Here is a 65499-nt window from a genome sequence, read left to right as displayed (position 1 = left end):
GGCCGTCAAGGCCCTTAACTTTGATCTCAATGCTGCAGGTATTCAACGAAAGCTCCAATTGTCTGAGATTGAGGAGTTAAGGAACGACGCATACGACAATTCCAGGATTTACAAGGCAAAAATGAAAGCGGCTCATGACAAGCAGATCCTGAGAAAGACTTTTGAGCCAAATCAGCGGGTGCATCTTTATGACTCCCGTTTGCATCTCCACCCAGGTAAGTTAAGGTCACGGTGGACTGGTCCATTTGTGGTGAAACAAGTTTTTCCCAACGGTGCTGTCGAGGTTGAGGACCCGAGCGATGAGAGAGTATTTAGAGTCAATGGCTAGAGACTGAAGCATTACATTGAGCGTATGAGCCAAGCTGAAGAGATCATTCTCGAGGCTCCAATTTACCAACCTTAAGGAGTTTGCTTCTAACCCTTTTGTATCATATTTTTGTTTCTTTGTGTCGTTTGGTGTGTTTTGTATGCTTTTATTTTTAGTTTGATTTTGTGTGATTTTATATTTGTTTTTATTTTAGAGAATCAGTTCAGGAGGCTCGACTTAATTCCACTGTTCATCATCTAGGTGTTCTCTTTTCCTGTCTTCTTCATATTGCATACATTTTTAGACATTGAGGACATTGTCTGACTTTGGTTGGGGGTGGTGAGCATATTCATGTGTAAGATTAATTTTTGTCTTGTTGTTATTTTGGGTCAAAATTTTTGCGAGATTAACTGAGTATGATTTCGAAATGTTCGGTTTGAGTCAGTTTTTGCTATCTCAATTACCAAGAAATGATTTCCAGAGTTATTTTTGAGCACATGCTAGACCTTGTGGTAAGATGGTTGTTGACACATTTAGTTGAGAAAAATTCCCAAGTTTAAGGTTTTCATTTTTAGTGAGTGTGAGAGTTGAGAAAACAGCTTTTTTAACTTTCATTGATCTTTTGAGTTGGTTGAGTCATTGACGGAGCACCTTTACTTGACTTGTGACATTTGCTTGAGGGATGATTTCTGGTTAGGAATAATTTTTTGAATTTGAGCCATTTGTTGTAGATAGTTATCATTTTTCTTTTGCATTTTATCATAAAAAAAAAGAGAGTAAGAGCATTATTTATCATCAATATTTACGTAGTTTGGTTGCACTGATGTCTTGTGCTGCATAGCAGCCAATCAAAAGAATGCCTTACTACATCAGCTTCATCAAATGTATGTTGTCTCTTGCCTCGGAAAAAAAAGTTTGTGTATATTTGTTTGTATTTTTCGGCTCTTTGTTTGTTTATGAGATCTTCCTCTTGACCAGAATGAAATCCTGAAAGTTTGTTTACGGTTTGAGTGATGAATTGTTCTAGATATTTGATTTTCCTATCATTTGATCAATGTTTGTTTATTAGCTTATCCTTAAAATGCCTTCTCTCACTTGAGCGTTAATTGTGACATTTCCAACTCCATGAGCATAATCCCTTTGCATTAAAATATTTCCGACCCCCGTGAGGTAAATGGAGTTGAGACTTTACTTTGGTGAGTTTTTCGATGCTATTTGTGTTATGGACTGTGGTAAGAAGGATATGGTTTGGTGCACACACACACGACTCTGGAGTTATGACTGAAGTAGTTTTGGTAGCATTTTCTGATGACTTACTAATGTTTTGTTTGATTGCTTAGGTGATTTTGCAGATTTTGATTTGAATTTTCAGCTTGACATGATTTTTCTTTCGCTTGAATTGCTAGAGACTAGCAATAAGCTGGTTAGGGGTTGTGATAAGTGCACCAATTTGCACTTTTAATGTTCATAATTATCAAACTATTTTATCAAAATTGTGATTTTAATTTCAAATATTCCTAAATTTAGAGGATTTAATTTTAATTGGATTTATTTTATTTTTCAGGTTTTTGAAGAAAACAATTGGATTTGGGCTAGTTTACCAAACAAAACCCAAAAGTTGAGCCCAAGAAAAGCCCAAATCGACCCAAAGCCCATTAGCCCATCGTCCAGCCGAGCCGAGCTGAGAAGCCGCGAGCCCATCCCAGCCGCCACGTGTCATCCTCTGCCGTTGCTTCCCCACGCCAGTAAGCGCGCTTTGCGCGCACGTTTTCCCTCCCCGCGCGCGTCCAGTCTCCCTCCGCGTGGTCCAGCTGTGCACCACGTTTCTCCCGTGTGCGAATCAACTTGCGACACGTGTCCCACTCTTCAACCACGTTTGTGATGGTTTTTCTCCCCCGTTTAAGCCTTGTGATGGTTTTTTCTTAGCATTTTAAAAACTCTATAAATAAGGCCATTGTCAAGGTGATTAGGGATGAATTTTAGGAGCCTAAATTCTCACATATTTTTTTATTATTTTCTTGTTCTTATTCTCATACTTTCTTTTTAGAATTTTATGAGAATTATGTGCAGGCTAGGCTAGAGTATTTAGGTGAGGCTAGAGATGATCCTATATGTGTAGTGAACTTATTTGGATTTTTGATTCTCCAATGGTTTGTAAGTTTTATACATTTGAGTAAATAATTTTCTTTTATCCCATTTCTTCTTCTTATCAATATATTTTATTGTCAACTTTCATATAAATCTAGTCAAGCTCTTTTTATGTGATTGTTGCATTATATTATATATTGATAGGTATTGTTTTATGAGTAGTCTTTTACTGTAATATTGCCAACGGTATATTGTCGCTCTTAGATTTCTCATAAGATAATTTTTCCTAATTCTAAACGTTAGAATTTTATTTACTCAAATACATTTTTAATTCATATGTTCTTCAAATATTTATTTTCTGATTGATTGTTTGGGATGTGAAACTTTCAATTGAGTCAATTTATGAGTCAAAATCCAATTAGGTGAACAAAGCATACGGAGGATTCTCAAAGCCTTACCACTTTTTTATTATTGAATTTTCTCCATTTTAAATTATTCAAAAAATCATCAAAAACACTCATTCTTTTTCTTTGTTTGATTGCTTACTTTCCTAACGCTTTTTATTTGTTAGTAATTTCTTGTTCAATTTAACACTTCCTCGTAGGATCGACCATTCAAATTGTACTAAAATTGACCGCTTATTTTTGTACACGTTTGGGCGTAATCAACATTTAACTTATTTTTTCTTTTGATTAATATAACTAAAAAATATATTAATCAATTATCCATACACCATCCTCTTCTATGACCCAAATTCATTGTTTGAATTGATTACTTACTACCCATAAAAAATATTTACAGTGGTACCATTATCTTTAGAATATCAAGTGTATCTTTAAATGTCGATCATAGGTATTTACTGTATTGTCAATTGACATCTATTGTGATACGATTGCATCTATCAGTCCATCGTGATATTGATGGATAGTAGTCATTGTGATACTAACCGACGGTTTTTGGTGAATATCAAGTGTGATACCGTTGTCGTTGTCGTTGTCATGATCATAATGGCCCCGTTCACTTCGTTGATTCGAGTTTAAAATTTGAGTTGAGATGTGACTTTATGTGAGAGCTTTTTACTGTAACAAAAAAGTTAGATGTGATTGTTTGTGAGAACTTTTTACTGTAAAAAAACTCGAATTCTAAACTCGAATCAGCGAAATAAACGGACCCAATACTTGAAAAAAATAAAAACATCCCCAAAACTATTAAAAATATCAAATATTAATGTAAGAAAACAAGCTTAATTACTTTACACATAGAAAGAAAATTACAAATAATCATTTCAAGGTTTATCCATTACCGTCTTAATGCTCTCAAACACGAAGATGCTACTGCTCCAATGTGTAAATCCCTTTTAGACAAAGTATTAGATAGAGAGTGCACACTAATCAAATCGTTTATTTTAGGTGAAATACAAACTAAATCAAATACATACTGGTTTAAAGATTTTTAAACTAAAACAAACCAATTAAAGGATATAATCCAATCCAAACCAAACTGATTATAATTAGTTTGGTTTGGTTTCTAATTGGTTTGAACTATTATTTTACAACATCTTCTTAAGTCTCAGCCGTAATTTGTACTAATATTTTGTATGATAAACATTTCAATATTTCTTAACTGTAAACATCAATAACCCAATAACAAAATATCAAATTAAAACATAAATAAAATAACCAAAGATAAACACATCTTTCAAAATATAAATTAGTTACATATATATATATATATAAATTATGTACCAATCATAAAAATTGGCTTGATTTGGTTTGGTTTTTAAAAAGTAAACAAATTTAATTGTTTTTTTTTAAATTTTAACTAAGTTAAAGCGATTATTAAATTAGTTTAGTTTGATTTTCTTTTGGTTTTGTTTAACTTGACTAATTTAATGATTTGAATTAGGGCCGGCAATATGGATCATGACAGGACAACACGACTTGAAAACGACACGAATTTTACGGGTTAGGGTTGAGAAAATAGAGGTTTCGGTCAGAATTAGGTCAACCTGAAATTGACATGAAAAACACAGGTCAATTTCGGGTTGGACCCGCTTAATCCGAACATGACACAAAACTCGTAAAAAACTAAAAAATACATATATTTTTCATTACATATTTTTGATTTTATTATGAACTTGTGATATCATGATATTTTTACTCAAAATTTTATACTATTATTTGCTTAATTTCAATAATTATTATTGTATTTTAGTGTGTTATGAATTTTAAGTTTTTTTTTAATATGTAAAAAACTAAATAAACGTATACAATTTTCATGTCAATTTCGGGTTCACAGATCAATTTCGTGTCACAAGTCATTTGCGTGTCGTGTCGTGTCAACTCGTAAAGTGGTTATGTCGTGTTCGTGTTGCGGTTTTTAAAAAATTTCATGTCACGGGTTGTGTTCGAATTGACCGTAAATATTTAAAAATAGTAGAAAGTATTTAATTTAACAATAAGACTTTAATTGATGCAAATGGTTAATATGTAAAAAACTAAATAAACGCATACAATTTTCATGTCAATTTCGGGTTCACGGATCAATTTCGTGTCACGAGTCATTTGCGTGTCGTATCGTGTCAACTCGTAAAGTGGTCATGTTGTGTTCGTGTTGCGGTTTTTAAAAAATTTCGTGTCACGGGTTGTGTTCGGATTGACCGTAAATGTTTAAAAATAATAGAAAGTATTTGATTTAACAATAAGACTTTAATTGATGCAAATGTTTAAAATAATCACAATAACCAGACTACACCTTGTATGAAAATTTAAATACATATAAATTTGTACTTTTATAAAATACAATTTTAATCTTAATTTTGACAGAAATTAATTTAGATTATAATTTTACAAATTTATTCCTCACTTTGTAATTAAATTAGATTTCTTATTTGAAAAACCATTAATATATACGAGTAATTAATTATTTTTTAAGATAAAAAGGTCATAAGGTTAAGGTCTCGTTCATTTCACTGATTTGAGTTTTTAGTTTTAGGTTTCTACAGTGAAAAGCTCTCAGAAAATTTTACGTATAACTTTTTTTGCTACAATGAAAAGCTCTCAGAAAATATCACATCTTAACTTGAATTGAAAACTCAAATCCGTGAAATGAACGAGGCCTAAATATAGAGACTTTATCTAATTATCAATGATTTATTTATTCTGATTTTATTAGATAAACTTTTTAAAAATATCTCGATTTTGGACTCCACAAATAAAAATAAAGTTAAAATTTTAATAGGAAAGTGAAGAAAAAGGAAAATCCAATCCGACGGCCGAATCGAAATTCTGAAGAGCGTTAAGATCCAACGGCCTTAAATCGTCGACCGCCTGTTAACTATAAAGGCCAAAAAACCCTAACTCGTTTTCTCCCTCTTTCGTTTTCTCCTGCTTCAGCCTATAACTGCTACATCCTTCCAGAGCAGGAGAAACAAAAACCTCTCTCTCTCTCTCCCTATATATACACATTAGGGCACACATATATTCCGCAGTTTTCGTCTCTAGAAGCCAAGCCATGCCTTCGTTAGCTATCTCTGGCGCCGTAATGTCTGAAAGCCCCAAGGACAAGAAGGAGAAGAAGAAGTTGAAGAACCAAGCTGCGATGGAAACCCTAGGATCCGAAAGTGCGAAGAGCAAGAAAGAGTCGAAGCTGAAGAAGGAGAACAAGAAGCGCAAAGCTTTGGAGATTGATGATGACGAAGAGAGAAGCGAGACGAGTTCGGAGCTGGGCGAGCCGGTGAACGCGAAGGCGAAGAGCGTGGAGGCCGAAAGCAAGAAGAAGAAGAAGAAGGCCAAGGCGGAAGAAGAAGAGGAGGACGTCGATGGCGGCGAGGAAAAGAGCGAGGAGCATCCCAATGCGATCTCGAAGTTCCGTATCTCGGCGCCGTTGAAGGCCAAATTGAAGGAGAAGGGGATCGAATCGTTGTTTCCCATTCAGGCAATGACTTTGGATACCATCTTGGATGGCTCCGACTTGGTCGGCCGGGCTCGCACCGGACAGGTAATTTTGATTTCTTTTCGAAACGAACAAATTCTAATAGGTTTGTATTGTATTATTCCTTTATTTTTTGATCGGGTAATATTTTTCACGTTCGAACAGTTTATACTTTATATGTACTAAGAGAATTAAAATTCAGTTAAAAGCGTCGCAATGTTTGTGAACGGACGAGTTAACAATTCTGTATACCAAGTTCTTAAGTTATTTTTGTAGCAAAAGAGCAAAAAAGTTAATACACAAATTGATGTCTAATCAGGATTTTGGGGTTATTCGTAGAGAAAGTTAGAAAGTTGTGATTGGAATATTGAAGTAACAAAATGAGCCCTTTAAATTACAAGTTAACTGTTTTCACCATGTATGAAAATAATAGCAGTATATAGTTTTTAGGCAGTAAACATTACAATGTTAGTTTGAATGTTGCTCACTTTTTCCGAGCTTTTAATGTCTCTGGCTTTACAATATTGTAGGGTAAAACTCTGGCATTTGTCTTGCCCATCTTGGAGTCTCTTACTAACGGGCCTGCTAAAGCCTCGCGTAAGACTGGATATGGGAGATCCCCAAGTGTTCTTGTACTTTTGCCAACTAGGGAATTGGCCACTCAGGTAAAGCACGGGACCAGCTCTTTAAGTATTTATTTATATTCTTTTATCAATTGAGCTATCGGAACGCCCGTGTCACGGTTGTTAAATTAGGTCTTTGCGGAGTTTGAAGTTTATGGTGCGGCGTTGGGGTTGACGTCATGCTGTTTATATGGAGGATCACCCTACCATTCTCAAGAGGCTAAATTGAAAAGAGGGGTTGATATAATTGTTGGAACACCTGGTCGTGTAAAGGTAAGGTTTTTATTAGGTGATAATGCATCTTTTTGCAACTTTGAAGCATCTAATGGAACTCTGGAATTTTAGATGAGTAAGATGACAGTTATTGTAAATTTGGTGCAGGATCATATAGAGAGGAATAATCTGGACTTGACCTCTTTGAAGTTTCGGGTTCTAGATGAAGCTGATGAAATGTTGAGGATGGGTTTTGTTGAAGATGTTGAACTTATTCTAGGTATGGGATTTAATTTACTATAGTACCATATATCATGGAGTCGTGAGTATATCATAAGAAAAAGATTGTGTCAGATTTTCCGCTTTTGTTAACATTTTTCTGTTAACTTTGATTTATGGCATCATCAATTTGTTCGTTGTTGCATTTGCAGGCCAGGTTGAGGATTTGAGTAAAGTTCAAACCCTCCTTTTCAGTGCAACATTGCCAAATTGGGTGAAAGATGTAAATTTCTCACCTAAGTTGTCAATTCTAGTATTTGTTTGGAATTCACGTTTTAGATCTGCTACCAGGACGCTTTTCATTTTTAAGAAGCGTTTCTCAAAATAAGGAGTGTTGTGACATAGGGCTTGTTATTTTCCATTTTGACTGATGTCTATACTTTGAATTTTGTATTTAAGAATTATTTTCTGAAAATACTTTCTTTTAAACCATAATAATCCTCTTCTTCCACCTTCAAGCTAGATGATTGATTTCATAATTTTGTTATTTCAGATTGCTACTAGGTTCCTCAAACAGAATAAGAAGACTGTGGATCTTGTTGGTAATGAAAAGATGAAGGCTAGCACAAATGTACGGCATATTGTTATCCCCTGCTCGAGTACAGCAAGAGCCCAACTTATTCCCGATATAATTCGTTGTTACAGCAGGTTGGTTATTATTATTATTTTTGCTAATTTTTTCATTGGTTTATGATTTCTTAGATATTGTCCATTAATTTTCAATTTGTAATTAACTAATTATTTGATTTTCTTCAAACCATATGGTTTTGATTCAGTGGTGGCTGCACTATTATTTTTACTGAGACAAAAGATTCTGCTTCCGGGCTTGCTGGGTTGCTACCTGGAGCACGAGCTTTGCATGGGGACATACAGCAAGCTCAACGTGAGGTTAGTTGTTTAAGGCAGGGTTTATGGTAATTTTTGAACTCTAGCAAGTACAAATTTCTCGTCGTCCGTCTACATGCAATTTTATGTATCCAGTCTTTGTAATTCCAGTCTTTATAGTTGTTTCTAGACCCCATCTACCTTCTCTTATTTTTAATATTGGTGCTTGCAGGTCACACTTAAAGGTTTCAGGTCTGGCAAGTTCACTACCTTAGTGGCGACAAATGTTGCGGCTAGGGGATTGGACATCAATGATTGTCAATTAATTATTCAGGTTTGATCGCACATTTGTCTTTTTGCAGTTTATGATGCTTTGCGATATATGTTTTTCTTAGTTTTTTACTTGAGTGTTCATCCTTCAGTGTGAGCCTCCACGTGATGTAGAAGCTTATATCCATCGGTCAGGACGCACTGGAAGAGCAGGTAATTTTAAAGCCTGAAAACATTTTCCTTATGATCTTATAATCAAAACGTGGAAGCATTTTACTTGTATTGTTTTATAAGAATTAAGAAAAACTTGGTTGTTTACGAGTTCACATTTTCAGGCAATACTGGGGTTGCTGTTATGCTGTTTGATCCAAGGAAGTCAAATATATCTAGAATTGAAAGGGAATCTGGTGTGAAATTTGAACACCTATCTGCTCCTCAGCCAGCTGATGTGGCCAAAGCTGCTGGTGTGGAGGCGGTAGAAACAATAAATCAAATCTCCGATAGGTATATGTGATGAAAATGTTGTATTGGGCACCTTCCTTTTCTTCATTCCGATATTTATAATATGTTTACTCGCAGCGTAATTCCTGCTTTCATGACTGCTGCGGAGGAATTATTAAGCACTTCTGGTCTATCTGCTGTTGAACTTCTGGCAAAAGCACTTGCGAAAGCTGCTGTGAGTTAATTTGCCTCATTATATTTCGTGGCACAAAATTTGTTTTTATTTTTCTCACTGTTGATCATAGTACCTTTAATTTGAAATCTTATATCTTATAAATCAAGGACACTTCTTCCTTGTGTTGCAGGGTTATTCCGAGATAAAGAGTAGATCACTTCTGACATCTATGGAGAACTATGTGACAGTACTTCTCGAGGCTGGGAGACCCATCTACACGCCATCGTGAGTATTTATATTCCTCTCTTTTCTTCTTCTTCTTCATCATCTTCTTTTATTTATTTATTTATTTTCAAAGTAGATGATTAAAATGATACTTGTTTGCTGATTCTTTTCACAATTTGTTCCAGTTACGCGTATGGGGTCTTGAGGAGATTTTTGCCTGAAGAGAAGGCTGAGTCGGTCAAGGGTTTGACTCTCACAGCTGATGGAAGGGGTGCAGTGTTTGATGTGGCACTTGAAGATTTGGATACATTTCTTACTGGTACAGTTTCTCATTGGCTTTATATAATCAACATGAGCATGCATAAAAATAATATGATTGGTTTCCTTTTTCTTGTCTATGCTTGATCAACTGGTTACAATTTGCTGCCCGTCGAGTGCAAGCATATCCTCGTCAAGCTTGTCTTTTGTTGGATTGTCCACATTTTATTTGGCTGAAGCTCTTGCTAATTCCAAATTTGCAGGTCAAGAGAATGCGGCCGACGTGAGCTTGGAAGTGTTGAAAGCATTGCCTTCTTTGCAAGAAAGGGACCAGTCAAGAGGAAGATTTGGCAGTGGTGGTCGTGGTGGTTTTGGTGACAGAAATGGTGGTGGTGGTAGGTTTTCATTTGGAAGAGGTGGTCGGAGCGGTGATCGAAGAAATGATAGGTTTTCTGGTCGGCCAAACAGTTCCAGAGGTCGCAGCAACACGAGCAAGAAATGGTGAAACTAAGCAAGATGGCCAATTATGGAATGAACGATGATGCTTAATACAGGCCCCTTGCTAAAGAATGTCTTGGCAAGATAGAGCTCTTATGACTTCGAATTTTAGTTTTCTCCTATATTATTTGCTTTCTGTTTTATTTTTTTAACGTTTTTTTCTCTTTTTTGTATCTCTTTTTATTTAGTCTGCAAACTTTAATTTGTGAATGGGGATTTTTCCATGCGTCCCCATAATTTTTATCAAGTGTTGCAAAGAAAAAGAGAAGCGACTTTATTTATTATTTTATCAACGTTAAGCGTTTTTTTCCCCCTTCCTGAATATGCTCTTCAACAGCTAGTGGATAATTAAATTGAAAATTTCACCATTCTTCTCTCGATCTCTCCCTTTAAAAAAATGATTCTTTTAAAATTGATATTACTGTCTCTTGAACCGTTTTAAGTGTTGGTAATCAATTTTTCAGAATAGAAATAATAAGTTATTTTATACTCTATTTAGATTGAACTTTAAAGTATAATTATTAAATTTATACAGAAAATCTAAACTTATTCTCCTTTCTTTTTTTTTTCCCCCTTTTTCTTTCTTCTTTCTCCTTTTTCTCTTCTCTCTCCCTCCCACATACACACTCTCTCCACGCCGGCCACCTACCACCGATGAGATTCGGTGTCGTTTCGCGGCATCGCCCACACCATTGGAAAGCTCTCGACGAGTTGGACTCGATCGTTGACAGGCCGCACAACCTCCATATTTGCCGGAAACAGCTGCAATCGCCGACGAAAAGTCCAAAAACAACAATTCGTACTTCAACAAACATGTTATAAATTAACTTAAATCCAGATATAACTTTTAACCATCACTAAATTCCCAAATAGTCACTATGATTATAGAGTTATAAGAATTGTTATAAAACTGTAATGAATATTTAAAATCTACAACCCTTTTACATTTTTTGATAAGGGACCGAAGATTACGTTTGGTTCATGGATTAGAATCATGAGATTAAAATTATTTTCGATTTACGTGTATTTTTTATGAGAGAAAATATTGTAACGAACTATAAATCATGATTCAAATTATAGTATGAATTCTCTTACCAAACGTCTCGTAAGAGTTGCTTTTGCTCTAGGCCCAGTGGCAAGTAAGTAAAAATTACACTGGATTCTATTGAGTAAAATTCATTGTCAATATAGATTTTTTTTTTTTTTTTTCAACCATGCTGTAAAATTTTCCAGTTTTAAATTCCAAACTTCCAATTCATTCAATGCCCTTTTTCCTCACAAGCATGGACTATGGAACCCCACCCACCGTGTCCTCCAAGCCACGGGTCATTCATAACTTTTGGCCAAACAGCACCTCTATCGTCTTTCCAGACACCTCTACACACTTCATTCATTCAAGTAGCCCCAATTCGGTTTCCGTAGCACCATAGTACTCAACAACAAACATGTATAGTTACTGAACCCGTTTGTTCGATCAAACCTCAAAAAAGAGATCATTATTTCTTTGCTTTTCCAAGATAATGGGAAGTTACAAAAGAGCAAAGCTTGTGCTCGATGTCTTCCGCAGTTTCAGTTCCAAGATTCTTCCCAAGACTCCGATTCCACACCCCAGTAATCCGGAAATAACCCATTCTGGGTCTTCGATCCTAGGCGCCAATAGAGCTAAATTCTTTGGATTTTCTTCACGGATTTCTCGTACAACAGTTTCGCAGTACTTGGGACAAGCAGCAAGAAACCACCAGAACGGACCCTTTCTTGGCGGCGCGAAGAGATTCTACTATGTGGACTCCGGCCGCGTCCAGCATTTCCGGCCGAGAGGCCCTCGCCGGTGGTTACAGAACCCGAGAACAGTCCTGATCGTGGTTGTGGTGGGGTCCGGCGTCCTGATCACCGTCTATTTCGGCAACTTGGAGACGGTTCCTTATACGAAACGAAGACATTTCGTGCTCTTGTCGAAGCCCATGGAACGAAAGCTCGGCGAGACCCAATTCGAGCAAATGAAGACGGCTTTCAAGGGGAAGATTCTGCCGGCGATTCACCCGGAGAGCGTCCGCGTGAGGCTGATCGCAAACGACATTATAAAGGCTCTCCAGAGAGGGCTGAGACACGAGCGGGTGTGGAACGACCTGGACTACGCGTCGTCGGAGAACTATGGCGCGCCTGACGAGGAGGAGGCGGCGCGCGATACTTTGATTGCTCTCAAGGAGACGGAGAAAGAGGAGAAGTGGTTCCGCGACGAGGAGATTCTCGACGACAAGTGGGTCCAGGAGACGAGGAGGAAAGGTCAGGAACGTGGGTCCCGGGCCGAGACGTCGCATTTGGAAGGGTTGAATTGGGAGGTTCTTGTGGTTAATGAGCCTGTCGTTAATGCCTTTTGTTTGCCCGGTGGGAAAATTGTTGTCTTTACCGGATTGCTTGAGCACTTCAGGACTGATGCTGAGATTGCCACTATACTCGGCCACGAGGTATGTTATCTGTATGTGTATATAAATGTGTGTATGTATATGTTTTGAAGTTCATAATGTGGTTGATTTGTGTTTTGATTTGAATGTGTTAGGTTGCGCATGCTGTGGCTAGACACGCGGCGGAGGGAATGACGAAGAACTTGTGGTTTGCCATTCTGCAATTGGTGCTTTATCAGTTCGTTATGCCGGATATTGTCAACACCATGTCAACGCTTTTCCTAAGGCTTCCTTTTTCTCGGAGGTATTTCTATGTTTCATGTTTTGGAATAAAAATGATTTTCATGGTTCTGGTTTCCTATGCTAATTGGTGGTTTCATGTTGTCTTGTTGTAAAGTCTAACTTGTGATAGAGTGTTGTATGAAAATAGTTTCATTTTCGGACAATGATATGTCTATTGAGTTCTTGTGAAGATTTCTAGCATAATTCGTGTTTGTGATTGAATTCTAGTCTTGCATTCTTTAATACTTGCTTTTAGAATAAAGTCTTGCTCGACTATTACGTGGTTTTTTTTTTCTTCTCGTGCTTTTCTGTACATTAGATATTGAGAATGGTTTCGAGTTGTGGTATTGGTTTTTCAATTGGGAGCCAACTGCTTTTGGTGGACATTGCGAATATAAGATATGCGTTTCTGTTAGATTTCATTAGTTCTCATTCTTTTATATTACATACAGGTTACTGGCTTTGAAAGTTGAATAAGAATTTACGGTGGTATGGTAAAATGCAATATACTGTTGGAGAAAAGGGAGGGAATGTCTTGCTAATGTCTATAAACAGATTTCTCACCATGCACTTCATAGTTTGAATGGGATATACCAGTGTGTGGTATTGGTATAAAAAAGGTTTATTTTTTTATTCTTTATTTATTTTTTTTTTTAAAGAAACGAATGGGAAAAAAATGTCTCTAGAAGCCCATTTCTTCATGATCATTTTGGATTTGATCAAGTTCAATCTCTGATTTTCCTGCGTTAGAGACACAATAATGTTAGTCCACTGTCCAAGTTATTTTAGATAAAATTCTTATGGTTAGGACTGAATTCTAGCAAATGGATTCGCACACATCTGGGTTGCTATTTGAGGGTCTAGTGGGCAACGTGTTTGCCATTGTTTATGTAAGCAGTAGCAGTTTCTGATGCTGCCTTCTCTAGAGTTTTACTTCCGTACATCAGTGTGAATCATGCCTGATTGTCTCAATATAGATAGCTCAAAGTTCTTGAGCTTAAGAATCAATTTTAATGCATTTTATCTTATCAAGAGCAAGATAGTGACTAAAATGTTGCATGTTCAAGTGGAATGTGCAACATTGCTCATGAGGAGGGTAAATACTTTTGTGAATACTGATACTTATCTACTATTTTCAGCTTCTGTAAGTCGTTATGTATAGTGTATACAGAGCCAAAAATTGTGAGAAGATAGGAGTTCTGGTTTTGTTGTTAAAAGACATTATAACGAAATCGTCTGTTTGCTAGACGGTCTTAATCCTTCTTTAAAGGCCATATAATAATTAAGAAAAAAAAACATGTCATTCAAGTATTAATGTTCAAACTCGAGTTTGAAATCGTCGCCTTAAATTCATGAAAGAGTTTTCTTTTGAGCTTTCTGGCATACTTTTCCTTGATTCTTGTTCTTCATATTGATAATAGAAATCGATGTTCAATTTATCTTTTTCCTGATTGTTAGGATGGAAATGGAAGCTGATTACATAGGATTGTTGTTAATTGCATCTGCTGGCTATGATCCTCGAGTGGCACCGAAGGTGTATGAGAAGTTAGGCAAGGTTACTGGAGATTCCAAATTGCGAGATTATCTTTCGACCCATCCATCTGGTAAAAAGAGAGCTCAATTACTGGCTCAAGCCAAAGTCATGGAAGAAGCCTTAACTCTGTATAGGGATGTCATAGCTGGCCGTGGCATTGAAGGTTTCCTTTAGGTGAGAGAAAAGTCGTCACCTTGGAAACTAATGTAACAGTTGGTTCTATCTTAATTTTCAGTTCTTTTATTTTTACATCCCCTTGACAGTAAATTTTTGGGTCGGGATTCCTTTAAAATCAAAGGAATATAGTGTTTTGTTTTAGGTGTAATCCAGATTTTTGACAACCTCTGGAATTCCATGTTGTTTCATTTTTTTCCTTGCTAAATTTCTAGTTAAAAAATAATGCAAGTTATTGTGCCATCTTATGAATGACTCCTCGTTTGTGACTCGTGTATTCTATTTCCATAGCTTGCTGAATCCTTGCTTTTCTTCTTGCTGTTTTTTGTCCATGTAGATGCCATTAGTATTGCTAATAATCTCATACTTTTTGTCGAGCAACTAGTACAAGAAATATTTCCATCAAAAGCAAAAAATTCATGTATAATAATCCTCTTTTTCTTTATCGATTACCATATCTTTCCAATTAGTAAGCAATTTTCCTTTTTTTTTTTGGGAAAATTTTATGATAGGACACGTTATTTTGCTATATCGGTCGCATTCCATTAACTGTGCACGCTATTGAATAAACTGGGGTCTGATTTCTGAAAATAACAATGACAATAATAAGTAAATAAATAAAACTTGGTCAGATTATAACAAGGCAAGTTACTAGTGGCTTTCACTTCAGAAATTGGTTAAAGTTAAAAGCTTGCTTAAATCTGGCGCCAAACAATTATATCCTTAACCAGATGGCAAGTGTTCTAGAAAGCCAAAGAACAAATCTTAGGAACGCACTCTTACGCCTAATCGAAGAGTGCAAGAACATGAGAGAGCTTAAACAAATCCATACCCAGATCATAAAATCAACTTCAATAACCCAAAGTCACCAACTTTTACTCCTTTCTCGTCTCCTGTTCTTTTGCGCCATTTCCAATTTGGGTTCCCTCAGCTATGCCAATGATATTTTCCGGGCCATTAAGATTCCAAATCCTTATGTCTATAACATCATGATCAGAGCATATGCAAGTAAAAACTATAGTAGGAATGAGACTCATTATTCATTCAAGTCTTTCTTGCTGTACAAGCAAATGCTTAGGGAAGGGATTGCGCCCGATTGCCTCACTTTTCCTTTTCTTGTGAAGGTATGCGCTGCAAGGGTTGACGGTTTCTTGGGACGGAGTATTCACGGTCAAGTCATTAAATTTGGGTTATGTGGAGATGTTTTTGTTCAGAACTCGTTGATAAATTTGTACTCCATATGTGGGCTTCCAAGTTTTGCGCGAAAGATGTTTGATGAAATGGCGAACAGGGATGTTGTTTCGTGGAACTCAATGATTATTGGGTATTTGAGAAATGGGGATCTAGATGATGCATTGAATTTGTTTAGGAAGATGAGGAATAAAAATATCGTTACATGGAATTCGATCATTACAGGGTTTGTTCAAGGTGGTCGGCCAAAGGATGCCTTGGAATTTTTCCATGAAATGCAGGCTGCAAGCAGTGACGTTATGTTTAGGCCAGATAAGATTACAATTGCCAGTGTCCTCTCTGCTTGTGCTCAACTTGGTGCAATTAATCATGGGAAATGGGTGCACGATTATCTCAGGAGGAGTGGTCTAGTGTGTGATGTGGTGACTGGTACAGCATTGGTTGACATGTACGGTAAATGTGGAAGCGTGGAGCGAGCATCTAATGTCTTCAAGGAAATGCCGGAGAAGGATACTTTGGCCTACACAGCAATGATTTCGGTATTAGCTCTCCATGGATTCAGTAAAGAAGCTTTTGACGTCTATGGAGAGATGGAAATGAATGGGATGAAGCCCAACCATGTGACTTTTGTTGGGCTATTGTCGGCTTGTTCTCATGCTGGTTATGTTGACAAAGGTCGCTGGTGTTTTGACATGATGAAACATGTTCACTCGATAGAACCGCAAGTCTATCACTATGCATGCATGGTTGATATACTTAGCAGGGCCGGGCTATTTGAAGAGGCAGAAAGGGTTATTGCAGGCATGCCCATGAAGCCTGATGTATTCGTTTGGGGAGCACTACTTGGAGGGTGTCAAATGCATGGAAAGGTAGAGTTAGGAGAAAGGGTGGCTAAATATTTAATCAGTTTGGAACCCCTGAACCACGCTTTCTATGTGAACTTGTGTGATATATATGCCAAATCTGGTAGATTTGAAGATGTGAAGCGCATCAGAACACTGATGAAAGAAAGAGGAATAAAAAAGGAAGTCGCAGGCTGCAGCATGATTGAAATTGATGGGGTAGTTCATGAATTTTCAGTGAGGGGCTCGCCTGATGTAGGGATGGGGAGAATACTACAAGTTTTGAACGTGTTAAAGAAGGATATGAATAACAAAGGATGAATTGATTATGATGGCAATTACAAGATAGCATTGCAGCCATAGATTTCATGGTGATAAATGTTGGTGTTTACATTAGTTCCAATTTCTGCCGACTTCCAAAGACAAAAAATGGGGAAAACACCCTAGATATGTCGCCGGTGTACATCGAAATTGAATATTATAAGTCTCTCAACTTATATCACAGGTAAGCGTACTGTTTGGACTGGAAGAAAAGGTCAATACTGAGTTGAAAATAGTTTCTCTTAGATAATCCCAAGGACGAACTTCAATGACAGATATTCTTAATAGCAAGATGACAATAGTTTTACCTCAAAAAAAAAAAAAGGCCTTTATATATACAAATGGCCCTCTAATTAGCGAATAGCTTTCTTCAGAATCTGTTTTTTTTTAATATTGTTCTTCTAGAATTTTGAAAATGGGTGCTCTGCTTTTAGCATTTTCCATGTCCTTCATCTTTTTAGGGCTGTTTACTGCAACCCCTTTTGTTCTAGCCCTTCTTGGGGTCTTAGTTTTTCTCACTGTGGCCATTTTAGCTACGTTCTTGTATGCGTATATAAGAGAATCACTGTCAACAGAAAGACGTCCACCAATAGCTGGTTTGGTGTTAAATCATCTGGTACACTTCAATAAGCTCTTCGATTACCAAACGGCTGTTGCTCGGAAACACAGGACATACCGCATGCTTACGCCATCACGTAGTGACATCTATACAGTTGATCCTACTAACATCGAGCATATACTTAAAACCAACTTCCTCAACTATGGAAAGGTGATGATAAGTATTAGTAACTTTTTTAATTTTTATTCAGCAAAAAAAAAAAAAAAAGTAGATTTTATTTCCTGACAAATACCGAGTTTGGAATTCGATTTCTTGAAATTGTAGGGGGACTATAATTTGGCTATAATGAGAGATCTATTTGGTGATGGGATTTTCGCGGTGGATGGAGAGAAATGGCGGCACCAAAGGAAGCTTGCTAGTTATGAATTTTCAACACGAGTTCTAAGAGATTTCAGTACCAATGTCTTCAGGGTGAATGCTGCAAAATTGGTTTCAAAGATTTCGGTATCTGCAGTAGCCGGAGAAGTAATAGATTTACAGGTTTGCTTACTCCAAAGAGCAGAATTACAATGGTCTGAGTTGCTGTAGTCTGTCCCAAGATCACTTTGGTTTTAATATTCATTTTGAACTTTAGATAATGTTCCACTTGTAAATATTTTAGAATATTAAGGGGTAGAACAGTTTTTTTTTTTTGTTTTTTATTTTTATTTTTTCATTTTACTCCCTTCTGGCAGGATATGTTGATGAAGTCAGCTCTAGACTCAATATTCAAGGTCGCATTTGGAGTCGATCTGAATAATTTAAATGGCATAGATGATTTTGGAAAACGATTCACCAAGGCGTTTGACGATTCCAATGTTATTGTGTTCTGGCGCTATGTTGATTTTTCATGGAAAATTAAAAGATTTCTCAACATTGGCTTGGAAGCCTCTCTTAAGCAAAACCTCAAGATCATTGACGGCTTCATATTCGAGTTGATCAGACGCAAGAGAGAGCAGATGAGAAACGGAAAGCTTGATGTAAGAACATTTTTACCACCGTGCTGTGTTGCCTTTTTCTTAGCCTTATGAACCAACTGATGTGTTTCTATGACCAGAGTGGAAAAGAGGACATATTGTCAAGGTTTTTGATGGAGAGCACAAAGGATCCAGAAAACATGACCGATCAATACTTGAGAGATATAATTCTCAACTTCATAATTGCTGGCAAGGACAGTTCTGCAAACACTCTCACTTGGTTCTCTTACTTGGTCTGTAAGCACCCTCTGGTTCAAGAAAGGATTGCACAGGAAGTAAGAGAAGCAGCTGAAGCTCATGAAGATAGCATATCTCCTGAAGAATTTTCCGAGTTGATAACCGAAGAAGCACTGAACAAGATGCAGTATCTTCATGCTGCTATAACCGAGACTCTCCGGCTATATCCAGCTGTTCCTCTGGTATGTCTTTCCATCCATAAACAAATTTTTTAGGAGCCATAGACACATGATTTTAGGCATTATTTGACGTGTTTTTGAAACCAAAATGCTAATATTCTTCCACTCATTCTGAAAAAATAGGACGGGAAGGCTCCAGTAGAGGATGATATTCTCCCTGACGGCTATAAAGTCAAAAAAGGAGATGAGATAACCTATATGGCCTATGCCATGGGAAGAATGACTAACATATGGGGAGATGATGCTGAGGAATTTCGACCTGAACGGTGGCTTGATGATGATGGTGTTTTCAGATCAGAAAGCCCTTTTAAGTTCACTGCTTTTCATGTGAGTTATATTGTTTCGTTCTCTTTTTTCACTTAAAAAGGAAAGATGTACCACTTAATCTTAAAAATGCTCGTCTTCGTGCTGTTTCCAGGCCGGACCTCGGATTTGCTTAGGGAAGGAATTTGCTTATAGGCAAATGAAAATCTTGGCAGCTCTACTACTCAAATTCTTCAAGTTCAAACGTGTAGATGAGAGAAAGGAAGCCAAATATCGCACCATGTTCACTCTTCAAATGGATGAAGGGCTTCATTTATATGCATTTCCTAGGCTGTGAGAAATGAAAACTCCTGTTAAGATGGTTATTCCCCTTTTCAGTAATGCTATTTTCTTGAAATGTCAATGAAACTTCTAATTCCATTGCTATTTTTGTTCCAAACAAGACTTTGACATGATTTCAACTGATAGGTATTTAAAGAACATTAAACTTTTTCAAATAATAATAATAAAAAAATTTAGGGCCTATTTATGTCATATGTTGAAACTCAAATTATTGATTCTGTTACAATGTTTTTCTATCATAAAAAATTAAATTTCAAACTTCAAAATTAAGAATTATGTTTTGAGTATACATTCTAAACAAGCTCTTAATAAACACGTGAAAACTTTTTGCTCCTTTTGAAGAAATGCAAATAGAATTCTCAAGAAAGTATTCATTCTATAGTTGAATCTGGCGAATCATTGTAGTAGTACATATGTTTTACTGTAGATGAGAAGTTTTAAGCTGTGCAAAAATAAAAAGGGCATGGAACACGATGCAGTGGGACGGGAAAGGATAGAAATTACCGGCCTAATTCGTATGGAAGATATGAGTTGGAGTTTCTGAATCTACCTGAACAGAATACTCAAAATTTCGTTTAGTTTGCTGATTCAAGTTGAGATGTGACTTTATATGAGAACTTTTTACTGTAGTAAAAAAGTTAAATATGACTGTCTCTGAGAGTTTTTTATTGTAATAAAACTCGAATTCTAAATTAAAATCAGTGAAATAAACGGGGTTAAAATATTTAATATCTTAATATCAAGTCTAACTATTACAATAGGTAATGTGACTGTTTATAACTTACATACAAAACGATAACAAAATACCCACATGACAAACTAATTACAAAACAAAGCAAAATTAATAAATTAAAATAAACGGCAATGAAAATATAAAAATGACTACTATACCTAAAACCTCCTTCATTAGAATAGTTCTTGAGCTGTAAAATGTGGAGCCTTAATAAGCATGCACTATGACGAACTTCGACTTTATCTCTAACCATTACAAGTCTTCAACCTCGCTGCCTTTTTTCTAAGTTCTAATCATTGTCCAAGGCTCTGGTACTTTTTTAAAAAATAGCCATTTTTTTCTGTCTTAAAAAAAAAAAAATAATCACATGGATAAAGAGCAATGCATCCAAGCACTTCTAAGTAGATAAAAGAGAAAAGAGAAAAATATTTTTTAAAATGTATAAATTTAAATTTTTATTTCTTATTTTTAATTAATATTTTTTTAATTAAATAATTATTAATTAAAAAAATATTAATTAAAAATAAGATGTAAAAATCTAAATCGATACGCCTAAAAGATAAGTTCAGCAAGAGCCTTGCCAAATGCCACCTCACATTCCACGAAATGTTGCACGCTTCAAAACAAGTTGCGTATAAGACAGGGAATTTAGATTTCAACTGATATTTATTTGTGTCTTGACTACTAGCACCATACAATCTAGATTAAGATATGACAATTCCTACTCTGTCATTAATGGAAATTGGAACCATGTCAACTCATTTTCGTCTGCCAACAAAGAAAATATCTCTCCATGAGTCTGATGGACCTTTAACCATTTTATTAAATGAATTGCTGATAACTTGATTTATTATTAGTACCATTCTTAATTATTTTGCGTGTTCTTAGTATTTGCACATGTGTTTTATGGCGTTTTATCTCACTTTTATAGATGGTAGCAAAAATAGAATATTTGATCTCAAGAGGAAGAAAAAGTGCAAAAACACGCTGTTTCGATCGCTGCAGCGCGTCCTGAGCTCGCTATAGCGCCAAAACCAGAGGCAAGGAAAGTTATAGGCTGCAGCACCATTGTCTCTCATTGCAGCTCACCTTGGCCGAGCAAGATGGGCGCTGCAGCGCCATTGTCTCCCGCTGCGGTGCCCGCGACTGTGCTGCTAGGGTTTTGTGGATAACAATTAGCGGTGCTGCAGCGCACAAAACTCCCGCTGCAGCGCTCAGACATGTGTTGCTCAGTTTTTAGAGTAGAAATGAGCTGTTTTGTGGGGGGATATAAAAGGAAAAGAAAGGAACAGAGTGAGGGAGTGAGTTTTAGGGAGAAAAATCAGAACTCAATAGAAGAAAATACAAAGAATTGAAGGCTTGCTTGAAGAACCAAGGAGGGACTGAAGATTGTGGAGCTCTACTGGCATCTAGTTATACATTCTCTCTTTCTCTCTCTATTTTATTTAGCTTTTAATTTTGAGTTACTTTCTTGGATTTGTGATTGAATGATGGATTGGGATTTTGGTTTGTTTATCTATTTATTTGAAGAATTCATGATGTATATCTCTAGCTAAACTCTTTAAGCTAGGGGTGTGATTGAATGATGGATTGGGATTTTGGTTTGTTTATCTATTTAGTTGAAGAATTCTTGATGTCTTGCTCTAGCTAAACCTTTAAGCTAGGGGGTTATGATGTAGCTTGATATTGACTGTGTTTTGAAGACTATATTGTTTGTTGATTGAATTTCATCTTAAATCATTTGTGTTTCTATATGTTATTTGTTCAAATTTGTTTACCTAATGAATTGGAGATTTTAGATGTGTGGGTTTAGTATTGGAAAAGTCATTTTCACATATTGGGACTTGGGAAACACAACCTATAGTAATATTGAGTTGGGAGACCAATATAACTTGGGTAATCACTACAATAGGTTGAGCTTAATGAATGTTTAATTAATTGAGTTAATAGAGATATTAATTTGGTTGGTTATGCATATTAATTTACTCAGTACTCGGGAGAGGGAGTGAATTAGAAAAAACAGAGAACACGGTAGAGACAAAAAATGTGTGAGGAGAATACTATTCATCTTATTGTATCATACAATTTATAGGAAATACAATTCCATTAAATCAGAAAACACAATCACTGATTTAAGAAAACAAACAGAGAAAAGGAAACAGACTAATTATTCTACTTTCCTAAAATAAGCTAATCAGTCTACTTTCCTAAAATACAAATATTCTTTCTAAGTTTACAGATATTCACAGCTATACACAATCAACCTATTTAAAGTCAATATCTGGCCATAATGTCAAGGAATATTTTCTCTGATTTTTCACACTCCCCCTCAAGCTAGTTTAAAACTATCTTCCATAGCTAGCTTGCTCGCCATCATTTCAAACTGCTTTGAATACAATCCTTTCGTGAACACATCAACAACTTGCTCAACTATTTGGACATAACTCATACAAACTTATCCGCTATCAATTTTCTCCTTAATGAAGTGTTTGTCAACCTCTACATGTTTTGTCCGGTCATGCATAATCGGATTATGACTAATTGAGATTGCAACCTTATTATCACAATATAGTTTCATCAGTAGTGAAGTAGGAGCCTTCAACTCTTCCAATAAATTTCTAATCCAAATTATCTCACATATACCATGAGCTACTGCCCTAAATTCTACTTCAGTACTATTCCTAGCTACTACACTTTGCTTCTTATTATGCCATGCAACTAGATTTCCTCCAATAAAATAACAATATCTAGAAGTGGATCTCCTGTCAGTTATACTCCCAGCCCAATCTACATCAGTGTAGGCCTCAATCTATAGGTGTCCCCGGTTATTGAAAAGTAGCCCTTTTCCTACAGTTCCTTTTAGATACCTCAGGATCCTGTAAACTGCTTCAAAGTGTTCTGGCCCGGGCGAATGCATAAATTGGCTCACCATGCTAGCCTCGTATGTGACAAGTAAATCAATCTTCCAAATAATCTTTGATAACGTTCCCTGTTGATCACCTTATCAACTTCAATAGGTTGTAGTTTCAAGTTGGGTTCTATTGGTGTGTCAGCACTCTTACAACCGAGCATCCCTGTCTCTTTAAGAAGATCTATAACATACTTGCGTTGGTTGACAAATACGCCCTCTTTGGATCTTGCAAACTCCATTCCAAGAAAATACTTTAACAACTCCAGATCTTTAATTTCAAATTCAGCTGTCAATCTTTCCTTCAGATTTTTTAGTTCCAAGCTATCATCACCTGTCAGGATTATATATATCATCAACATAAACAATCAAAATAGCTATCTTTCCTTCTTTTGATCTTTTGTAGAACATGGTGGTGTCTGCCTGACTTTGGCAATATCCATGCCGCTTCACTGCTTCCCCAAAGTGTTCAAACTCGGCCCTTGGAGATTGTTTGAGCCCATATAAAGATCTTTTTAAGCGGCAAACTTTACCTTCTCTGAACCCTTTTTCGAAACCTGGTGGAGGACTCATAAAAACTTATTCTTTGAGTTTACCATTGACAAATGCGTTCTTCACGTCTAGTTGGTGGAGCGGTCAATTAGAGTTAACGGCAAGAGACATGAGGATACAAATAGAGTTAATTTTAGCAACTGGGGCGAAAGTCTCTTGATAGTCTATCCCATAGGTTTGTGTAAAACCCTTTGCAACAAGTCTAGCCTTGTACCTCTCTATACTGCCATCAGCCTTACATTTGAATGTAAAATCCCACTTACACCCACCTATTTTCTTCTCACTCGGCAAGTCAACTATCTCCCAAGTTTCATTCTTCCTCAAGGCATCCATCTCCTCAATCACTGCTGCCTTCCAATTTAGATCATCTAATGCTTCCTGAATGTTTCTTGGCACAACAAGTTTAGAAATATTAGAAGTAAATGCTCTATGAGTTTTGGAAAGTTTTTCATAGGAAACATATTTAGAGATAGGATGTTTAGTACAGGCTTGGGTTCCTTTTCTGAGAGCTATTGGAATATCAAAATCTGGATTGGGAGTTAAAGTAGGAATAGAAGAAGGGTTACCTGTAACGGACTCAGTTCCAGTACTCAAAGATTTCGATTGATTTGATGCAGGGATAGTAGAATGTCCCTTATTTTTTCCGAAGACTTTCTTCCTAGAATAAACCAGAAGATCAGGTTTAGGATTCTGATTTTGATCCTTTAGTAGTGTTTCTTTTTCTATTGGAACAATGTCAGATTCATCATCAACAGTTTTGGTCTTCTTAAAATCAAGAATATGATTAAGAGTATCATAAATCCTGTGAGGTAAAGGTTCGGATTTTTCCCAAAAATTGTCTTCATTCCTTTCCATTTCCTCCCCCTGAAGGAAATTTTTGGTGAAATAAAGAGTTTTCTCTAAAAAGGTAACATCTATGGTCACATGGTACTTTTTTGTTTGAGGATTAAAAAACCTATACCCCTTTTGATTTGGGGCATACCCAACAAAGACATATTTCCCAGCCCTAGGATCTAATTTAGACCTAGACCTCTTAGGTATATGGACATAAGCCGTGCACCCAAAGACTTTAAGGGGTAAATCATTGTTTAGTCTTGAATTTGGAAACCCCTTTTTTAGACATTCTAATGGGGTGATGTATTGCAAAACCCATGTACGCATCTTGTTGATAAGGTATGCAGAAGTTAAAATTGCATTTCCCTAAAGATATTTTGGGACATTCATGTAAAACATTATAGCACGAGCAACTTCAAGTAAATGCTTATTTTTTCTCTCGGCTATTTCATTTTGTTGTGGGGTGTCATGACATGAGGATTGATGAAAAATTCCTTGTTCTTTTAGAAAAGCATCTAACATACTATTGAAGTATTCCGTTCCATTGTCAGAACGTAGTATGCTTATTTTTGTTTGAAATTGATTTTCAATCATTTTGTAAAAATTTTTGAAGACACTTTCAACTTCACTTTTTTCATTCATAAAAAAAATCCAACAAATTGGGGTATGATCATCTATGAATGTTACAAACCATCTTTTTTGTGAAATGGTAGTAATCTTGGAAGGTCCCCAAACATCAATATGAAAGAGATAAAAAGGTTTTGAGGGGCGATAAAACCTTGGAACATAAGTTTTACGATGACTTTTAGCCAATAAACAACTTTCACAATAAAGAACCGTAGGATCAATGTTCTTAAACAATAATGGAAACAAGTGTTTTAGATAGAAAAAACTAGGATGACCTAACCGGTAATGCCAAATCATAATTTGTTCATAAATAGAAGAAGACCTAACACAACTCAAGCCCTGAGCTTTTTTATTTCTAGGTAGATTGTCTTCAAAGTAGTAAAGGCCATTTACCATCCTAGCACTGCCATTCGTCATCCCCAAGCTTCGGTCCTGGAAAACACAGTGGGATTCAAAGAATGTAATTTGACAGTTAGAGTCTTTAGATAGTTTGCTGACAAACAAGAGGTTGCAGAAAAGTTTTAGAACATGAAGAACAAATTTAAGATCTATTCTTTCAGATATTTTTATTAATCCTTTACCTGCAATCGACGGGAAAATCCCATATGCAATTCTAACTATTTCATTACCAGAACATGGGATATAAGAATTGAACAAATTTGAGGCATTAGTCATATGGTTAGAAGCACCAGAATCTATTATCCATGGTGCTGACACAAGAGCATTTATTCTAGTAATTTCTTTACCTGTGTGTGCAATAGACACAGTAGGAGTACTAGATGAGGAATTGAATTTTAGTAGTGCAAGGAGATGCTCAATTTGTTCTTTTGTTAAGGGGCTGGAATCAGTTTCTTTTGTGCTGGAGGCTGCATATCCTATTTTCTCACCGAGCTTGGATCCCATCAAATTTGTCAATTTGTCATGGATCTTCCAACAGGTCTCCCGGGTGTGGCGGGGCTTGCTGCAATAATCACACCAAAGCCGAGATTTGTCTTGCTGTTGGTATGTCAGATTTTTGCTCCAGCCATCCTCACTTCTTTGTTGATCACCTGTTCTCCACTGATAGGGCTTGCTTGAGTTTTCTCCTATGGCAGCAAGAGCAGATTCTTCAACCACAGCATTCGGCCCCTTCTTTCCCAGCATCACATTCCTTCGACTCTCCTCCCTCCTAACTTCTGAGAATACTTCACCAATAGGAGGTAGTGGTTGTCGTCCTATGATTCTCCCCCTTACTTCATCAAACTCAAAGTTGAGACCTACAAGAAACTTAAAAATTCGGTTATCCTCCACCACTTTCTTGTGATGGCGACCATTTTCAGCAGACTTCTATTCGTAGGTGTTAAACAAATCAAGGTCCTGCCATATCCATTTCAAAGAGTTGAAATACTTGGTGACATTATCCTCCCCTTGTCTTATTTCACCAAGTTTTAGAGTCAACTCAAAAATTTGCGATTGGTTCCCCAAATCTGAATACATCTGATTCATATTCTCCCATAGCTCTTGTGCAATTGGATAGCACATATAATTAGAGCTAATGTCTTCCTCCATCGAATTAACCAACCATGTCATCATCATGGAATTCTCAGCATCCCAAGTAGCATATGTCGGATCACTCTCCGCAGGAGCCTTCTTTTCCCCAGTCAAGTATACAATCTTCCCACGACCCCGGATATACATACGAACCGACTGCGACCAACGTAGGAAATTATCACCATTTAAACATATGGTGGTAATTTGGACGGAATGAGACTCCGTTGTCCCTATGGTTTTTGACGGATTTGAAACATGGGTGATTTCTGAGGTGGGTTTTCCGCTTGACTCAACAGAGGTTTCTGACATTGGATAAGGGAGAGAAGAACAAACGGCGAAGAATGAGAATCAGGAAGAAAAGAGCTTGGCTCTGATACCAAATCAGAAAAAACAGAGAACACGACAGAGACAAAAAATGTGTGAGGGGAATACTTTTCATCTTATTCTATCATACATTTTATAGGAAATACAATTTCATTAAATCAGAAAACACAATCACTGATTTAAGAAAACAAACAGAGAAAAGAAAACAGACTAATTATTCTACTTTCTTAAAATAAGCTAATCAGTCTACTTTCTTAAAATACAAATATTATTTCTAAGTTTACAGATATTCACAGTTATACACAATCAGCCTATTCAAAGTCAATATCCGGCCATAATCTTAGGAAATATTTTCTCTGGTTTTTCACAGAGTGAAATTGAAGTAGGTAACCTAGGATTAATGATTTGAATGAAATTGATCAACAAGTTATTAAGTTGGATAAATATAGTCTAGTTAAGTGAAATCAAAACCCCCTACCCGCTTTAACCATCAAAGTTCCCTTTGATTTCTTGTTATTTCCAAATTCTATTTTTACTTATTTTAGTATTTTAATTTATCATTTTATTTACTTGAATTACTCTTATTCAATCGCCTAGATAAAGTTAAAGTCATTATAATAGCGATACTTAGTTTAATTTGTAAAAACACTCAATCTTTGTGGGACGATACTTAACAAATTGTCACTTTATTACTTGTTACGATTCGTATACTTGCGAGCTTGTCATATTTAAAAAATTTTTCTCAACAATTGCAACAGCAGCACATAAATTCACAATTACTTTCCTTTCTGTTCATTTTCTTTAATCACAGATCCACAAGCTTTCATGCATTTGTTCCTCAATTTTACATCTCTAACTACAATAACCTTTTTAGCCGTATGTGTAGCTTGTCTTATAGCCATAATCAGGTTCTATGGCGGACTGATTCCCAGGAAGAGAAAGAGATACCACCCTATAGCAGGCACAATAGTAAACCAACTGATCAATTTCCAGAAACTGCACCATTACATGACCGATCTTGCAAACAACCACACAAGTTATAGATTGCTTGGTCTCTTCAGAAGTGAGGTTTGCACTACTGACCCTGCAAATGTTGAGTACATCCTCAAAACAAATTTCGCAAACTATGGCAAGGTATGCATCTCTAATTTCATTTGAAGTCACTATTTATAGGAATTGAAGGTATGAAGTTTAATGGGGTCCATTTGAAAACAAATTTTGAGTTGGTTAAGTCATAAGTGAATCAAACATTAGGAAACTGTGTCGTTTTTTCGGTTTTAGTTCTTATGAGTTGTGACATCTTTGCAGGGGTGGTTCCATTACAGCGTTTTATCAGATCTTTTGGGAGATGGATTCTTCACCGTGGATGGAGAAAAATGGAAACGTCAAAGGAAGATGGCTAGTTATCAATTCTCATCTAAGAGACTGAGAGATTTCAGCACTTCGGTCTTCAAGACTAATTCGGTCAGACTTGCTCGGATAGTGTCCGAGGCTGCAATCTCAAATCAAGTAGTGGATATGGAAGTAAGTCTATGAATGATGATCCAAAAATCATGTAGTTTTGTTTTGTTTCTGCTTTTACTTTGTTCATTTACTGTTGTTTTACAATTCCTGTTTTGGGGGTAGGATCTGTTCATGAAATCAACATTGGATATAGTTTTCAAGATTATTCTTGGTTTGGAACTGGATAGCATTTGTGGAACTAATGAAGAAACGACTAGATTTTCAAATGCTTTTGATGAAGCAAGTGCTATTACCCTCTACCGCTATGTTGATGCCTTTTGGAAGATCAAAAGGTTCCTAAACATTGGCTCTGAAGCAGTTTTGAGGAAAAATATCAAACTGGTAGATGAGTTCGTTTACAAAGTAATCAGAAGCACGATTCAAGAAATCCACAGCTCACGAGATCATGATGTCCCAGTGAGTTACTTTGACTTCTAGAATAGATATTCATTTGTTTGATCTAAGGATTGGTCTCCTAAGTTGCTATTTTTATCATATAAAAAACTGTTCTTTAGCTCGTTTTTCTACATGTTCACTTCAGTATCCGCACTTACTAAAAGAATTAGTACCGCGCATTTTAACATAGAGGCGTACAATTTTATGTGCAAATCTCTAACTAGTTAAAAAATTAGCATAACTCTAATCTCAACTTTAGTCTCTGAATTTAAAGATGAATCCCATATTGGTCAGTAATATCAAAATAATTTCACTGCTAGTCCCCTGTTTGTAAAATTGTTTTCCATTAAAATCCTTATTTCAAGAATTCGTTTAAAAGTAGCTAAAAATGCCATATAATAGTCACGCGACACTTTACTGTGAGTATTTAAAGTAATGTCACATGACTGTTACACGTCATTTTTCATTCATTTTTAGTGGATTCTTGAAGGAATTACATTGTAAATGTTAGATTCGCTCCCAAGTTTGAAGGTCAAAAATGAGATTGACCCGAAACCAAACATTGCCATCTCAGAAGTTTAAACACACTGTTTTTCTCAATAATGTAATAGAGAAGTTTGTAAACGTGAGAAAGTTTTAATGCTCAAAATTGTGATAGAAATGTCTGATTTATGGACTATTGATGGCAACAAGGATATGTAAATGACAGATGAAGAAAGGAGACTTATTGTCTAGACTGATTGAAATGGGAGAGAAAGATATGAAGCACATAAAGGACATGGTTCTAAGTTTTATAATTGCTGGAAAAGACACCACAGCGACCACTCTATCCTGGTTCTTTTATGTGCTCTGCAAGCATCCGAACATACAAGAAAAGGTTGCAAAAGAAGTGAGAGAAGCAACAAGCTTGAAAGAGAATTCAAGCATTGATGAAGTCTTAGCCAGCCTCACCGAAGAAGCCCTCGACAAAATGCAATATCTTCTTGCAACTTTGACTGAGACGCTCAGGCTCTACCCTGCAGTTCCATTGGTGATAATATTACTCGATGCTCTTAAGTGCTAAGTAATGTTTGAACTCAGGAATTTTTTGTTTTTGTTTCCTTTTCTGAATTAGTTTTTTTGTGTGGTGCTTTTGTAGGATGGGAAGATATGTTTTTCTGATGATACCTTACCAGATGGATTCAGCCTGAGGAAAGGAGATGGTGTGACGTACATGCCTTATGCCATGGGCAGGATGAGGGTTTTATGGGGCGACGACGCGGAAGAATTCCGGCCAGAGAGATGGCTCGACCAAAATGGCCTTTTCCTCCCAGAGAGCCCTTTCAAATTCACAGCCTTTCAGGTAAGAAAAAGCGTTGCATAAGTATGGTATCTAGTTCAAATCCTTGTAGTCATACTCTTTAGTTTGTCACATGCTGGTACCTGTTTGTATAGATTTATTCACATTATCCAAGTAGATACATAAATTGAGAGAGCCAGAAACAAAATATCATATATGTGTGAACAAATACTAGGTGAAAGCAATTTTTATGGTGTCTGTTTTACGGAAAACCGTGTTGAATCAGTAGTATGTTCCTGCAAATTTTGAGATAAATCAAGAAAATTCAGAGGAGTTTTGTGGTTGTAATTTTGATACAGGCTGGTCCAAGAATTTGTCTAGGAAAGGATTTTGCTTACAGACAGATGAAGATCTTTTCGGCTGTGCTTTTGAGCAGCTACAGATTCAAGCTGAGTGATGAAGAGAAAGAGTTCAACTATAGGACAATGCTCAATCTACATATTGACGGGGGCCTCCATTTGCGGGCATATATTAGATAGGATGTTGTGGACGTTTTGTACTTTCAACCTTTTTATTTGTTGTGCAATTGTAACAAAAGGCGGATATATATATATATATATTTCAGAATCGCGGTATATCTTTTGATTACTGCCGGATTTGCATGTCGTTTGATTTTGGATCAAATTTACTACACCTAATATTAACAAAAAAAAAAAAAAGTTATCTAAAAAATATTAGCAAACGTTCTTACCTTATCAGCCTCTAGTAAAACGCCAAAGAGATATTGTTATTTTAATGGTTACACTATTATTTACTCAAATACTATTATTTTATAGCAAGATATTAATCTCACAGTTATAATAAATTAGATAATTAATTAAAAAAATTATGATAATTAATGAATCATATCACGTCATTAAATTTTTATATTTAATGATAACTATAGATGGAATCCATTGATAATTTGTCCACATAAAAATATTGGTTTACATTGATGTTGTTATAGCGATAAAAAGAAAGTAGTGTACAACTAGAGTTGAAGTCTGCTATCCCAAGACTCTGTTTCCTTTGCTGCCAGACGCTAATCAAGATTTACTGCATTGAAAATTTGAGTTGAAAAATTATTCTAATAGTTAAAATTTTGGGTCAACATATTTCAAATCATATTGGGATATGATTATAAACAAATCATTTAACATATTTATTGTGAGTAGATGGTCACAAAATACGTGAAATCAATTAAAGACTTTTTTGTGGATAAGAGTTGAGAACTTAATTTAAAAAATAAATTTATATGAGAGAAAATATTATAACAAAAAAATTAAATTTATTTTTTTATGAGAAAAAATATTATAATAAAAAATTTAAATTATGATAAAAAGTAAAAATAATGAGGCTAAATTTTTAAAAATACAAGTGTTAATCTTCTAAATCTATGTTAAATATTGTTCACACATTAATTAATTAAAATACTAAATGAAATAAATCTTAAAAAATGTTAAATATTTTATTGGCTAGGGAAAAAATGGCCGAAATAGACTAAAGGGTACTTTTCTGTCATTGTAAATATGGAATTGGAACCCAAATCCTTGTCAAATTACATGAACGTTTGGTTCATAAATTCAGAATTATAATTTATAATTATTTTTTATTTATGTGTATTTTTTATGAGAAAAAATACTATAATAAATTATAAATTATGATTCGAATTATAACACGAATTCACGCACCCGTACACATTACCTCATTTCATGTTCTAGTTTATTAAAAATCAAGTCATATTCTGACGCCATGGGGTAAAGTGAAAACCGATTATGAGGCAAATGGGTTATGAATTTTATTATGAGATGTGTATCTTTGTGATTTGTGATCTTACTGTTATTTATTTCAGGCTTTTTGGCATGGACCCTCTCGACTTTTCGAGTTAGGCAGGTTGATCCTTAAATTTTTATTTATTTATTTATTTATTTTTTATAGTTATTTGGTTGGGAGATTTGTACTCCGATTCGAATCATGGTTCATGATTCGCTATAGTATTTTCTCTCACAAAAAATACACATAAATAAAAAATGATTCTAATCCATGAACCAAACGTCTCCGACCTCGTTTAAAATGTAGTCCAATTGATGACGTGTTAAAAATTTCATGAATTTTCCTCACATGATATGCACGTGATGTTTTAAGAAGGGCAGGACACGTCCATTTGGCCAAATTGATTATTAAAAAAAATAACGCTTAGGGCTTGTTCTTTTGAGTAAAAAATTAAAAAAAAACAACTCGAGTTATAATTTTATTCGAGTTCATGTTCTTTTAAGTTTAAACTCGAGTTCAAACTTGAGTTTAGGACTAAAACTCAAGTTTAAAATTCCCCTTAAACTCGAGTTCAGAAACTCGAACTTAAATTAATGAATATTATTTTTTCTATTCTTAAAAATACTATAACTTTTTCGTTTTAATTCTGATTGAGATGATTTTTTTTCTATGCATTGACAACGAAAAAACGAATAAAACCCGACCCATATACCCTATTAAAATTTTTCATCAGCATTGAGTTTTTATTAAAATACTATCTAAATACAAATTTAAGTTTTGACTCACTTAAACACAAACTCAAAAAGATTCTTATCTCAAACCATAACTCAAATGTATAAAACCAAACACAAACTCAAGTTACAAGTTCAATTCAAGTTATAATTCAAATTTAACTCAAGAATTATACTCAAGTTAAACTCCAAAAGAATAAACCCTTAAAAACTATATGAACTCTATCTGAAGGAAAAAAAGAGAAATTTTTTTTCTCTGAAATCCATCTCGCCCTGCCTCTATTCAAAACAATTAGGTTATGTTTATTTTATCAATTTAAATTTAAATTTTTAATTTTTTTATAATACAAAATTTTAAAAAATAATTATATTTAATTTTTTTATTATAATAAATTTTTTTTTTTACATAAAATCACATTTTAACTTAAATTAAAAATTCAAATAACAGATTCTCAAAAACTCTAAACAAAATTTAAGAAGAAGCCAAATAAAACTCCAAAGTCCAAATAAAATGAGAATGAGATTCATGTCATGATTTAAATCATAACTCTTTATAATATATTTTTTTTTTATAAAATACACACATAAAATGAGAATAATAATTATGAATCATAATCAAGTAAACGTCCCCTTATTAATATATTCCCCTTATTAATATATTCAACGAATCTAAACAAAATTCAAGAAGAAGCCAAACAAACCCAAAACCATTTGCCAATTCTGCAAATCAAATGGCGATGAACATCCACGCTGTACCCTGCTGAATCTAGCGATCGTCGTCGCGGTTGAAGGTGGAGGAACCCACCCACGCCGAACCCAGCCGGCAATCGCCGCCCTCGAGCTCAGCGTCGCCGTTGAAGGTGGAGGAACCCACCCACGCCGAACCCAGCGTCACTCGTCTTCGTTTATCAAGTTTTTTCCCTTTTTTTTGAGATTGATGAATCTGTATTTTTGGAAGGAATATGGCGAGGAGGCTGTGGAAAATGGTGGAGGTTTGTGGAAGATGATTGCAGTATAGAGGTAACCCAAAGTTTCTGGGTTTCTTAATTTTTATTTTATTTTGTTCCTTTTTTCTTTTAGATTAAAAATTGAAAATTTTTTCTTTTAATTGTGATGGAGATTGTGGAAGTTTCTGGTTTTCTGGGTCTGGACAAATGTTGTTAAGGGCGATGGAGATCGTGGAAGTTTCTGGGTTTGGTTTAAGGGCGAAGGAAACCCAGATGTTTCTGGGTTTTGTTTGTTTGTTTTTTGTTTTTTTTTTTTCATTGACTCAAATTTCCTTTAAAGTTTCTGGATATTTTAAAGTTAATTTAACTTTTTTTAATAAAAAGTTAATTTAACTCTTAATTTGAAAAAAATTAAAATTTTTTAGTTTGTAAAAATAAAAAATTTTGACCGTATTTAGAATTAATTCTGTATTTATTTTTTACGTTTTTTTTATAAAAAAATTAAGAACATTTTTAAAACGGCGTTTGACATAATAAAAATAAAAAACATAAATGAAAATGATTTTTTAGTTTAGTATAAAATGAGAGAGAAATGAAAAATAATTTTTAGTCATTTTTTATTTTTTATTTTCGTTTTCTCTTTTATTGAGCAGAGAGAAAGAGACAGAGACATTAATGAATTTTTTTATACTGAAAAATAATCTCTTGATAAAATTATTAAACGCATTTTAAAAAATAATTTCTGTCTAGGATTGAAAATGTTTTTATTTTTATTTTTATTTTCATATAAAAAATAAAATAATTTTAAAACGAGTTTTAAACGCGTCCTTTAATTAACAATAGATTTTTTTAGGTTTTTTTAGGAGACGTTTGGTTCATGGATTAGAATCATGTAATTAGAATCATTTTTTATTTACGTGTATTTTTTGTGAGAGAAAATACTGTAACGAATCACGAACCATAATTCGAATCAGGGAACGAATCTAGGTACCAAACACCCCCTTAATTCAAATAGAAATTCTGTTTAGATAGTCAGAGAAAGAAAGAGGAGGAGAGAGAAAGGTGGAGTTACTCTTTCAGGTCAAATAGAGATTTGGGGGGAAAATGACGATATTGGCCTCATTAGTGGGTCACATATGTGTGTCTAAAAAATTAAGTGGACGTTTAGTTTATAAATTTAGAATCATTCTCGATTTACGTGTATTTTTTATGAGAGAAAATACTATAGCGAGCTATGAACTATAATTCAAATCATGATCCGAATTATGGTACGAATCCACCAACTAAACGCACACTAAGGGCCCGTTTAGTTCACTGATTCAAGTTTTTAATTCCAGTTGAGATGTAATTTTATGTGTAAGTTTTTTACTGTAGCAAAAAAGTTAGATGTAACTGTTTCTGAAAACTTTTTACTGTAACAAAACTCGAATTGGTGAAATGAACATGGCGCTTAAGGGTATTATCGATTGGACTACAATTACAAAAAATTTTAAACGTTAGGAAGGCGATTGGAAAAAATAAAAAATAAAAAAAAGTAAGGACTAATTTGTTAAACTCGAAAAGTTTAAGGAGTCCCATATTTAAAAGTTTTTTAAATCTCGTTCATTTCACCATTTGAGTTTTTAATTTAAATTTTGTTATAATTAAATACTCTCATAATAATCATATTTAATTTTTTTACTACAGTTAAAACTCTCATAAAAAGTTACATTTCAGCTCAATTTAAATCGGTAAAATTAAAAGGAAATAGTAGAAAATAGGCTAATATGAAAAGCTTAAGGAAGTATATAGGCTAATTTTTAGTTATAGAAATTAATAGGTCATAACTTGTCAAGTTATGGTTCATAACCAGATAAATTATGGACAAATTTGTCAAGTTATGGTTCATAGTCAGACAAATTATGAATAAAAACCACGATTTATGGACAATAACTTGTTAAGTTATAGTTTATAACCAGACAAATTATAGACAAAAACAGTAATTTAGTCTATTTATTAACTTATGTAAACTATTGACCTATTAATTTTAACTCATCTCAAGTCTTGACATATTTTTTTTTTTTTAATTAAATGAGGCCTTAGCCTTAGTTTATAGACGTTACTACTTGACTGTTTCTTGTTGAATTGTTACACGTGCTTCGGAAGCTCATCTCTGCCTTGCGAGGCCTCAAAAGCCAAGTACCAAGTTATAACGGTTAGAGGCATTAGTGTAGATATTAAGGGTGAGAGAAAAATGAAAGGAATAAATAGACTGTGATAGAACCTGGAAAAACCGAGAAGCCAACATTTAAATTAGAAAAACAAAAAGACAAAAAAAAGTGGATATCAACTGGGATATGCTATTTGTCACTCACCCACGTTAGGAATTAGGATCTCCTTTCAAACAACTAATGTTTTCGTCCTTCTAGTGAGCAAGATCAGCCGAGAATCACACATATTTCCGTTAGAGCATTTTCAACTCTTACGTTTCTATTTAGTGACCACATGAAACATAATGACCTCATCCTGAAAATTACACCTTGGAAAGCAGCACTAGAAGTATATTCAAGGCATAAACGTTTCAATATGCTCGCCATCTCTGTTGCTCTTTTATTCCAATTTTTTCCGAGCTGATCAAGTCGAAGCGCCTATAAAAAGGTTGGTGCTGAGTCAGGAGAGAAACCAAGCAGGGAAGAAGAAAGTCTTTGTCTTAACTAAGCAAATCCAGCCATAGGGCGGCTCTTTTTTGGCAAGCATTTACTATTTTGCAGAATTAGTTGTGTAAATGACTTGCCAAGAGGAGTTGCCCTGTAGCTGTTTTGGCTTAACCTTATTATATAGTCTACTTCAGCATCTTATAATTTCTGGTGAGGTAAATTACCAGTTAGATTTTTTTCCCCTTTTTTCATATATTTCTGCTACATTGTATAATATTTAGTTCTAACCTTGATTTGTAAGCTTGAAAAAAATTGCAGAGAATTCCATGAACGAGCGAAAGATCAGTGTTCTAATGATGCGTTCTATTCATTGGTAAAGGGCTTGTGATCTTACACCATAATTGCTCAGTTGCAGTATCTGATAAGGTTAAGTTGGTGACTAAGTAACATTGACACTCCCTCGAGTTCCACAAGGTTATAGAAAGTCTTCTTGATTGAAACAACAATAAGTGAAGACTAAAACATTCTCAAGGACTAGTAACTTGGTACAAACAACTTTTGTCTGCAAGTGTTCAAGATCTTGTCAAAAAACCATTTAGAGGTTTCCGCAATTTTCCTACGTGAAAACTTGCCTAATGTTGTTTAGAGATCTCAATCTCATAATCATAAACATCTTAGCTAAATTTTCCTGTGCTGTTTATCGGATCTCAGTAATATTGTGGGACATTACTCTTTAAGAATTAAGTGCACAAATTTGAACGAGGAAGGTTTTCATTTTCCTCCTGATCTTGCTTTTTCCTACTTCAAGATACTACTTGGTATATTGATCAACTTGAATTTATCTTATAATCATGGATCTCACTTAGTTTTACAAGGGAAACAATACAGAGAGAAATTTGTTTTGTTTTGTGGAGCCTAATTACTAGAGCAACCGTTTTGTATAGAGAGAGAACCAGAGAGTCAGAGAAGCATTTTGAGAGAGGATTATATATTTTACTTCTTCCAACTATATTGATATTCTATGGTGACAAGTGGACATAAGTCTCACAATCAGAGTAAACCACTATTATAAAATCCTTGTTTATGCTCGTTTATTTCTTTTTGCTCTTCTCGTTTTTTATTGCTATCTAATCATATAAATTAGAGCTTTAATTACTAACAAAATTCATGTCACCTCTTAGAAAATGAACCAAAAAAATTTTCTTTTCCAAATAAAATGCTCATAATTTAGCTTTGACGCAAGGACATCGATGATGAAGATAATCGTTATCTACCTAGAAACACTAACAATGATAACTAAACGTAAATGAAGTTCAAGTGCAAGTGTTATACTAAATAAGAGGCCAAAACTAATCTGATTAATGTTTGCTATGTGTCAAAAATGTGAATCAAATTTGTATCCCAAAGGCAATATTGCAAAGGATTGGCTCATCGTAAGCCAAGTACATATAAAGCCAAAGAAATGACTGGAATCTAAAACCAGGATATGCCATTTACAAGGCCCCTTTTTCTCACTTATCCTGACTAAATGGAGAATCTCCTGATTCTCATTTTCAGCTCCTTTTTTCCCCTTCTCACCTACAAGACAAGCGAAAATCTTGGTATCCTTGAAAAGGAGATTTTCATGGCTCGGATATGGAATGACCCCCTCCCCCCACTAAGGAAAAAAAAAAAGAAAAGTAAACTATCCATAGCATAACCCTCAAGCATATGCCATTGCTTCCGGGGTTTATTCCATCGTTTCAGTGTATATAAACCATGGTAATGTAATGTGTTTGCCTGCGAACTCAGAAGCATAATTTGAAGAGAAGAAGAAAAAGCAGGTTCTTTAAGCAAATCAGTTGTAGGGCTTCTCTTTCTTGGCAGGTCTGTATTTATACAGGTATTTGGCGATTAGTAATCTGCAGACCTGCCAAAGGAGAGTTGCCCTGTGACTGTTTCGGCTTAGATTAATCTCTCAGCCTATACATGCCACGTTAAAAACTTTATGGTAAGTGACTAAGTGATCATGTTAAAGGGAACACATTGTTGTTGATCTCTACGAGTTTTTGAGTGTCATTGGGAATCTCTTATAAGGGAATACATTTTTAATTAAGTGGGTTTCATTCGTGTCATAAGTATCAATCACCAAACCATATCATCTGTTAGATTGGAAATACTCTTCAGAAAGATGATTAAGAACTTTTTAGTAGAATTATTAACTGAATAAAACTTATAAAACCAACTTTACTGTGTTAGATTTCACTACTTTTTACTCTTGTCAAACCCCAAGTCTAAAGTAAAGTTTTTTTTTTTTTTTTTTTTTTTTTTTTCCGAAAAAGAGTTAGTGTAGAGTATGGCGTATTCAAATAATTTTCACTAGTTACTTATATGCATATTTAAATAATAAAAGATAGAAATTATTCTAATGATATTAATTTTAGCTATATATTCTGATTTTTTTTCTACATTTCAACATCACTTGTAAAATTTTGCTATATGTGATCAGAAAAGTCCCTAAAAACGATCACAGCTTCCAAATGCTAAGCAGTATATTTTTAACAATACTATTTGCCAATGATTTATAAATGATAGATGGGTAAGTTATTGATTAATATCATGTAATTATTAAATCATATTGGTTTATTCGTAATAAACTACTGAGTCAATCGATAATAAACAACTAAGTTAATTAGTGATACACTATAAATAAGTCAATTATGAATTAATGATTTCGAGAAAAATTCAAAAAGTACCCCTTTTAGATATATCCAACATTTACTCTTGTGTTTTTGATAATAAAAATAATATCCCTTATATTTTTAAATTATCAAAAAATTATACCCTAAGTTTTTCAAAAGAAGTAAAATATAACCGTTATAAGTAATCAAATTGTTAAAAACGACATAAATAACTTTAATAATCAATATTTGAACATTATTTTAAAAACTAATAACTAAGAAACTAAATTTAAAGAAGAAAGGGTAAAATTTTCAATAAAATAAATTTTACGTTTTTGAAAAAAAATTCAAAACTTAACCGATCAAATTGATCTAGCTCCACATAAAATCTTACACCCTAATCATTGATATGCAACTAGTGGATTTGAACTTGCCAGTCAATCCCATCCTTACAGTTAACACTACTATCCGGTGATTCAAACACGTTGTCTCTTTTGTTTTCTTGATTTAGTTTTAAAACTTATATTTTAAAAGTTTTACATAATTAATGTCTAAAATAATATATAAATATTACTTATTGAGGTTATTTTTTATATTTCAAAAATGTTGATCAATTAAAGGGTTATTTTTTCTTTTTTACTTTTTAGAAAGAAAAAACGCCGTGGATAATTTTTTAGATTTTCTTAATAATTTCTAAAAGTGATCATTTTCTTAATGTATTAAATCTTATTTACTAAAAAAAGACTTAAAAACGACTGTTATGCAGGACCAATCCACACGTTCTAACCTATACGATCCACACCTCCTAACCTATCGACCCAACTTAATACATTGACATACGGCATTACGTGCAATGCTATGCCAGCCACATGCTTAATTGTGTTGTACATTTAGGACGTTTGGTTGATAGATTCAGAATCATGATTTAAAATTATTTTTGATTTACGTGTACTTTTTATGAAAAAAAATATTATAATGAGTCACGAACCATGATTCAAATTATGACACGAATCTTTGAACCAAACAAATCTGTCCATATTGACCCGTTAAATTACTTATCAGGATTTTTTATTTATTTATTTTTTTTTCCATGGTGAGCTTTAGAAAATTTTCTAGTTGAAAATGGTTAAACTGTTTTTTTTTTTTTTTTCCTTCATTTTACTTCCTTCTGGCAGGCTATGTTGATGAAGTCAACTCTAGATTCAAGAATCAAGATCCGATTTGGTGTGGATCTGAATAATCTAAATGGCTTAGATGAGTTTGGAAAACGATTCACTAAGGCCTTTGACGATTCCAACGTTATTGTGTTCGATTTGTCATGGAAAATTGGAAAAAAAAAAAAGGTTTCTTTAAATTGTCTTGGAGCCCTCTCTTGAAGCAAAACCTCATAACATCGACGACTAATTATTCAAGTGGATCAGACGCTAGAGAGAGCAGATGAGAAATGAAAAGCTTTATATAAGAACATTTTCTCTTTCTCATTAAGTTGCCTTTTTCTTAGCCTTATGGATTAATTGATGTGTTTCTGTGACCAGAGTGGAGAAGAAGACGTATTGTTAAGGTTTTTGATGGAGAGCGAAAAAGATCCAGAAAACATGACCAATAAATACTATAGCAGGCAGAATATCAAACCAAGTTACCAACTGATCAATTTCCACAGGCTTCAACCAAGCACACGAGTTATACATTGCTTAATTTATTCAGCAGGGAAGTTAAGACTTCAGACCCTGCAAAGCCAAATGTTGAGTACATTCTATGGCAAGGTTGTGCAGGTACACTTTCATGTCAAGCCACAATTTTTAGGAACTGAAGGTATGGAGTCCATTTGAAAGCGAATTTTGAGTTGGTTAAGCAAATTGAATATTCGGAAACTGTGTCGTGTCTTCATTGTAGGCGTGGTACCATTACAACGTTTTTGTCAGATCTTTCGGGAGATGAGTTCTTCACTGTCGATGGAGAAAAATGGAAACATCAACGGAAGATATCTGGCTATCAATTCTCAACAAAGATATTGAGAGATTTCAGCGCTTTTGCGTTAAGAGTAATTCGATCAAACTGGCTCGGATAGTGTCCGAGGCTGCAATCTCAAGCCAAGTAATATATATCAAAGCAAGTCCATGAATTTTGTCAATTTTTTTTTGTTCATTTACTGTTGTTTTACACTTCCTGTTTTGTGGTTAGGATCTGTTTATGAAATCAACATTGGAGGCAATTTTTAAGATTATTCTTTGTTTGGAACTGGAGGAACTGATGAATAAGCGGCTAGATTTTCTAATGCTTTTGATAAAGCAAGTGCTCTTACCCTGTATTGCTATGTTGGTGCCTTTTGGAAGATCAAAAGGTTCCTAAACATCGGCTCTGAAGCAGTTCTGAGGAAGAACATCAAACTGGTAGATGAGTTCGTTTACAAAGTAATCGAAGCACGATTGAAGAAGTCCACAGCTCACAAGATCAAGATGTGCCTCTGAGTAGTTGACACTTAAAATAGAGATGCAATTGTTTGATGTAACGCATATATACAATCTTACCTGTCAATATAAAAATTAGCATGACTGAAAACACTTAACATGATGTAGTGGATTCTCAATAATGTAATTGAGTAGTGTGTAAAACTAAGAAAAGTTGCTTATTTTTCTATTAAAAAAAGCTTTATGCTCAAAATTGTGACAGAAATGTCCTTATTTATGGACTATTGATGATAATAAGGATATATAAATGATAGGGGAAGAAAGGAGACATTTGTCTAGACTTGTCAAATTGGGAGAGAAAGATGTGAAGTACATAAAGGACATGATTCTGAGTTTTATAAAGGACATTTTTACGTGCTCTGCAAGCATCCGATCATGCAAGAAAAGGTTGCACAGGAAAGGAGAGAAGAACTAAACTTGGAAAGAGAGTTGTAGGATCGATGAACTCGCAGCCATCTTCACGGAAGAAGCCCTTGACAAAATGCAATATTTCTTGCAGCTTTGGCTGAGACGCCCAGGCTCAGCCTCACTGAACTAGTTATTTGTGGTGCTTTTGTAGGATGGGAAGATATGTTATTCTGATGATACCTTACCAGATGGATTCAGCCTGAGGATAGGAGATGGTGTGGCGTACCTGCCTTATGCCACGGGCAGGATAAAGTTTTTATGGGGCGACGACGCGGAAGAATTCCAACAAGAGAGATGGTTCAATGAAAATGGCCTTTTCCACCCAGAAAGCCCTTTCAAATTCACAGCCTTCCAGGTAAGAAAGAAGTGTTATAAAATAAATAAAGGGGTAAAAGAGAAAACTAACGTTTTGGTCCAGTTCTTATCACTTTAAGCTGCTTTTTTTCTTCTTTTTTTTGGGTGAATGGTAAATATATTTGTATGGTACTTGGTTCAAATCCTCGAGGTCATACTCTTTAGTTTGTCGCATGCTGGTTGTTTGAATTTGCAAACATTTGCATTCACCTATTATTGTATAGAAATTTTCACATCATCCAAGTTTGAGAGTGCAAGCAACAAAATATCATACATGTGTGACAAACACTGCGGATTCTGGAGTGTTAAGATACACAATTTTCAGATTCGTTGTTTACTGTTGTATAGATTTGTCATATTGTTTCTGTCTTGAGTGTTAAGAAAAAAATGAAGAAAACTGTGCCGCATTGTTGTATTGCTGTTATGTATTTTCTTTTCTGCATTTGACCGACTGAACCGAAACTGACAGACTCTTCTCCGGCGGTTTTTGGTTGGTTTCGGTTCTGTCACCATAACTTCATGAAATAGTTGTTTCAGGTTTCTAGCATGGTTTTCTTAGATTGTTGGTTTCTATATCAATGTACTAGAATTCGATGTCGTGGGATCCTCGAGTGTGGTTGCGGAAGGTGTTCAAGAGGTCATCCAACATCACGACGGATTCTGGAGAAGAGCAAGCTCAATGCAACATCACTAAAGATTTGAAATGTCAAGCTCAGAGCTCAAGCAACGACATTACTGCAGATTCCGGATGTTTCTCCAGAGGGAAGGAGCGAGCCGAATTGCTGGCTAACTCTGAGGCCATGAAACAAGCCCAAGCAATATACGAGGATGTCAAAGCTGGACATAAGATCGACCCTTTCCTTCAGTGGTGTTAAAAGATGATCTGATATAATCAAGCAGAGATGGCAAAACTGTAGGGATTTTACTGTTAGGCGGTTCGTTGGTTATGCAAATTACTAACTATGCATTTTCTAGTTTTTTTTTTTTTTTTTTTTCCTAGCCTTTTATTCTGTATTACAAATAGTCTCACTAGTACGGTTTAGGAGATGGATTGACATATACTCGGTTATGAGAGTTTATCTGAGAGGGTAATTTGTAGCTTTGATGGGTTAATGAGAATCTCTTGTTAACTGTTGATTCATTCGTCTGCTGTGATTTTCTTCTCTGAAAGTTTTCTTCTTGTTTCTGTGTTTGTCTTAGTGTATTAGTTCTATTGCTCACAAAGTGTTTGTGAAAAGGCTATGGAATGGATTCTTTGGGCGAATTTATGATATTGCTTCTATAGACCATTTGCAATATAGATTGAGATTGCTTCTATAGATCTTTGGGTGAGTGGATTCTTTGGGCGAATTTATGACATTGCTTCTATCTCAAGATTGAGATTGGTTTCTGTGTTTTTGGTGTGTGCTTGTTTACTCGGGTTGCCAGTCTTTGTGTGGATCGGTTCACTAGGATTGGCTGTGTTAGTGTTGTGCATCAGCCATGTCAAGTCAGAAACCTTAGGAGTCAAAAATTAACCTTGAAAGCTACTCTGTTTGTGTTGGCCATGATAAGTCTAGAATTTACCAAAACATGAGTGTAATTAATTGCATGGATCATGATATGAGACAGCTGATTCGCGTTATGCTAGCTTAGCCTTTAACTTGAATACCGAATCCCAAAAATCGATTATAGAAAGCTGGGTTTTTTAAATGTTAAAGTTCAGACACCCTTATATGTTATCATTTTCCAAAGTTAAACATGAGATTCTAACATTTATGTCCAATCTTACCGCATTTTTTTTTTTGAATGATAATTGTTAGTGCATTTTTGTATTGGCTTATTTTTGACAAATTGGTTGAAAACTATATTTGGCAAATTGGTTGCAAATTGGCTGGAAGCTTGGCTGGCACAACAAATAGGTGAGCCTTTTAAGGAAAGTCTGATTGTCTGGTTTAAGGGCTGAAAATCAGAAGAGTTGATTGCTGAGATTGAAATGGCTGGAAATTCTTTAGGCTGGAGGGTTTTTTTTTTTTTTTTTTTTTTTTTTTTTTTTTTGTATTAGATTGAATGGCAGCAATGGTGTGAGTTTTGATTGGATTTGGCTGAATGTATTCTGTGTAAAAAAGAGTGTTGAAAATGAAAAAGCTGCGTGTGTTCATGTGAGTATGAGATTGTAATGTTAAGAGTCACTTGATGTGTTGCGACGGATTGTGAGAACACTTTTGAATTGGTTCTTCGGGAGAAGATTTCTTTGGTTTCGGGAGGAAACCGTCAAGTCGAGTGGTGCTCGCTGATCAAGCTTTCTAAAGAGATTCTAGCAACGTCAACATCGTCAAGGAGGGAGTCGTTGAGTGTGTAAGACCGTTCGGTCCTTTGTAATCTTTTGAACTTAGTGAATTGATCACTGTCTGGGCTGGCCCCGCAGAGTAGGTGTGCGCACTGAACTGCGATATCATTTTTTTGGTGTCCTTTACGTTTGTGCACTATTTTCCTGCATTGCTGCTTTACTGGTTTAATTTCAGATTTACTGTTAAAAACAGTGTTACAGAAAAGTGTTATAACACTCTCTGTGACACCAGCGACAAAAACAGACCTAACAATAATCTTCATCTATCTTTTGAAGAGATTAGTATTTGTTTTTTAATACTTCTTTTAGCAAACAAACTAGAGTTATGTTTGAGGTCACTTCCTCTTCCTTCAACAATCCAATGTCAACATAGTATTATCACTAATTTATAATTGAGACATTCCAGGTGATATCACTTGAATAATAGAGATTGTACATCACGTGGGAACAGAAAGAATGATAATTCATTTCAAGCACAACTTCGGTTGTTCATCTGTATTTGTGTTTGATTCCTCTACTTTTTTCTCTCTGGCTGGTCAATTTCGCGACAGATGTATGCTACATTTTATTAGGACATAACAATTAGCAATGAACCACATGGGCAAGCAAAAGTATTGTTGCATTTCAACAGATACTACCAGCTATTAGATCCCCAAGAGCTCGTGTGAAAGTGTTGGTATAAAAATATTGATAAGATTTTGAAAGCTGGACATTCATTTTCAAAGTGGGTTGTTGTTTCAACAGCACTATACTATTTTTGTTAAGCGTTTATTGAGAGAATTCTATATGGTATGACAACAATACTTTGTTAGTAAGATACGATATTGAACTGTCAATCAAAGAAAGTATGAAAAATAAACACAATTTGACGAAGTTTTGATAGTTTAGACATGTGTCCTATCTAAACAGTATATTTTCACACATATCAATAAATAACTCTCCATTTATATGGTATACAAGAACATCTCAGATGGAGGCGGAAAAGAACCAGAAAGAGACAAATAGAAGGGAGTAACAGAAAAAAAAAATCCAGATAATGCTATAAATAGAGATTATTTCAATTACTATCTAAGCACGTGATATGAAAAATGCATGATTTCTCTGTGGTCTTTTTCCTCCTTATTAAATAAAATCGCTAGATGCCTTGGCTTTTTGTATATCTTTTATCCGGATGCCAAAAAGGGTCAAAATGCAAACCAACGGAAGAGATCAAAGGCACTCCTCTAGACTTTTTAATCAATATTCTCACAATTCGACCATGGACTAATCCCTCATCAAGCCTATGGATTCTCTTATACCCCACCGTCGTTTCGTTCACCACCATGTTACCATCCACGTAAATCTCGTGTCGTTTGATCCTCTGGCCAAGACCAATCGCCTCTTGAATCCTTACAACATTGAATCTCAGCCCTTCATCTCCTCCCCTAAGCTCTATCCAATGGTCCCCGTTGTCACCATCTTTAGGAGCCCAATAAGTCCACAAATGGTCATTGTCAAGCACATTTTCTGGTCCAAAGCCACCTTGTTGTCCACCCCTTGTGCTACTAGCCTTGATCAAACAATTTTGTGCTAAATTAGTAGAGAATATTGTGTCAATTGCGCTTCTAAATTCCTTAAGTCTTTGAACATCCTCTTGGGATATAAGCCCCGTTTTGTTGGGAGGTACATTAAGTAGTAAAACACAGTTTCTTCCGACTGAGTTATAGTAAATCTCAAGTATTTGGCTTAGCGTCTTTGGAGACTGTGATTTGTGCCAAAACCATCCAGGTCTTATTGAAACGTCACATTCCGGTGGCAGCCAATCTTTCCCTTTCGGATCACCGGTGCCGAGATAACTGCAACATTATTGAAAAAGTAAGAGTATGATTGGTTTATGTATTCAGAATCATGATTCAGAATCATTCTCATTTTATGTGTATTTTTTGTGAAAGAAAATACTGTAAAAAATCATGAATAATAATTCAGAATCATAAACGAATATAAAAAATAAACGTCTCCTAAGTATATTAATTTAGAAAAATAATATTCATCTCGAGAATAAATCTCATCACTCATAAAATAACGAGTCTTATTAATTAAATTTTATCTATTTATTTAACAAGATTTACTTTTTATGAGTAGCGGGGTTAGGGTTGTGACCCCTTTCGGATAGAGGTAGGCTGTTCATAAGTTTAAGGTGATATTGGAAGTTGGGATGGCAGCTTATCCACGTGTGTGTATGCATATAAAGGCAATATATTTTTGGCCTTTTTTTCAATTTCGAAGTGCTATACAGCTAAGAGTCATCCAAAAGTTTGAGACACTTTTTTTTTCTTTTGGTGTCAAATTCAGTGCCAACCCCTGACTTCTTTACTCAATATATTTTTTTTTAATATGTAAATTAAAAAAAAATCTCTTGTGGGATTAGGGAAAAAAAACTATTTGTAAATATGATTTTAAAATTTTCATTAAATTGTTATGCGCCTTGTCGTTTAATGTAATCTGATAACTGTTTTTTTTTTTTTTTTTTTTTTTTTTTTTTTCTTTCCATACTCTGTTGTGTGGTTTCTAATTCTCTATATGAAAAATTCTATTATTTTCTGTATGAATCCTTTTCAACAAAAAAAAAAAAAAAAAAATCCCGTTATTCTTTTTTTAAAGAAACAAATTGAGCAATAATGAATTTATTTTTGTACGCCACAACCCAATTATTCAATGTGAAGAGTGCAAATACAGAATTATGCTTACTCCATGGTGCTTGTACTTCCGATTGCGAGTGAGCTTCGATTAATGGTGGACCAACACGTTCTTCCGGCGGACCCAGCCTCATTTCCGACCCACCGGACATCCGGACCAGCGTCGGAAAATATATTGATGGAGCTTTGAAACTCCTTAACCATAGAGAACCATTCTGTGAAATAATATGTCATGTTTGTTGCATTTGCACCCTTTGCTCCATCAAACCAAATTTCGCTGACACTCCCATATCTACCAAATATTTCAAAAAACCAAACCACACCTCATGCAAATCAGTCACCTTATAAAAAGTTCAATAAATAATAGACATCTTCTTAAAGAAAATGCAACTAAAATACCAAGCAAGGTAAATTTCTTACATAAAACATTTAAAATATTTCAAAAAACCAAACCACACCTCATGCAAATCAGTCACCTTATACAAAGCTCATTAAATAATAGACATCTTCTTAAAGAAAATGCAACTAAAATACCAAGCAAGGTAAATTTCTTACGCAAAACATTTTTTTAGGCCCTTACTTTTTGAGAAGCTCTTGTAGTTGAGCCAAGTAGTACTCATTGTAAGGCAAGTCATGGCCATATCTTCTATCATGCCGATCCCACGGCGAGAGGTAAAGCCCGACGTCGACGCCGCGGGCCTTAGCCGCGTCGGCGAGCTCTCGGACGACATCACCGTGGCCATTCTTCCAAGGGCTTCTTACGACCGAATGATCAGTGTACTTGGAAGGCCACAAGCAGAAGCCATCATGGTGCTTTGCCGTGAGGATTACCAACGATATCCCGGCTTCTACGGCAGTGTCCACCCATTGGTTGGCGGCGAGGCCCACCGGGTTGAATATGGCCGGGTTTTCGTGCCCGGATCCCCATTCGGAGTCGGTGAACGTGTTGACGCCGAAGTGGAGGAACATTATTAGTGAAAAGAGTGTGATTAGCCACCAACAACAACACCAAGAATTGGCCATAATGTCAATAGCCAGTACTGTGATTTAATTGTTTCTCTATTATGCCTATATATAAATACTGAGAGCAAAGCTCTTTTGTGTAATGATTTTAGCTCAATCATGTAGTGTCAAATGTCACCACCTTACGTACTATAAGGCTGAATGTTGATTCCCAATATACCGCCTTGGTGTCTTCTTTTGTTTTATTTTATGATTAAATTAGAGTCATGTGGTACTGTGGCTAATGTCTTAGAATAGAAAAACGGAGTGAGATTTTTGAGAACTTTGATCTTAGGGATACTCTCAATGGTATAGCATATTCATAATGTTATACATTAAAATTATATTAAAATTAAGAAAATGCAATTTTAAAAATCTTTAGTAAATACCTAACCATAGAATATTGTACATTATCTTTTTTTTTCCCCCTTAATTAGACCAAAAAAGTGTAAGTTTTTTTTTTAAATTTTTTTTTAAGGGTACAAGGCCGTAGGCCAGGTAGGGCAGAGGAATAATGTATATTCTTTATATATACATACATATATGTGGGTGTGTGTGTGTGTGTGTAAGGATAGGAAGAGACGTGGTAGTGAGCAAATCAACACTCGATTGGAAAGTTCTTTTGGTTCTCATTTTTTATTTTGTCGTTGTTGCATTGTGGTGGCAATTATTCACGGGTTGGCTTGCCTTTTTCCATCTTAAACGACCGTCCGGTTCTGGTATTCTGGTTTCCAAAGTTTATCATCTCTTTGAACGCATATACTAAAGAATAGCACGTTTCTATGAGGTTAACATCTATGCAAGATAATGTCAATGTGGGAGATTCTGTCAAGATTTTTTTCAGATTTTTTTTTTTTTTTTAGAAATTTGGACTATTTTATGTGATTCTTGTCATATAAGGGCTCGTTCGGTTTGCTAATTCGAGTTTTTAATTCGAGTTAAGATGTGATGTTGCGTGAAAACTTTTTACTGTAGTAAAAAAGTTAAATGTGATTGTTTTTTAGAGCTTTTTACTGTAACAAAACTCAAATTTTAAACTCGAATGAGCGAAATGAACGGGGCCTAAAACTCTCCACATTAAACATGTATAGTAGGCGTGGAATCGTATAAGAGAGCTTCTTGATATGTTATTGATAGAGTACAGTTGGGAATTGGAATTATTGATTTTCATGTAGTTTATAGTTTAATCTGATATACTTTTGACATCAGCTCATAATTATTAAAATCTAAACCGTGCTCACCAGCAAAATATTTTTTTACTTACTATAATGCACAATTCTCCATTCCCTGAGTAGAAATGTGGATTTCTTTTTTTCCTTTCTGTCACGATCTTACTTATTATATTAAAAAAACAAAGAACTTTTATGGTTTTCGTGCTGTTATGATTGCAAGTTAACAATAGAATGATAATGTTGCGATCCACAAACTGATAGGGTTCGAGGAGTGTCAATGTCACAATTTGTCATTACTTTGGAACAATATTTCAAGGCATTCACGTGTGTAAAGGGCTTATAAAGGCGCTTGCTTTTCGTAAGGCCTTTTGGATTAGCTTTTTAAAAAAAAACCTGTTTTTGACTTATTTATTTAAAAATCATTTTTAAATTTATTTGGATGGATAATTTTATGACCCATTTAGTTCGCTGATTCAAGTTGAGATGTGACTTTATGTAAGAGTTTTTTACTGTAGTAAAAAAGTTAGATGTGACTGTTTTTGAAAGTTTTTTACTGTAGTAAAATTCGAATTCTAAACTCAAATCGGTGAAATGAACGAGTCTTTAAAATGTTTTTAATTTTTTTATACTTTTAAATCAAGTCATCTCTTTAGTATTTATGAAAAAATGCTTATGAAAAACTTTTTTATTTACATTTTTAATCTTTTATTTGTCAACAACAAATTAAATATCCCACCATATTCTTTTATTATATTACTTTTTATAACAATAAGTGTTTTTAACTTTTTTATCTAAACAGGTTCAAAAGCTCTTTTTAGATATAAAAATAATTTTTCAGGCATCATCTAAACACTAATCAAAAAGCTGCAACTTATGTTTATCTTCTTCTACTACTTAAAAATACAAGCACAAATTATCTCAAATGGGCCCTTAAGTAGCCGTTTGGTTTATAGATTCAGAATAATGATTCAAAACTATTCTCGTTTTAGATGTGTTTTTTATGAGAAAAACACTGTAGAGAACTATGAATTATGATTCAAAATCAAAGACGAATACAAGAAATAAATGTCCCTTAAAAGATTAGAAAAACTTTGTCATGCATTGAGCTAGAGTGTCGGTGTTGTCATGCAAGTCTCATTTTTTTTTCACGCTATAAACTATACTAGAGAATAAAATATAAAATTTGAACTTATACTATAGAATAAAAAGTAAAATTTGAACCACATTGTGATATAGGAGTTTATTGTAGTTCAAAATAGCAAATTATTAATCTAATGTCCCCGGCTATACTATAGCTATGACGTAGCAAAATATTACTAGTTAGGTCCGTTCGGTTCGTTAATTTGAGTTTTTAATTCGAGTTGAGATGTGATGTTGTGTGAGAGCTTTTTACTATAACAAAAAAGTTAGATGTGACTGTTTCTGAGAGCTTTTTACTGTAACAAAACTCGAATTAGCGAAAAGAACGGGGTAACAACAAATTACTACCCCTAAAATCGTTAGAAAATCAAAGTTATTCTGACAGTAGAAAAAAAGTATGAGGACTAAAATAACATAATGCTCCTAAATTTCACAAAGAAATGAGTACGTTTAGTATTACATGCTTGGTTACTTATTCCACAAATTAAATAGTGATCATTTATCTCTGACTCTAATCTGCCATGTTTAGATTATGGAAGCAGATCTTATATATATCCCCCTCTTTAAACAAATAAAATTAACGAATAGACGTGTGAAACAAGATAGTACTCTCTGCTTTGTCATCGCCAAAAATGTTTAAGAAAAAAAAAATTTATAGTTATTGCCAATAGTAATGATGATGATCATTACTAGTATTTTTAACTAGTTAAATATTGACACATATAACTGTACAGGATTTTGTATGGTTAATAATATAATTTTGTAATCGGTTGAAAACATATAATAAGTAAAAAAAACTAACAAAGAAAAAAGGGGGAAAAAAACCAGAAATACTATTTGCTCCAACTACACATCACATGCACGGCGAAGACTCAAGAGCTCTAGTTTCGTTTGACTTATTGGGCCTTCGGCAACAATGTAATTGGGCTCCAAATGATACTGGTCCAAGTCATTAGGGTGAACCAGAGAAATACGCTTCTTACAGAGTTGATAATTAACTTCCTGTTCATTTCACGTTTCACCGATTCGAGTTTAAAATTTAAGTTTTATTACAGTAAAAAATTCTTAAAAATAATCACATTTAATTTTTTTATTAACATAAAGTCACATCTCAACTTAAATTAACGAACTAAACTAATTCTAAATTCTATAACTAATACACAACCTAACTTTTTGCTTGAATACACAACCTAACTTGAACAATCATTGGTTTATCTATCATGGGTCGGCAAGTTTGGAGGGAAAATTAGCCAGAGAAATACCACTTTGCAGAGAAGTGCTGTTTGTAATTAAAAAAAAAAAAAAACCTAATTTACACATGAGAATCGTACGAGCGAGTCAGGCCAAAAGATGGATCGAACAACAAAATAAAAAAAAAAAAAAATTGATGACATATTTATCAGACATATATGCACTACCAGAAAACAAATTGCGTTATATCATCATTATCACACACGATAGTATAGATGATATAAGTATCAAACTTGTGAAAATCACAATAAGACACTGAAAGATCGTAAGAAATAGTAATAGGCAGAGAAACTCAAATAATTAACCTATAATGTCCAACACGTAATTTATTATTATGATTGTCTGATTAATGCAATAGCAGGTTGGTGGGTATAGTCAGTCGCGACCCGAACTGTCAACGGTTGTCCGATAATTAATATTCACAAATGTCCACGTCCTGCAAAAGAAACTACTACTCAAATCAGCCAGATATGTTCATGATGCTAAACCTGTCACATCTTGATCATTTAAGCCTAGCTAGGAAAGGAAGCGTTTGTTCAAGTTATTACTTAATGAATGTCTCGATACAATTTTGCTAGTTTACACTCTAAAACAATAGCGACTGAAATTAATGGGAAGTGATCAATCAATATAGCGATGGATCAGAAAACAAAACAAAACATTAGGTAAAAGGTTAAGAGAGAAAAAAGAAAAATGTCGTCTTTGTGTTCGTTGGCATACCACCCTATTAAATTTTTATATTTAATGAGTAATTATTGAACAGGTTTCTAGAAGAAGGAAGAAGGAAGAAGAAGAAGAAGATGGAGAAAACAAGAATTTGTTATTACTGATAAAATGTATTGTCGTTTATGATTAATTGAAAAATGCATAATATGCCTTTTTATATAAAGGCTGCAGAACATATATTAAGGATAAATAAATTGATTACTAAGCCCATACGAATAAAGCCCAAAAATAATTCTAACAACGCCCATTTAACCCATCTTATCATCCCCCCCGCAATTGCACAGGCCGAACGAGGACAGTGAGCTTGGAACGAAAAGCTAGAAACTCTTTTTAAGGATGAGGTTACGTAAACACATCAGCAATCTGGTTAGGGGAGGGAACGTGCTACACCAATAAGGAACCATTGACCACACGATCACGAACAAAGTGATGGTCAACTTCAACATGTTTAGTCTGTGCATGCATAATGGGATTAGTTGCAAGATATGTTGTGCTAAGATTATCACAAAAAATAGTGAGAACAGAAGCTTGAATAATGTGCAGCTCATGGAGAAGAGACTCAAGCCAACTGATTTCAGCAGTAGCATTGGCAAGAGCCCGATATTCGGACTCAGTACTAGAGCGAGATACCACTTTTTGTTTAGAGGAGGACCAAGAAATAAGACAGTAACCAAGATAAACGCAGTAACCACCAGTACTCTTACGATCATCAAGACAAGAAGCCCAATCTGCATCCGTGAAACATTGAAGAGAGAGCTCAGGGGACCGTTGTAGTAACAAACCATGGGATGGAGTGGCTTTGAGGTAACGGAGGATCCGTTTCACAGCTTGCCAATGGCAGTCAGTGGGGCGATGGAGAAACTAACAAGCTTTATTAACAACAAAGCTAATATCCGGGCGAGTAATGGTACAATATTGTAAGGCTCCAATAATGCTATGGTAGCCGGTAGAATCAGCCAAAGGCAAACCATCTTGAGACGAAAGAACCGGGCCAGAAGCCATAGGTGTTGTCATGGGTTTAGCATCAATGAGGGCAGCCTTGGATAAGAGATCTTGAATATACTTTTCTTGGCATCAATGAATTGTATCAGCATGACAAGTAACTTCAATGCCTAAGAAATAATGTAAGGGACTGAGATCTTTGATGGCAAAGTGTGACTGTAAATATAAAATCAAATCATGAATGAGGGAGTCAGGACTGCCAGTAAGAAGAATATCGTCCACATAAACTAGCACAATCAGGGTGCCCTTAGGACCATGAAAATAGAACATGGATGTATCAGCAAGAGAAGCAGTGAAACCCCATTGAAGTAAAGAAGTGCTAAGCTTGGTATACCAGGCGCGAGGAGATTGTTTAAGCCCATAAAAAGATTTATGGAGCCGACACACAGTAGTAGGATTAGATGAATAAACAAAACTGGGCGGTTGCTGCATATAAACCTCTTCAATGAGATCACCATGAAGGAAAGCGTTTTGCACATCTAACTGGCGAATGGACCAACCTCTAGATAAGGCAATGGTGAGAACTACGCGGATAGTGGTGGGCTTAACAACTGGACTGAAAGTCTCAAAATAGTCAAGACCTTCAGTCTGATTGAAGCCGTTTGCAACCAAGCGTGCCTTGTAACGGTCCACAGTACCATCCGGAAGAGACCATGTGTTATTCTGAACTAGTGCATTATACTCAGTTTTTATAACACCAATCCATTCTGAATGGTGAGAGGCTTGCTTATGACCAGTAGGCTTACTACGGTCTACTTGGAATGCTTTTGGTTGAAAGTACATTAGAGGGGGATGGGGGCTTATGCAATTGAATGTCAGGCAATGCAGTAAACACATCTGAGGCAGGTGGTGGAGCATGTTAAGGACTAGTAGATAAAGTAGGAGGAAGAGGATAAGGACTATTGGGAAAGGAAGAATGAGTAGAAGAATGGGAAGGGGAGGAAAGAAAATGAGTAGAGACGAGGACACGGAGAAAGAAGTAAGAAGTGGAGGACTAGCGGAGATAGGACAGGGAGAAGATGTAGGAGTAGGAGTAGGAAAAGAAGGTAAAAAGGAAGCAAAAGACTCAGTCGTCATAGCAGGGCTAGCCTGAGAGGAAAAAGATTTGAAAGAAAAGGATGACTCATTAAACACCACATGGCGAGAGACATATATTTTACCAGAGTTGTAATCAAGACACACATGACCCCTATGTTGTGAGCTATATCCTAGAAACACACACTCCACGGATCGGTATTGTAATTTGTGAGCATTGAAAGGACGGATAAATGGGAAACAAGAGCAGCCAAATACACGTAAGGAATCGTAGAGTGGCAATTTGTTATGTAAGAGTTCATAAGGGGATTTATGATGTAGAACCAGGGTAGGCATTCAATTAATTAAATAGACAGCTGTTTGAAATGCATAAGGCCAATATGCTAAAGGCATACTAGAATGAGCCATAAGGGCCAAACTAGTCTCGACAACATGAGACTACCCCCCAATTAGATTGACAAGAAATGTGGACAAATTCTGAACCTCACCCCCCAATCAGATTGAACTCGTTTAATTTTTGAATTAAATTAAGTTTCCACTAAAGCTTTAAACCGAAGGAAAGCTGTATAAGGTTCATCTTTTGTTTTTAGTAAATAAAGCCAAGTGAAGCGTGTATGATCATCAATAAACAACACAAAATAACGAACACCAGTAATTGATTGAACAGGACTAGCACCCCATAAATCGGTATGAATTAATTCAAAGGATTTCATTACTTTTGAGTTTGACAAAACAAAAGGTAAACGATGGCTTTTAGCCATTTTACAAGAATTACAAAAGGAAAGCTGAGATTGCTTAGAACTTAAAAGATTACAAGATTGTAAAATCCTATGCACTATAGGAGAGGCAGAGTGTCCCAAACGAGAGTGCCAGAGATCAGTTGACAGTTGATGGAGCAAGCATGAAGGTTGGATTGAAGAGGTTGGTTATGACTTGGAAGAGGAGATGGTGTAGAGACCATTGTTAAGTTTGCCCCGGGGGAGAATTTGCTTGGAAACCTGATATTTGACAAGGAAAAAATTAGGGTGAAACTCAACAAAGGCATGGTTATCACGACACAATTGATTGACACTGACTAGATTTGAAGATAATACAGGTGTGTGTAAGACTCGAGATAAACGTAGTGGTTTATGCAGTGAATATGGAATACAAGCATGCTCAACATTCAAGATTGCAAGAGTCTTACCATTTCCCACCACAACATGATCAGTCCCATGGTATGGCTGAGCATCTTGCAGCAGAGAAGCATCTGGAGTGAAGTGGTGTGTAGCCCCAGAGTCTAGATACTAGGATTGGTCCTAAACAATGCTTGTAGTGGCTGGATCAAGGAATGGATTTGTAGAACCAAGCTCTGTTTCTGAGGATGCAATGACATTAAAGGCCTTCATAATTGGTGGTTTATAGCTCACATTGGTCCGCTGATAACAAGTATAGGCAGTGTGATTATCTTTGCCACATATATGGCAAGGAGATGACCTAAAAGGTGCTCCAAGTGTTTGTTTAGAGTGACCAGTCAATGGGGAACTTGGTGGTTTGCCGAGTAAACCAACTTGAGGTGAAACATTGTAAACCGGCTTGGGAAGAGCTCTGTTAGAATATTGGTAAGGACGGGGATGAGAAGTCTTTGGAATGGGTATGGGAAAAGTGGTAGCAACATTGGCTTGAAGGGAGCTAAGCTGAGTAGTGGCATGTTGTCGAGCAAGTCGAGCCTCAAAATTGAAGAATAGGCTGTGAATCTGCTCAATAGGCGGTGAATCCAGACGGTTACTCACCGACTTAACAAATGGGTTATACTTTTGGTCAAGACCATTGAAGAAATAAATCAGGTGATCTTCTTTAGACACCGGGTGTCCAATAGATGCTAAACAGTTGCAGATTTTCCTAATCTTCTGAACATATTCAGCGGGCAGACAAGCCATCTTTTCTCAAGGTCTGGAGCTGAGTCCTCAACTCAGTAACCCAAGAAAGAGCAATAGATTCATACATTTGAGCCAGACTTTGCCAAATTTCTTGAGCCGTATCAAAAAGAACAATCTGAGACATAACGTCTTCAGAAACGGAAGCATAAATCCAACTCATTAAGAGGCGATTATACTTGGCCCAGAGCAAAAATTAAGAATTACTATGTTGTTGATTCATATCAAGAAAATGAGATGGTGGTTGCTGAGTCCCATTAATAAAGCCCTCCATACCATTTGCAATTATCACGTTCAGTAGTTGATTTTTCCAAATTAAATATTTGTCAAAGTTGAGCTTCACAGTAACGGCCTGATTCATAGACGGAGGAGGAAAATTAGCAGGCTGAATAGGAATATATTGAGGGAAGGTAGGAGGATAATTTGGTTGGAATTGGATTTGGGTGTTTTGGGGATAGAATGTGGGAATAGTGTTTGCAGCGGAATACAAAGGCGTTTGGAAGTTGGATTTGGGGATTGAGGTTTCGTTTAGATTGAAATTTCTTTGTGAAGGAGTGGTTTGATTTGGTGAACTCTGATTTGGTATGGAAGAGGAGGAGGAAGGTATGGTGGAGCTAGGAGAAGCTGAGGTTGCAGGAGTTGCCATGGATCTAAGGCTCTGATACCATGAACAGGTTTCTAGATGAAGGAAGAAGGAAGAAGAAGAAGAAGACAGAGAAAACAAGAATTTGCTATTACTGATAAAATGTATTGTCGTTTATGATTAACTGAAAAATGCATAAGATGCCTTTTTATATAAAGGATGCAAAACAGATATTAAAGATAAATAAATTGATTACTAAGCCCATAAGAATAAAGCTCAAAAACAATTATAACAAGACCCATTAACCCATCTTATCAATTATGATGAGAACGTAACCGTTAAAAATGTATTATAAAGTTGATATTAATGAAAAATGGAGACGTTTGGTTCATGAATTAGAATTATTTTCGATTTATGTGTATTTTTTATGAGAGAAAATACTGTAACGAACTATGAATCATGATTCGAATTGGGATACGAATCCTCCAACTAAACAACTCCTACATTTTCATATTTAATAAGTAATTATGATGAGAACGTAACTGTCAAAAATTTATTATAAAGTTAGCATTTATGAAAGTGAGATCCAAGACAGACTGCTATTATTTCACCAACCACATGACATTTATTTCACAACCTTCCTTGTGCCTTGAGTGGTTCGGGTGTGAAGTCACCTCTTACTATGTCAAGGGTTCGAGGGTTTTGAAGAGGAGAGAATAAAACGTGCCATTCATTTCGCAAACACTTCTTACTTTGACAATTAGACATTACACATGATTATGCACATAGCATCGTTCATTTGCTTGGAACTGTCGTATAACCCGAAAACGTCAAATCTGATGTTGTTTTCTGAAATCTGAACGTGGCATCAATGTTCTGGGCCACAAGGTATCAAGTATCAACTGAAGTAAGATCTTCAGATATTTCGTAAATAAATTAAGCGGCGAGGCTAATTATTCGGTGGACGAAAAAGGAGCAATATTCTTGCTAAGTAATCATCAATATATATATATATATATATATATATAATTAGAACAGGATTATACGCTCCTTATGGGTCCCAAAGTAAGCATGTTGAGGAATTAAACACCAAGAAAATTAAGTTAAAGGACTCAAGTGAACAATTTTGTAGTTATTCATACGCAATTTATGCCGGTTATAATATAACTCTATAAGCAACTAATTAACTCGAGAAAAATAATAAAAAATAAAATGTTATCCATACATATGGTTGCCCCGCATCAGAAGCTGTGAAGGTGACAAAGTACAGGCCCGTGTGAAACAGTAGTTTTAATTAATTTCTCCGAGCAGCAAAATATATGGCCCCACAATTAATTTTATCATTTTTGCAACTTTCTGATCAGTTTCTAGCTCACGGATAAAGCCCCCAGCAAACTTTTATTTAAGGGGAATTTATCTGGTATGACTAGAAGAATATATTTTAAGCTATCTGTATCATAAATTATATATTTTGATTAAATTTAACGATTAAAAACTGAGTTTTACCGAAAAAATTCTTTTCTCATCAGTTTTTATACTATTATTTTTTTCTCTTGAGGCCGTTCCAATATTCTTGCTAAGTAATCATATATATATATATATATATATATATATATAATTAGAACAGGATTATACGCTCCTTATGGGTCCCAAAGTAAGCATGTTGAGGAATTAAACACCAAGAAAATTAAGTTAAAGGACTCAAGTGAACAATTTTGTAGTTATTCATACGCAATTTATGCCGGTTATAATATAACTCTATAAGCAACTAATTAACTCGAGAAAAATAATAAAAAATAAAATGTTATCCATACATATGGTTGCCCCGCATCAGAAGCTGTGAAGGTGACAAAGTACAGGCCCGTGTGAAACAGTAGTTTTAATTAATTTCTCCGAGCAGCAAAATATATGGCCCCACAATTAATTTTATCATTTTTGCAACTTTCTGATCAGTTTCTAGCTCACGGATAAAGCCCCCAGCAAACTTTTATTTAAGGGGAATTTATCTGGTATGACTAGAAGAATATATTTTAAGCTATCTGTATCATAAATTATATATTTTGATTAAATTTAACGATTAAAAACTGAGTTTTACCGAAAAAATTCTTTTCTCATCAGTTTTTATACTATTATTTTTTTCTCTTGAGGCCGTTCCCTACAGAATTCCCACTTGCTACGAGACAGATGAAAAAGAAATCAAACAACTGTCTACCTCGAAGAAATAACTTCGAAAAATTGCACCTTATCTAAGAAGAACACTATATATATAGTTAGCTCACCAAGCTATATCTCAAATTGAAAATAATGATCAAATTGGCCATCAGACTCCGACCAGTTGATCATGTTTGGTAGAGGGATTCGTTCCCTGATTCGAATCATGATTCATAGTTCGCTACAGTATTTTTTCTCATAAAAAATTCACATAAATTAAAAATAATTTAAATCATATAGTTTGAATTCTCCAACTAAAAATAACAGTAGCAAAATACTTTCTAATATTTCAATGTACCCTACACATGGTAAAGGAGGAAGTTTGACTGACTCGACACACAAGTGTGACCATTCAAACCTTGTTTTCCTCCCCCCTTTATCTTGGCTATTAATATGATTGAATTTATTGCACGTACTCCCACCTGCCTGCCCATACAGAAATCTGTACCAACTAGGATTCTTCATGAAAGACCTCATTTATTCATCTATATTTATGATATTCGCTTCCCAATATCACCTCAAAACCCCCCAACATATCCTACTAGGCTACCACCACACACCACTCTATAACTTTGTCTCCTTTATCTTGTTTCCATTCATTCCTTACAAAGCCAGATGATTCGTTCATTTTTGTTGCAACTTCTCAAGTACTTCACCCTTCAAGTGTTTGTGATGTACTCCACCAAATTAGCTTCACAAATTCTCCTACAAAAATGGAGTATATTTCACGTTTTTCTCCTCTTGATCACTTGTTTAATTCTCTTCTTCGTTCTCATTAAACCATACATTTTAAATTCTTCATCGTCATCATCTTCAGTCTATTTGGTTGACTTCGCGTGCCTCAAACCACCAAGCTTCTGCAGAGTACCTTTCTCCACCTTCCTCGAAAACGCCTCAAAGTTCCGATCTTTCGACTGCGAGAGCATGGCTTTCATGGCCAAAATCCTCTCTTCTTCAGGCCAAAGCGAAGAGACCTTTCTCCCACCAGCCCTACACTACATCCCACCAAAAATCCACCTCCATGAATCTATCAAAGAGGTCCACATGTCACTCTTCACCGTCATGGACGACCTCTTAGCCAAAACCAACCTCTCTCCGCAAGACGTCGACGTACTTATCGTGAACTGCAGCGGATTCTGCCCCTCTCCTTCTCTCTCCTCCATTGTCGTTAACAAATACGCCATGAGAAGCGACGTCAAGAGCTTCAACCTCTCCGGCATGGGGTGTAGCGCAAGCGCTCTAGGGATAGACTTGGCTCAAAACCTTCTTAAAATCCACGAAAACTCAAACGCCATTGTTCTCAGCACGGAGATCTTGTCCCCCGGATGGTACTCCGGCAATGAAAAGCCCATGTTGCTTCTCAACTGCCTCTTTCGAATGGGAAGCGCAGCGATATTGTTGACCAACAAGAAAGAAGCAAAAACTGTTTCAAAGTACGAACTTATCAAAACCCTAAGAACCCAAAGGGCCTTCGAAGACAAGGCTTATCTCTCAGCCATACGCGAAGAGGATTCAAACGGAAACCTAGGAGTTACTCTCCGAAGAGACTTACTCCAAGTCGCCGGAGAGACTCTCCGTTCGAACGTCGCCGTCCTGGGGTCGTCGATACTGCCGCTAAAAGAGAAGCTCCGTTACGGCGTTTCGGTTCTTATAAGGCGTTTTTTGGACAAGTCTTGTGAGATTTACGTGCCGGATTTCAAGACAGTGATAGAGCATTTTTGCTTGCCGACTTCGGGAGGTCCGGTTATAAAGGAGATCGCGAAAGGTTTGAGGCTTGGAGAGAGAGATATGGAAGCTGCTCTTATGACGCTTCACAGGTTTGGGAACCAGTCTTCTTCTTCGCTTTGGTATGAGTTAGCTTACTTGGAGGCTAAAGAAAGGATCAAGAAAGGTGACAAGGTTTGGCAACTTGGGATGGGGAGTGGGCCTAAGTGCAATAGTGTTGTATGGAAGTGTGTCAGGCCCATTGTTGGAGAGTCCAATAAGAGCCCATGGGCCGACTGTATACATAGGTATCCAATTGTGACCAGCCATTAAGGAGGTTGGCTTGGGTGTGACTTGTGAGTATTTAGTATTTACTATGATTGGTACTTGTTTCATTACGTATTGAACCAAAAAAGAAAAAAGGTATTTATTATTGCGTACCAGTTCTGTTTCCAGAATCCAACCTTTTCTTTTGTTTTGCTGCACAGACTCTGATTCAATACTATCTCATGTATTGAAAAAAATTGATGGAATTAACGGTGAGATGCTAAACTATATTAGTAATTTTCATCACGTTTTAATAAATTTCAATATTTTTTTTTGTAATATTATGATTTAACGGTCTAAAGTTGCATCAGGAGTTTTTTTTTTTCTTTTTTTCCTCCCTACCATTTATATTTCTTAAAAAAAGAAGTTTTGGATTGAAAAGTTTGGACTTCGTTCAGTTTACCAATTTGAATTGAGACGTGATTTTATGTGAATTTTTAACTGTCATAAAAATGTTAAATGTGACTGTTTTTTAAAATTTTTAACTGTAATAAAATTGAAATTAAAAACTCAAATTGATGAAATGAACGATATCCAAAATATGTGCTTTGTTATGTGCGGGCTTCAATTCCCAACAGGAGAACACGTTCGTCCAAAATGGCAATTTATTTATTTATGTTTTTTGCTGATCATCCTAAGAGGCCATTGCTACTATCTTAAAGACAAGGGAATACACGAAACCCCATTGCTAGGCCATGTAACCTTGAATTATTGGTACAAACATTTGATATGGGCGTTGAACTGGCGGGTGAAAAGCAGTAAAACACTGTGACTGTGCTAGCACCACAACTTTAAAAAGTCCCCTAGCTAGGCCCTATAATAACTCATGTAAAATCTACTCACTATGTCTAGTCATGGTCGGACAAGTAAGCTTTGTGATATCATGATAGTCGATGCAAATTCAATTACCACTTTTTAGCGGACATGTGGGACCCTAGCCAGACGTTTTGTTTGATCATACGAGGAGATTTAAGCTTCGTTCACTTCGCTGATTCGAGTTTAAAATTCGAGTTGAGATGTGATTTTATGTGAGAGTTTTTTACTGTAACAAAAAAATTAGATGTGATTATTTGTGAGAGCTTTTTACTGTAGAAAAACTCAAATTCTAAACTCGAATCAGCGAAGTGAACGGAGCCTTGATCTATCGTGAATCCGTTCTTTGCCCATTGGCATTGCCAAGTTTGATTCATTGATGGGGCATGTGGGGGAAGATGAAAGGATTACAAGAATCGTAACTTGTATTTATGGTGCTAAGGTATCTTTTCCATCTTATGTTATGACCTACGAGTTTAAAATTTATTAGTAGATCTCCTTCCACAAACTAGTTAGGCACCAAAACCGCGTTAATATTAAGGAGTTAGTTGTAGAAAAATACTTGAGATACTCCTAGTATTTAGCATCATAATTAATAAAAGGTGAACCTTTTTATAAGAGTCATATTGCAGGATCCAAATTCAAATAATGTATGGTGTTTTTTTTAGATTATTATTACTGGTGTCTTTTAAATTTTAAAGTCATTCTCAATTTATCTCATAAATTTTAAATACTCACTTTACCTCATGAATTTTAAATTTCTCCCTGTTAACCCATTCTTTTATAATTTATGTTAAAATCAGATAGAAAAAGTTAGAGTTTAAGCGACGCTATGTGATTTTTATTTATTTATTTTTAATAAAAATTCAAACAGAAAAATTACATGATTACATTATTCTCTTTTTTTTATATGTTTTTAACATAAATTATAAAATAAAAGGTTAAGTGAGAATAATTTAAAATTTTTGAAATAAAATTAAAATTTTTAAAATTTAAAAAGTAAATTAAAAATAACTTTAAAATTCAGTAAATATTAATAATAATAATTTTTTTCTTTAAATAATGTGCGGTGTTGAGCATTAGAGATGTCATGTTTCCCAAACATTGTTAGTTGTTGTTTTTGCTACTAGGTTCTTGTAATTTGCTTGAAAGTTGGGTCTCTTAATAATTTGACAGATGACTAAAATATAGATTGTGTAAGTACAAGTACTAAAAAAGTACAATAAGTGAGTTAAAAGAGAAAATAAAAAATTTTCTTTTGATCTGGACCAAAGAGAGACGTCCAGCTTTCTTCCTGTATCAACACCATACGCGCCATACTAGATCAGCTTGTGAAACTGAAGCCTTTTGCGACTGTCTATTAAAGGACACTTGTTTTATGCAAAATAAAAGAGCACTTTTTTCATGGAAAATTAAAAAAAGGGCACTTTACTTCTTTAGTTGATGCTTCTGTCCTCTTGTTAGGGAAAATAGCTGTCTAAGGGCAATAACGGTGATTCTCATGAATTACCGCCTAAAATATGTTCAGTAGATTATTACGACCGTTCAATAATGTTTTCAAACTAATTTTATCTTTAATATAAAAGTAAAAATAAGATTATTTTAAAAAATTATTCTCAGACTGATTTTAAAATTAGGTTTAATTAATTTTTTAAAAGATTATTTTGAGTATAATAAAAAAATAAAATAGTGTTTAGTTATAATTATTAATTAATATATTATAACTTTATTGATAAGTACTAAGAAATGAAAACAGAAAAAATAAAATAATTTTTAACCGTTTTTTAATTTTTTTATAAAAATTATTCTCACTATTTTTTATTTTTATTTTTTTTAAATATTTATTAAATAAATACGATTTAAAGACTGTTTTTATTTTTATGTCTTAAAAAGTTTGTAAAAACATTTTTAAAAATAAGTAAAAATTAATCTCAAACGCACCCTACATTTTCTACATAAAAAATAAAATAAACTGTGCACATATATTTTCTTTCCATTTATATTTTATTATAATTAGACTATCTAATTATTAAAACACAGTTTCTACGCCGGTTTTGGGGGCTTGGCCTCGTAAGTGGCAGGTGTTTAGGGTATGCGACTCTTGAAGGCTTTCTGATTTGGCAATGTGAGTGCGGAAGAGGAGTACTCCACAAAAATTATTAGGCGCGTTTGGAACTCGTTTTAAAATAATTTTATTTTTTGTATGAAAATAAAAATAAAAATATTTTCAATCTCATATATAAATAATTTTTAAAAATACGTTTAATAATTTTATTAAGAGATTATTTTCAGTATAAAAAAATTCATTAATGTATTTCTTTCTCTTTACTCGAGAGAGGAGAAAACGAAAATAAAAAATAAAAAATGACTAAAAGTCGTTTTTCATTTCTCTCTTATTTTACACTAAACTAAAAAATCGTTTTCATTTTCATTTTTTATCTTTATTGTGTCAAACGTCGTTTTAGAAACATTTTCATTTTTTCTTTCTCAAAAAATGTGAAAAATAAAAATGAGATCAATTCTAAACACGGTGATTAAGGTCTCATTAATTTTACCAGTTCAATTTAAAAATTTGAGTTTTAGTACAGTAAAAAGCTCTAAAAAACAGTCACATTTAACTTTTTTATTACAATAAAAAATTCTCATATAAAATTACATCTTAATTCAAATTAAAAACTCAAATCTAAGAACTAAACATGCTAAGCTTTTGGCTCCCTTACCGACAGTCTGTGGGAGATTTCTAGTATTTATGAGGATGCTTGGTTGGTTGCCTGACATTTCTCGTCTTATGAATTTCTTTGGATATAGAAGGCAACACATGTTTGTTGTTCATATATTAATATCATTGGCTTCTCTTTTTTTTTTTTTTTTTTTTTTTTTTTTTTTGGCTTCGGAAAGTATTATGTTGTTTGGATGTGAGGCTCTTTGAGTTTAGGTTGCTAGTTTTTGCTAGGTGCAGGATTTTTCATTTCGTTGTTGCTAGTCGTATGTGGCTTAGCTTCTTTCATTTTTGCCAATTTTATTTTGTTGCATATTTTATTAGGAGGTCAATATTAAAAAAGAGCAGTTTTAATATTAGATTATCATTCTATATATATTTAAATCATTAAATAAATGAAATGTACTTTTTACATTGAGACGCACTATAGCTCTATAAATTTATATGTTAATAAACACGGTTATTTTCAAGTTGATTCCCAACTGAAATTAGTAGTTCGAATACTTTTACAGTATTTGTCTATTGGTAAGTACTGTTATATTTAGATTAATATATTTTTGACAGCCTAATTAATAAGGATTTACGTTATAAATTTGTGATTTCTCGATATAGAACTGATGCTACTCATAGCTCAAACCATCGAAATACTAGTAGCTACCGCCAGTGAAAAAAGAAAGTTCTTAATTTTTTTTAAAAAGTACACAATTATTTCAT

The 65499-nt window shown here is 34.9% G+C and overlaps 7 protein-coding genes and 1 long non-coding RNA gene across 9 annotated transcripts; 7 read left to right on the top strand and 1 right to left on the bottom strand.

The window, feature by feature from the left end:
* The first annotated feature begins 5770 nt into the window (after positions 1 to 5770).
* LOC21396147 (DEAD-box ATP-dependent RNA helicase 7) lies at positions 5771 to 10419 on the top strand. The gene is made up of 14 exons (XM_010110780.2): positions 5771 to 6394; positions 6859 to 6993; positions 7084 to 7224; positions 7333 to 7444; positions 7596 to 7666; positions 7937 to 8091; positions 8220 to 8331; positions 8501 to 8602; positions 8691 to 8751; positions 8874 to 9042; positions 9118 to 9214; positions 9345 to 9439; positions 9565 to 9698; positions 9901 to 10419. Exons 1-14 carry the CDS (start codon positions 5909 to 5911, stop codon positions 10140 to 10142), a joined length of 2112 nt encoding a protein of 703 aa, XP_010109082.1. The 5' UTR covers positions 5771 to 5908; the 3' UTR covers positions 10143 to 10419.
* A 998-nt stretch (positions 10420 to 11417) lies between these two features.
* Positions 11418 to 15667, top strand: LOC21396146. 2 transcript variants are annotated; one of them, XM_024173904.1, is made up of 4 exons: positions 11418 to 12600; positions 12693 to 12841; positions 14278 to 14527; positions 15652 to 15667. In XM_024173904.1, the coding sequence occupies exons 1-3, from the start codon at positions 11656 to 11658 to the stop codon at positions 14525 to 14527; spliced, it is 1344 nt and encodes a 447-aa protein (XP_024029672.1). In that variant the 5' UTR covers positions 11418 to 11655; the 3' UTR covers positions 15652 to 15667. The 2 variants fall into 2 exon arrangements, with proteins under 2 accessions (XP_024029672.1, XP_010109081.1); XM_010110779.2 differs by lacking the exon at positions 15652 to 15667 and having other exon boundaries at positions 14278 to 14758.
* Positions 15259 to 16881, top strand: LOC21396145 (pentatricopeptide repeat-containing protein At5g66520). Its single transcript, XM_010110778.1, has one exon. It carries the CDS (start codon positions 15259 to 15261, stop codon positions 16879 to 16881), a length of 1623 nt encoding a protein of 540 aa, XP_010109080.1.
* Positions 16882 to 17009: 128 nt separating this feature from the next.
* LOC21396144 (cytochrome P450 704C1) lies at positions 17010 to 19473 on the top strand. Its single transcript, XM_010110777.2, has 7 exons — positions 17010 to 17065; positions 17287 to 17650; positions 17765 to 17980; positions 18175 to 18459; positions 18537 to 18875; positions 18996 to 19199; positions 19291 to 19473. Exons 1-7 carry the CDS (start codon positions 17010 to 17012, stop codon positions 19471 to 19473), a joined length of 1647 nt encoding a protein of 548 aa, XP_010109079.2.
* An 8329-nt stretch (positions 19474 to 27802) lies between these two features.
* Positions 27803 to 30761, top strand: LOC21396143 (cytochrome P450 704C1). Its single transcript, XM_010110776.2, has 6 exons — positions 27803 to 28120; positions 28295 to 28510; positions 28613 to 28906; positions 29595 to 29915; positions 30024 to 30227; positions 30524 to 30761. Exons 1-6 carry the CDS (start codon positions 27812 to 27814, stop codon positions 30701 to 30703), a joined length of 1524 nt encoding a protein of 507 aa, XP_010109078.2. The 5' UTR covers positions 27803 to 27811; the 3' UTR covers positions 30704 to 30761.
* Positions 30762 to 40136: 9375 nt separating this feature from the next.
* Positions 40137 to 43281, top strand: LOC21396141. Its single transcript, XR_002903315.1, has 4 exons — positions 40137 to 40722; positions 40844 to 41044; positions 41132 to 42181; positions 42768 to 43281. It is a non-coding gene; the product is annotated as an uncharacterized LOC21396141 (long non-coding RNA).
* Positions 43282 to 45587: 2306 nt separating this feature from the next.
* LOC21396140 (alpha-L-fucosidase 1) lies at positions 45588 to 48207 on the bottom strand. The gene is made up of 3 exons (XM_010110773.2): positions 47765 to 48207; positions 47237 to 47476; positions 45588 to 46344 (listed from the first exon to the last, which is right to left on the bottom strand). The coding sequence occupies exons 1-3, from the start codon at positions 48205 to 48207 to the stop codon at positions 45645 to 45647; spliced, it is 1383 nt and encodes a 460-aa protein (XP_010109075.2). The 3' UTR covers positions 45588 to 45644.
* An 11674-nt stretch (positions 48208 to 59881) lies between these two features.
* Positions 59882 to 61259, top strand: LOC21396138 (3-ketoacyl-CoA synthase 5). The gene has a single exon (XM_010110771.2). The coding sequence runs from the start codon at positions 59895 to 59897 to the stop codon at positions 61257 to 61259; it is 1365 nt and encodes a 454-aa protein (XP_010109073.2). The 5' UTR covers positions 59882 to 59894.
* The last annotated feature ends 4240 nt before the right edge of the window (positions 61260 to 65499 follow it).

This window comes from Morus notabilis, unplaced genomic scaffold (genome assembly GCF_000414095.1).
Source record: "Morus notabilis unplaced genomic scaffold, ASM41409v2 Scaffold399, whole genome shotgun sequence".
Classification (NCBI taxonomy): domain Eukaryota; kingdom Viridiplantae; phylum Streptophyta; class Magnoliopsida; order Rosales; family Moraceae; genus Morus; species Morus notabilis.
This window is presented reverse-complemented; position numbering and strand designations above follow the sequence as displayed.

Coding starts and splice junctions, on each gene's coding strand:
- LOC21396144 (XM_010110777.2), top strand. CDS start 17,010: ATGTCGCCGGTGTACATCGAAATTGAATATTATAAGTCTCTCAACTTA. Junction 17,981..18,174: donor GAGAAGTAATAGATTTACAG/GTTTGCTTACTC, acceptor CCCTTCTGGCAG/GATATGTTGATGAAGTCAGC. Junction 18,876..18,995: donor TATATCCAGCTGTTCCTCTG/GTATGTCTTTCC, acceptor CTGAAAAAATAG/GACGGGAAGGCTCCAGTAGA.
- LOC21396146 (XM_024173904.1), top strand. CDS start 11,656: ATGGGAAGTTACAAAAGAGCAAAGCTTGTGCTCGATGTCTTCCGCAGT. Junction 12,601..12,692: donor CCACTATACTCGGCCACGAG/GTATGTTATCTG, acceptor TGAATGTGTTAG/GTTGCGCATGCTGTGGCTAG. Junction 12,842..14,277: donor AGGCTTCCTTTTTCTCGGAG/GTATTTCTATGT, acceptor CCTGATTGTTAG/GATGGAAATGGAAGCTGATT.
- LOC21396138 (XM_010110771.2), top strand. CDS start 59,895: ATGTACTCCACCAAATTAGCTTCACAAATTCTCCTACAAAAATGGAGT.
- LOC21396145 (XM_010110778.1), top strand. CDS start 15,259: ATGGCAAGTGTTCTAGAAAGCCAAAGAACAAATCTTAGGAACGCACTC.
- LOC21396147 (XM_010110780.2), top strand. CDS start 5,909: ATGCCTTCGTTAGCTATCTCTGGCGCCGTAATGTCTGAAAGCCCCAAG. Junction 8,332..8,500: donor TACAGCAAGCTCAACGTGAG/GTTAGTTGTTTA, acceptor TGGTGCTTGCAG/GTCACACTTAAAGGTTTCAG. Junction 9,440..9,564: donor AGACCCATCTACACGCCATC/GTGAGTATTTAT, acceptor AATTTGTTCCAG/TTACGCGTATGGGGTCTTGA.
- LOC21396143 (XM_010110776.2), top strand. CDS start 27,812: ATGCATTTGTTCCTCAATTTTACATCTCTAACTACAATAACCTTTTTA. Junction 29,916..30,023: donor TCTACCCTGCAGTTCCATTG/GTGATAATATTA, acceptor GTGCTTTTGTAG/GATGGGAAGATATGTTTTTC. Junction 30,228..30,523: donor TCAAATTCACAGCCTTTCAG/GTAAGAAAAAGC, acceptor ATTTTGATACAG/GCTGGTCCAAGAATTTGTCT.
- LOC21396140 (XM_010110773.2), bottom strand. CDS start 48,207: ATGGCCAATTCTTGGTGTTGTTGTTGGTGGCTAATCACACTCTTTTCA. Junction 47,477..47,764: donor CTACAAGAGCTTCTCAAAAA/GTAAGGGCCTAA, acceptor AATATTTGGTAG/ATATGGGAGTGTCAGCGAAA. Junction 46,345..47,236: donor GGAAGTACAAGCACCATGGA/GTAAGCATAATT, acceptor ATAATGTTGCAG/TTATCTCGGCACCGGTGATC.